Source organism: Malania oleifera, chromosome 3, assembly GCF_029873635.1.
Source record: "Malania oleifera isolate guangnan ecotype guangnan chromosome 3, ASM2987363v1, whole genome shotgun sequence".
Classification (NCBI taxonomy): domain Eukaryota; kingdom Viridiplantae; phylum Streptophyta; class Magnoliopsida; order Santalales; family Ximeniaceae; genus Malania; species Malania oleifera.
The window spans coordinates 44,410,818-44,482,906 of NC_080419.1; the positions used below are offsets into that span (position 1 = coordinate 44,410,818).

At 35.6% G+C, this 72,089-nt stretch overlaps 1 protein-coding gene and 1 non-coding gene across 3 annotated transcripts; one reads left to right on the forward strand and one right to left on the reverse strand.

Moving 5' to 3' along the window:
* Nucleotides 1–6,986: 6,986 nt before the first annotated feature.
* On the reverse strand, nt 6,987–7,068 carry TRNAS-GCU (transfer RNA serine (anticodon GCU)). Its single transcript has one exon. It is a non-coding gene; the product is annotated as a tRNA-Ser (tRNA).
* A 12,503-nt stretch (nt 7,069–19,571) lies between these two features.
* Nucleotides 19,572–37,951, forward strand: LOC131152173 (uncharacterized). 2 transcript variants are annotated; one of them, XM_058103878.1, is made up of 9 exons: nt 19,572–19,886; nt 20,062–23,192; nt 23,278–23,364; nt 27,981–28,133; nt 28,331–28,494; nt 28,576–28,723; nt 28,915–29,037; nt 29,187–29,274; nt 37,575–37,951. In XM_058103878.1, exons 2-9 carry the CDS (start codon nt 20,556–20,558, stop codon nt 37,760–37,762), a joined length of 3,588 nt encoding a protein of 1,195 aa, XP_057959861.1. In that variant the 5' UTR covers nt 19,572–19,886; nt 20,062–20,555; the 3' UTR covers nt 37,763–37,951. The 2 variants fall into 2 exon arrangements, with proteins under 2 accessions (XP_057959861.1, XP_057959860.1); XM_058103877.1 differs by having other exon boundaries at nt 20,091–23,192.
* Nucleotides 37,952–72,089: the final 34,138 nt, after the last annotated feature.

The following is a 72,089-nucleotide window of genomic DNA, read 5'->3' on the forward strand; positions in this document are numbered from 1 at the left end:
AATCGGGGCGTCACATGTAAACCAGAATAAGAGGCCCTTGCCTCAGGGGTTTTAAACCAACACTAGTCAGTGCTCATGGAGGTGACTTGGTAATTTCTCGGGCCAGCGACAGGATACGGGATCTCAAACTCATTAGGAGAGTTCACAATATCCTATATATTCCATTCCAAATGCCATCAGAGGCATTAGGGCGAGTGCAGGAAGGACTAGCTATCTGCTATCAGTGCGGTGGACTTGGAAATATGGCGCGGGACTGCCACGCGACATTGAACTATCCACCTCCACAACATGAGTACCGAGGAGGTAATCAGGCACCCCGAGGGGGTCATCAGAAGGGGAGTTGAGATTAGAGGATATCCCGGTGGTGAGGGATTTTCTTAATATATTCCCCAAGGATTTGTCGGGACCACCTATTGATCGTGAGGTAAAGGTTACTATTGATCTAGTTCTGGGGATAGTGCCGATTTCTAAAGCGCCATACAGAATGGCACTAACAGAATTAAAAGAGTTAAAGGAACAGTTATAAGAATTATTAAGAATTTATTAGGCCCAACATGTAACCCTGAGAAGCGCCGGTATTGTTTGTGAAAAAGAAAGATGGGTCGATGAGAATGTGCATCGACTACATATTTTCATATTTCCATAAGTCGGCCAAAATAGTGGGAACAGTTTAATCCTAAAAGTAAGATGCCCATAAGAATGTAAGATACTAAGTGGGCAACAATTGGACTCCTATGTTTTGGGAAAATTCTTTATTCCCTGGGAAGTTGTGTTATCACCATAACCTAAAAACAAACAAGAGAGCAAGATGTAATGGGCATCACATTGCCAAGTATTCCGAAGGATCATATGAACCAAATAACACAAAACCAAATCATCTTTAGCAACTTACCTAGAAGAAAAATCATAATGATGCTTGGACCTTTAGCAATCTGCTATCCAGAAGGAAAACCATATATGCTAGGACTTGGAGCTTTATCTTTTTACTCTATCCTATGTGAATCCTACTTGGCAATGGGACACCAATTTAACTACTTAGGCATCGGCTTGATTGGGATTTAATTTGTAGACAACCTAACAGGGAATCTTCTATTGTTGTTTGCAGTTGATTATGGATTTTGAAGCCATCTTCATAATCTGATCCTTCTACTGTTAGCAATTCTCTAATACAAATAAATATCACCATTTCCTTCCTAGTCCATTTCACACAAGATTTATGCTGCCAGATAATGTCCGATCACTGATCATAGCTGCCTGAACAACTTCATTAGTATTGTATTCTGTACCAAAAACCAAGACGCATGTTTATTGCATATTTTTCCAGTCACTGGAGCAAGATCAGGGTTGGCTTGACTCGGTATACTAGGATTTAGAATTACTATAATTGCAATCCGTGTTTTTCATTGATTATATTTTTCAACTATGTTTTGATATTCAACGTTTGCCAACATAGGTTAGAAGTTGAGCCTTAAAAACTATTTGAAGCGAGAAAAAAAATATAATAAATTTAGAAACCAATTTGGTAGGAAAATAATATCTTACCCTGATTTTAAAGTGTGAGCCTGTGCATTAGTATGACATTGAAAAGGAATTGGATGATTAGAATTCCAGGGAATGTTTAAAAGCTCATATAATTTTTACTCAAATGAATTAAAAAGCTATGATGAGAGTTTTGAAGTGCTTTTTATATTTTTAATCTGACAGGAAAATGATTACACGTTATGGTCTGAGAAGTCCCAGTAAGTATGGTCCTTGATGAGTATGAGTCATCATTACAAGTTCTCTGTTTAAAGATAAGGCTAACTATTGGTGGGAATCTATGTAACGGGTAAGAGATGATGAGGGTTGAGGATATGAGCTAGGATTGAATTTTAAAATAGTCTTCAATGGGAAATGACTTCCTAGTTGACTTATTAACATGGATATTGTGGATTGTGATGTAATCCTGTAAATGGAGTGGTTATCTATTTATCATACACTTAGTTGATCGTTTTCAAAAGAAAGTAGTACTCAAAGATCCAAATGAAGTGATGGTTTCCTTCCAACTAAGAAGCTCTCATATTTGACATCTTGAGACCTTGTGAAAGGGTAGAATTTGGGCACATTTTTGGGGTTGTAACAATAATGAAAGAAATATACAAGTTAAAGAATCCCCAAATTTCTTTACCCATAGGTGATGAATTTTTAAATATTCTTCCTAGATGATTTATTGGGGCTATCTAAAATAGGAGATTGAATTTAATATTGATTTGGTGCTAGGAATGGAATCTATATCAACTGTTTGATATAGAACGACACTAATTGAACTAAGGCAACCTAGGGTGCAACTAGAAGATTTTCTTGACAAGGAATTTGTTCGATCTGGTATATTATCATAGGTTGCACCTGTGTTATTCACTAAGAAACATAATGAGACCTCGAGACTATGCATTAATCATTGGAAGTTGAATCATGTTACATTAAGAATTGGTATCGACTTCCAGGGATTGGTGGATTATTTGATTAATTGGTAAAATCCCAAAATTTTTGAAGATTGATTTGCAATCTAATTTTCACCAATTAAGAATTGCAAATTACACATCCCAAAGACAGAACTGAGTACACAAAAAGGTCATTATAAGTTCTTGGTGTTATCAATTGGAGTTACCTATGCACCTTGTATTTTCATGGATAGGATGAATCAAGTTATTCCACCATACTTGGAACAAATTATTATAATTTTTATGGATGATTTTTGGGGTATTCAAAGACTTAAAAAGCATGAATAACACTTATGATTAATTTTACAAACATTATAAGAGCATCAATTATATGCTAAACAGGAAATGTGAGTTATGGACAACTAATATGAAATCTTTCGGTCATGTCATAATCAAAGGATAGTTATCCATTGATTCTTCTAAGGTTATATCTGTGTTAGATCTTTGAGAGACTAGAGATTAAAATTGAAGTTGTTGTGTGATGGTGCTAAAGCAAGGTGAATTTGGACAAGATGTATAATCTCGTGATTTATATTAGTTACTGATTCTAAAATAGTTGTTTAAAAGATCACCTCAAAACTCGTGACGTTAATAATGGATCTTACTTGGGCTTGTATCTAACAAATTTCGAGGATGAAACTTTTGTAAGGAAGGGAGAATGAAATGACCAAAAAAAAAAAAAAATTTTGTATGCATGGAAAATAAAAATAAAATAATTAATTAATTAATATAATAATATTTTAATATATTATAATATATAATATATATAATCAAACTATCCTAAAGGATCTTTATCCTACAGGAATTATCAGAACATAAGCCCCCCCCCCCACCCTAAATCTCTATGTCTCCTCTGCCTCCTCTCACTTTCTCCTCGATTTCGTCAGCCAATCGTGCGCCGATCAAAAAATCGAAGATACCACTAGGTTCTTATCTCCGCCACTGACATTCCTATCAGAGCAGATTTGTCGTGAGAGTGACATAGACACCACTCCCGATGAAAGGTATATTCCCTCCCTTTTCGCAATTTCTCCTTAAATCTTTGGCTAAATCGATGATCGGGCACCACCACGGGATCCTAATCTCGATCGTCATCATTTTGGCTAGAACGAATTTTCAATTTGGGAGTCTTAGGCACCACTCCAAAGTGAGAGTGAGATTTAGGGAATTAAGGAAATTTGTTGTTTTCAGGGGTGTAATAGTTATTTGAAATTTATGGGCCTAGGAAATGTTAAAATAATATTTTATTTAGGATTGATTTGATTAAATTATGATTATTGAATCAAGGTTCGGGTGAGCGTTGCAGATATCATTTTGAGGTCTCTACTAGTGTAGTTTCAGGGAACCAGGTAAGGGAATTAAGTTAAGTCAGTAATTTTATGAAAATTGAATCAATTTAATTGTTATGTTTATAAATATATATATATATATATATATATATATATATATAAGAATTTAAAGGTTATTTTGAAAACCAACCGTTTGAAATAAATTTTACAAACTTAGGATATATGGAATGATATTTTTGAATAAATTGAATGGTGGAAAGCTTGTTTGTTTATATGGTTATGTTAAAATGTGAAAATCATGTGGCAAATGATTTAATTGGTATGAATTATTGTATATCTGGATTTGGAATTTTAAAATACTAATTGTTTGTGAAATACTGAAATTGTTTGCAAAATACTGGAAATACTTGAGAATAATGTAGGGATTTGATATGACAGCCGAGGGTCGAGGTTTTGTTTAAACAGCTGTGAGCCAGATTGTATTTATGGCTAAGGGCTAGGTTTTTAGAATAACAGCAAACATATGTGAATTGATGTTTCAAATGGTAATTTTTATTATCTAAATTGCATGATATGTTTTAAGAACCCTAGGGACCAGTGTATTGTGAGTAAGTTACTGTTACTAGTGATTTGTTATGTGGCCGTGTGTGCCCACACCTATGCTAAGAGGTGTAAGGTGGCCTTGTATGATTTGCCTACGTGAGGTGAATGTACCCCCTAGGTAAGGGCAATCATACCAGCAGTTGGAGCTGCATATACTTCGGGAGTATGTTAGTAGAAAGTACAGATGACTATTATCTGGATGGATCCCTCAAGACATTAGTCTAGCTTTCGGATCGCACAACTCGTGTCATAGGGGAAGTAAATGGCGTGTTTGTCACAGAGAGTGTCTTATATGCACATCTGTTAATTTAAGTGAATAGGGATAATTAATAAAATAACTTCAAGGGCTTGCTGAGACAGGTGAGTGCCCTAGTAGTAGTAATGGTATTAGAGTAAAGGGAAACTAGTTGTATGGGCGGGTAATCTTCCCTATCATCGGCTAATTGTGTGTGTGAGTCTAAAATAAGAATGATTTCATAAATGTGTTTATCTACTTAGTGAACTGATTATTTTCTGTACACTAAATACATGCTAGCGACACACTGACATTAACTTAGTCTTTTCCTTACTGAGCTGTCTCACCCCTACTTTACAAACTATCTTTTCAGAAAATCCTAGGGATTGGGTCTAGCAAGCTAGAGGAGCCGGGCTAGTAGTTTAAATTTATATAGGTGGTGTGTATAGACAGAGATTTTATTTTTGTATAGTTTTATGGGATGTAATTATGTGAAAATAGAGATATTTGTGTATAAAGATAGTTAGAACTCTGGTAATGTAATTTAAGGATTTTGTATTTTATTTCCGTTGTGTATGTGTGTTTCATATATGGTGAATAAGGTATCGAGTACACAGACGTCACTAAAGTAGCACCCCAGGCCCACGTGGTGGGTCGGGGTTGTAACAAGATGTGTCTCACTAGATAGTGGAATTTATCTTTTTCAGGACCTCCACGGGATCAAGCTTAGGGAGCTCGAGCTATTGTATCACTTTTGAGTTAAAGGGTATAAACTGTAGTTTTAATATTTGAGGTTGTAATATATTTATGTTTTCAGTGTTGTGAATATTTGGGATGTTGGATTATGTTGTTGAGATATATATAGATGTAGAAACTCTTGTATATTTTTTTTTTATTGAAGAGTTGTTATTATTTCCGCTGCGTAATTGGTATAGAGCCAGGTATAGGTAATAGAATACGTGGCACTCGAGCCCCACTTAGTGGGTTCAGGGCGTCACAAGGCGATTTCAGAGATTTATTTCACATAACACTCTACACCCTAGTTTTGGGTTCGGGGCGTTACATTTACCCTTGCTTTTATTGATTGACATTACCTCCATTCCATTAATTCTTTGATGTCTTTTCATTTTTGGTTGAGTCTAATGTCAAGGTCTCTTTTAGGTTAATAATAATTTAAAACTTGGGTTGGTCATTTTTATGCTCTTTTTTTTTTTTTTTTTTTGTAGAATTAAAATTTGAATTATGAATTTTACTTATGTTTAATTCATGGGTGGATGTTTTTAAGTTTATATATGGTGTGAATTTAAAATTTATAAATTTAAGACTTCTTATTGATGATTGAATTTGAATGTTTAAATTTTAAAAATTTACAAGTTGATTATAATAGAAGAAAAATGTCAATTTGTAGTGACTTAAAAATTTTTAATTGACCAAAAGCTTGTTAGCTAAATTTTGGTTAAACATTAAAAAATGGTCCAATTACACTTCACATTTTTTGACGAACCAAAATTTCGATTCTATTGCATTTCTAAGGGATTGATTCATTTAACCGAATCACGCTCAACCTTACTTTCTCCTTCTCTCTCACAACGTAATGAAATAATTTATTCTCATTGAATTTAATAATTTAATTTTTTATTAATAATTTAATTTATATTTGAAGATTAACTCATATCCATATTTTGGAGCGTAGAATTTGGTGTTTTGATTTGAATTTGTGTAAAATTTAGAAATATATAAAATTACACTAAATTTATCTAAATTCATATAACTTTAGGTAAAGTTGTAATCTAACATGGTATCAGAGCTAATTATTAGGAGCACCTGAGTTCTAGTCTCGTTGTTCGCATTTATTTTATGGTATTTAAAAATTTATTGTGTGTTTATCTCGTCACGTGCTGTCAGGTTTAAAATTTGATATATATTGTTGACCAATAACCTAATAGCTTAAACTTTTAGGTAAAATAGTAATCTAATACAAAGAATTATGATGTGCTCCATCATTTATAATATGGATGATAATTATACTAAGATGACATGAATCAAAATCAATGCATATTTGGAACTTTAAATTTAAGTTAGTGTAGTTTTGGAGGGAGGAGAACATAACTTTGGTATGTGTTCTATTCAAATTTAAAAGTGTGAACCTATAGTTTCATTTTTTGATTGGGGCAAGATTATGCTAATTTGATGGCCTTCCAGTCTTCCACAACCGCAGAAAGGTAAAAGTGGATGCCAACTCGAATGCGGATTCGGAAGAAACAATGGGGAACGTCTGTCCTTTCCGGAAAACGACGTCGAAATTGGAACCAAAAATGGTCCGTAGAGCAAGCAGGCTGAAGGCCATTTTTTGGAGCGCCAAACCGAAAAAACACCAAACGTCGCCTGAGAGATTCGAACTCTCGCGGGGAAACCCCACGTACTTAGCAGGCACGCGCCTTAACCACTCGGCCAAAGCGACGCCGTTGACGCTGGCGCACATCTTTCAACATATATAAATATAACTCAATTGTTGCTTCTGCCGTCCAATCTTTCAATGGAATTTTCCTTTAGAAAGTGTTTTCAGAAATTATTTAATAAACTAATTGTACACACTCATTAATTTTTAATTTAGTTAAATTACACATACACAAATATATATATTGAAATTATGGTCTACACATCTAATGTACCTAATAATCTCTCCGTAAAAATAACATTATTATGATAAAAAATATATTTTTTTATAGTCTGCTTTCTGAATTTATAGAAAAATAGCTATAATGTTTTGCATAACATGGGGTATTCCAATGTTTATTTCAATAATATTATCCAAAATATCACACACATCCTCATTAATAGGATATATATATAAATATAATACTTACATTAATAATCGTAATAACCTTTTGCCATATCTTTCAACTATACCATCACCATCACCATCACCACTACCACTGCCAACAATGCTAATTGAAACAAATAAACAATAATTGTTTAAATTTAATATCAATAATTTAAAAAATAAAATTACTTATTATAATTTCTAAATAGTATTAATAATTAAAATATTAAAAACTAATTATCATTATTGTTGTTGTTTGTTATTAGTTAATGAGAAGGGACAGTTGTGGCCATGAATGTAAATGAACAAATAAGGATTTTTTTGTCCCATGAAGTTGAATTCCTATGAGATTTAAACATCAATTTCTAAGAATTTTCAAAATTGACGTTCCTACATTATTGAGAATTATATAAGAAACCCAACCTAAATGTTTTCCTGGTGACTATCTTGATTTTAGTCTCATTTTAAGAATTCATAAAATAATTTTATAATTGTTGTTGTCAAAAACTGAATAATTGATGTGGATTGATCTTCGACCGTGACCACCTGTAAGAATTCAAATAGAAATGGTTTGGAGGACCCGTGATGTGTTCTAGGGGATCACTCTGATACCTAAATTAGGGACTATAGAAGGTTTAGATTGCAACAATAGAAAGAAGTACATGAGAATGAGATGCCTATCTCCTTTCGGAGTACCTTGTTTATAGCAGTGGGAGTGTGCCTCTATTAAATTTAGTATTTATGGGGCGCATTATGTTATTTGTAAGGGTTACAAAGTAATTAGGGGCATTTATGCTAGGGAATTATAGTGGTTTCGTAATTGTGACCCTTTATTAGGAGGCCTATTAATCTTAGTTATAGTAGTTCTCCTCTCCCCCCCCCCCCCTGGGGCGCCCATTTTACTCTCAAATAAGAGAAATTTAGTTCAAAAATTTGAGAGTATTTGGGTCACCTACAATTTTGGCTCAATTTAGGCAGGTGTGTTAGTTGTCTCAACATGGAGTTGTTTAAATGAACTTATTTCAGCACGAGTCTTTTTATTATTATTATATTTTATTAATGTGGCTCAACTTAAGCCATTTGGGAGGTTAGACTTGAACCGAGCCATTTTGAATAGTTTTGGCTCCATTTGGGTCATATATAAGTATTTGACTTATCAAGAGCTAATTTTAGGGAGAACAACTCAATTTAAGCTATGCTGACTTTCAAGTTGCCTTATAAGCAATGCTCATTAATTGGGTATGTTTTCGTGTCTCATGAGTGGTGCTCATTAGTTGTGTAACGACCCGAAAAAATTCGTTCAATTTCTCTGATACCACTTGTAATAACCTGAATATTTTATATTATAATAATCACTGAAACAGACAGCGGAAGACCTTAAATGCAAATTACCAGAGTACTAAACTATCTCAATATAACAAAATCAATCCCATTATCATAATAAATATGTGAACTCATTACAACATAAATAAAATAATATAATTCTAAACACGACCTTTCGATCCCACCCACGCTTCACTGCGCTACTCTGATCATTGTTATACTTCACATGGTATTTGAAAAATATTGGATAATCATGGGGCGAGACACCTCTCAGTAAGAAGAAATAGATTATTGTTAGTGTGTGGCAACATGAGTTCTGGTTTTGCATAAATATAACTTTTAAAAAATTGGCTTTAAATGATAATTTCATGTAAATCTATACTCATGCCTATACATCTGGAAAATACATACTTTGTCGTAATTAGTTTCTCTGTATACGTAAAGCATCTGATATATATATACACACAAAAAATTTCCCTTGATGGATAATCATATAATATCATGTAATAACCCCACATGATCGGGTTGTGCAGCCCGTAGGTGGGACTTAGCAATGGCTGACTTACCACGCTAAGCCAAACATAACGTGTCTGCAAGTACAATTAGCTACCCAGCCTGGTCCGGACTGCCAGAGGGGGGAATCTACTCTTCTCTAGGCAGAATCGACTATCGATACACCAACACTCTATCTGAGTAGTGTGGTGGCACTGACTGATCTGGCTAGTTACGATACCGTGCTCTGAATATAATTAGTCCATCAAGGTTCTTATACCATATAATACTGTCTATTCATATAATAAAACTGATACATGATTTCATAAAACATGTCTGAACACTATCATATCATAATTCTATTTGGATATTGTCATATCATTATTCTGTCTGAATACATCATATCTTGAATATTTCTAAATATTGTCATAGTATAAATCTGTCTGAAATATATCTTATCATAAATCTGTATAAAATCATACTTTGTCCTGTATCTTCATAAAATATTCTGACATGCTTATTTATATAGTAAATATAACTTTACCCATGTCACACAATTTGAGTGATAATTCATAATACAATAATTGTCTGGGAAAATATTTTTTTTTACTAAAAACTAAGGTATGATCAATTTCACCTATTTAATTTAATTCCATTATATTCCAAGAAAACCCGATATACTCAAATCCTTATAGTTTAATTTAATTCCAAATTATTCCCAAAAATCCAATTTAATAAAAACCCTGCAATTTAATTTAACTCAGGCATATTTTTAAAATAAAATCTGATCATAGATATACTTAATTTCACATACTCAATTTAAATTGGGTATATATTAAATAACATAAATCTAATTATATTCACATACTCAAATTTAATCAGGAAATATTTTTAAAATAAACCTGATATAATCTATTCTCCTTACCTTAATCTTAGAGTGTTGCCTACGATATCCAAACGACGAATCTACTCTTGTTAAAGTGTTCAAGAGCTGAGCTGGATCCAAGATATGATGTTTGTTTTTCGATTTGGTCGTGAAATAGCCGAGAAATCTTAGAGAGAGAGAGAGAAATAGAGAGAGACATGGCTAGGGGGTGGGGGATGAATTGGAATTGGTTTTCAATTTGAAATCCCTTTAGGATGCTTCAGGATTCATAATAATAATAATAATAATAATAATATTATTATTATTATTATTATTAGTATTATATTATATTATTTAATATTAATATATTATTATATTATATTATATTATATTATTAATAATTATTATTATAATTAATTAATTAATTAAATTTAATAATAATTTACTTAATTTTTATTTTTATTTTATTTTATTATTTTTATTTCTTTTAAAGATTATTCCACTAATCTTGTCGATATAATTTCGTCCTTAAAATTTGCTACATATAACTCCAAATAAAATCCATCGTTAACTCAACAAGTTTTGAGTTAATCTCGTAAACAACTCTATTAAAAACTAATAACTAACACGAACCGATGGATTGGACATCTTGGTCTAATACCCCTTACTTCAGCACCAACACTCAACATCTTTAATTCTCATTTTTAGTCTCCAAAGATCTAACATCGACATAACTTTTCACTCTCAACAGCTAATATATTCTGGATCCTTCTTTAAAAAAATGGTACCTACAAAATTTAGTAACCAAATTACAATATGGTTAGGATCCCAGTAACCACCCCTTCATCATCCACTAGCTCCAAAATAAAATTCCTTCTGAATAAAAGGTATTTAAGGCTTTTATCGTCTGAATACAGTTCAATTTTGTTTCCATATAAGTATGAACGCTATAATTTTAATGCAAACATAATAGCAGCTAATTCCAAGTCATGGGTCAGATAATTGCACTTGTAAGGCTTTAAGTGCATTTTTACTAGGCAACTCCTTGTCAACTTGATTAGTGACACAGACATTTTAGAAAAAATACCCTGCCAAACTCAGGAAGTTATAAATTTAAGGCACATTTTTAGGGGTTTCCCAACTCAATACAATGTCAACCTTAGAAGAATCAACAGATAACCATTCTTTGGTCATGACATGACCCAAAAATTTCGCACTAGTTGTCTAGAACTCACACTTCCCATTTAGCATATAATTCATGCTCCCATTCTAGAGACCTGGGAAATAATACCCATTTAATAATTAAGAGAGAGAAAATAGATGGAAGGAAAAGAGGGAAAAAGGATTTTTCCATAGGGGCTCAGCAAGGTCTCGTCGACGAACACAGAGCATTCGCTGACGAGTAACCTTCTTGAGAACGTTGACGAGGACACGTGTCTCATCGACGAAAAAATACCGAGAGGGTTTTATCAGATCCTGAAGTTCGTCGATGAAGGTTACGAGTTCGTCGACGAACTCCCTTCTTGAACTCATCGACGAGGTAACGTGTCTCATCGACGATGCAACATTCTATAAATATCCTAAACTCGAGATTCAACGAGAAATTTTCATGCAAAACTCTCTCTCTCTCTCTCTAGAATTCATCTCTTCCTCCTTCTCTCTACAATTTCGGCTTCGATTCTTGCCGGTTTGATGATCAGAAACCGTCTCGTTACTCCTAGGAAGATTCTTTACAATATTTCCGAATCAAAATTTTGATTTGGAGCATTTGGGCACCATCCTACATGCGTCGAGACAAAATATGCATGTGCCTCACCCTGATGAGTTTGAGGGTTACTAAGAAGAGTTTTGTGTAAGGCATCAATACTATCATCTAGAGTGGAAGAGAAAGGTGCAACAACTCAAAGCATCAAGAAAGAAGATGTTCAACATGTTAAAGAGGGAAGCTGAAGAAGAAGAAGTCCAACAAGGTTATATTTTTTTTAGCTAGAGGCATTAGCTACAGGACTAGAAAAATTATTGGGAAGAAGCTACCATAAAGAAGATGAAGTACAAGATGGCCAAAAGAAAGCTTCAAGATGAGGTGGATGAATTGATTGAATAGAACCAAAAGCTGAAGAGGCAGAAGCTAGAGGATTCGTGACCTTCAGGGACAACGCCAAAGGCAAGATCATTGGAGTAGGTAAGGTTGGTAAGGAACCTTCTCTAGTTATTGATAATGTATTACTTGTAGATGGATTAAAGCATAATCTATTGAGTATAAGTCAACTATGTGATAAGGGATATAGGATGTCATTTGAGTATGATAAATGCATAGTAGAAAACCTATTTGAAAAAAAAAATTTGTTTTCTGCTGAATACCATGAAAATGTTTATACTACTAGCTTTGATAACTTAGCCTCTCAACATGTAAAATGTTTTTCTGCCATAAATGAGGTTATTTGGCTTTGGCATAGGAGATTAGGACATGCTAGCATGAATTTATTATCAAAATTGGTTAAAAGTGAATTAGTTAAAGGTTTACCTAAGACATAATTTGTGAAAGATAAAATATGCGATGCATATCAACTAGGTAAACAAACTAAATCCAGTTTTAAGAAGAAGAAAGTCATCTCCACCACCAGGCCACTTCAGATGTTGCACTTAGATTTATTTGGTCCTAATCAAGTTCAGAGTCTAGGAGGGAGATCATATGCCTTTGTAATTTTTGATGATTATTTTAGATTCACATGGTTTTAAAATCTGGCACATAAAGATGAAGTATGTGAAGGTTTACTAAATTGTGTAGGAAAATTCAGAATGAAAAGGGATATACAATAACGCACATCTGAAGTGATAGGGGCAGAAAATTTAAAAATTAGGATATGGAAAACTTCTGTGATTCAAATGGCATATCTTATAATTTTTCTGCACCTAGGACCCCATAATAGAACGGTGTAGTTTAGAGAAAGAATATGTTTTTACAAGATATGGGTAGAACAATGTTTAATGAACATAACTTACCTAAATAGTTCTTGGCTGAAGCACTGAGTACTTTTTGCTATGTAATGAACATAGTACTAATTAGGCTCACTCTAAAAAAAAACCCTTTATGAATTGTGGAATGACCATAGACCTAATTTTTCATACTTCCACATCTTTCGGTGTAAATGCTTTGTGCTTAGAGATAAAGATAACCTAGGCAAATTTGACGCAAAATCTGATGAGGGTATATTTCTAGGTTATGCCATAGATAGTAAAGCCTACAGGGGGTTTAATAAGAGAACCTTAACTATTATAGAGTCCATTCATGTAGTGTTTGATGAGTCAAATCCCTTCTCTAAAAAGGCTAATGAGGATGATCTTGAAATAAGAAATGGATTAGATAAGTTATCCAAAAAAAATAATGAAGATAAGAGCACTGAAATTAAAGAAACATCTGTTGAGGATAATCAAATAGAGAGTGAGATACAAGAATTACTTAGAGAGTGGGAATTTGTGAAGAGTCACCCCAGAGATCAAATCATATGTGAACCATATTGAGGTGTAACTACCCGATCATCCCTTAAAAACTTGTGTAGCCACTTGCATTCTTGTCTCATGAGGAGTCTAGGAATGTGAATGAGGCAATTGAGGATGAATCATGGGTAATGTCCATTGAGGAAGAGCTTAACCAATTTGAGAGGAACAAAATCTGGACCTTGGTTCCTAGACATGATGATCATATGATTATTGGAACTAAATGGGTCTATAGAAACAAGAAAGATGAAAATGAGATAGTGATTAAAATAAAGCCAGATTAGTTTCCCAAGGTTACAACCAGGAAGAGGGGATAGACTTTTGAGGAGACCTATGCTCCAGTAGCTAGGATGGAAGCCATTTGAATGTTATTAGCATATGCTACTTTTAAGAACTTCAAATTATATCAAATAGATGTTAAAAACACATTTTTAAATGCCTACATCAATGAGGAAGTACATGTGGAACAACCTCAAGGATTCAAAAATCACAAATTCCCAAATCATATGTATAGACTATCTAAAGCCTTATATGGATTAAAGCAAGCTTCTAGTGCTTGGTATGAAAGGTTAAGTGGTTTTCTGCTAGATAATAAGCTTACTATACACAACACTTTTCATAAAGTCTAAAAATTATAATATGCTCCTAGTGCAAATATATGTAGATGACATCATATTTGGAGCAATAAATGAAGAGTGGTGTAATGAGTTTGCCAAATGCATGCAAAATGAATTCGAGATGAGCATGATGGGTGAACTTACATTCTTCCTACGACTTCAGATCAAATAGGCTAAACATGAGACTTTTGTATGTCAATCAAAATATTTTAGAGACTTGCTCAAGAAATTTAGTATGGAAGGCTCCAAAATTCTAGGAACACCTATGAACACCCACCAAATTAGATAAAGATGAGCAAGGCATACCGATAGATGTTAAGCTTTACTGAGGTATGATTGGTAGCCTATTGTATTTTACTACGAGCATGCTTGATATTATGCTTAGCGTGTGCATGTGTGTGAGATTTTGCACCTAAAGAGTCTCATTTATTAGCAGTCAAGAGGATACTTAGATACCTTATCGGGATTATTGACTTAGGATCATGGTACCCTAAGTATTCCTCATTTGAGATTGTCAGCTATTCCGATGCAGACTTTACTGGTAGCAAAGTTGATTGGAAGAGCACGAGTGGCACTTGTCATTATCTAGGACAATCTCTAGTTTCTTGTTTTTCCAAGATACAGAACTCAGTTGCACTGTCCACAGTTGAGGCTAAATATATAGCAATTAAGAGTTGTTGTGCTCAAACGCTTTATATGAACAACTTATGGATTATGGATTGCACTATGACACTGTTCCCATAAATTGCGATAATACTAGTGCAATAAATATCTCAAAGAACCCTATATCATACTCACAAATTAAGCACATAGAAATTAGACATCACTTTATTCGTGACCATGTGCAAAAGAGGGATGTAGAACTTGAATTTATGTGCACTGATGAACAGTGGGCCAATATATTCACGAAACCTCTTTAGGAGGACAAATTTATACAAATTCAACGTGAATTAGGCTTACTGCACACTAGGGAAGTTGCCTAGATATACTTGGGTGATCATTTCACAAATTAGGCCTATCCCTTAATAATGAATGGAGTGCATAACTGAGGGGGAGCATCTTGTCTTAGCAAATACTACGGCTCTAAAATTGCATTTACTTTCCATTCTGTTCTTATTGCTTAATTCTATAAAATGGATTATTATTATCTATTATTTTGAACTCTTATTGACTATATTGATTATAAATATTGGATTGCATGCTTGTATAGAACGTCATTTGCCAAGCTATTGCAGAATTTGTGTATGCATGCTGATAGTTAACTAGGTACTCCATGATGATTGTCATACTGTTTTGTGCACAATATTGCCATATCTTTCAAAATAGTCATTAGTAAAGGCTTCTCAAAGCTAAGGGAGTACTTAAACGCATATATATATAGCCCTTTTGTTGATGACAAAAGGGGGAGAAGTAAGCAAAATTGGGATTTAAGTGAGAAAACTTAGGGGAGATATATCCGAGCTTGATTATCAAACCTAAATGTATATTGTTTTGTAAATGTCTTCTTTCCTGGATATGCTTGAATTGTACTGGGAATTTTAAATTATGCATATTCTTAGGGAGGGTCTTTCCAAGTTGGACCCACTTTTGCTCTTGTATTTGTCATTATCAAAAAGGGGGAGATTTTTTATTTTATGAGTCCTATCTTGTTTTGATAATGACAAATCCAAACTATCTCACCTATTCATCTAGTGCTTGAATAGAAATTTCTTTTAGAAGACACATAGAGTCGAGGTACAATGGAAGTTATAAGGAATTGAAAGCTCACATCACCTGTCTTGCGGCATGACAAAGTGAAGAGCAAAGAATGAAGAAATTTTATTTTGAATTGTAATGCATTAAGTTTGGTCTGTAATATTACATATTTTGCATGATGTGATTGTATGCTCCACATAGGCTGACCTTAGGGAACCAAAATTTTTTTGGAAAAACTTTTCATAAAATGCCACACTCATACACAAAAGATTTGAAAAGTTTTAAAGTAAAAAACAGGGCCAAAATCATATTTTATCTAAACCCAGTCAACCAACTCTTATATGTTCTATAAGCCCCAGTCGACCAACTTTACATTTAGGCTTGAAATCAAAGTTTTCAAAGCACTAGTTGATCGACCTGCTCTTTTGACCCAATTCATAAAGCCCCAGCTGACTAGCCCAATTTATTCTTGGAACAGCCGGTCGACTAGCCTCTTGGTCTGACAAACTGGATCTTGAGCCCCAGCCGACTATTTCTCGGTGATTTGAAAATCGCCTATGGCCCGTCGACCGGCGCTTTGCCTAGTTGATCAGACCTCTCAGGAATTCAGAAATCACCTAAGGACAGTTGACTAGCACCTTCACCAGTCGATCGGTCCTCTTGGGTTGGGCATGTTTTAAGCCGAAAAAGGTCATTAATTTTCAATTAAACAAATTTAATAGTGCCCAATTGGTCCCTTAACGGTCATTTTTTGAAGAAGTCTATAAATAACCCGCTCAAAACTCATTTGTCAACTTTTGATTATCTTGAAAATTCTCTCAAATATTTTGTGCTTTATTTCTCTCATCCTTACACTTACAAGTAAGCATTTGAATCTCTCTCTTATTCTTTTGAAAAATCTATTATGAAAGAGGGCTTTGATTCACTTTCTTCATTTGCAAATTTATTGCTCTTGAAGATTGTTGAAGATTCATTCTTGTGGGCATTCATCATCTCATCCAAAAAGCATTTACTCTCACTCAAGCTTTTATTTTTGAAAATCATTTTTGAGAGTATGCTTTGAGTTTCTCCCATTTATTTTGTTGATAAACATTCTTGGGGAAGTTTCTTTTATAACTTGTGAATCTTTGTGCATCTCCATTGCAAAATTCAAAAGCTCACATATTCTTTATTGCAAAAATCATTTTGAGCAAAAACCCTAGCTTCCCTTGAACAAATTTTTGAATATCATTTTTAGAAGAAATCACTTGGGGTTTTTAAATATCTTTGAAAACAAATATTCCATATTTCATTTTTGAAATCAAAGATCATATACTTATATCTTCTCTCATATATTTCATATATATACATTTGAGAGAAAAACCATACAAACTCTTTTGAGCATAAATCCTATCATACAAGAGTGAATATAGAACTTCATTATATACATTAGGTTTTTTTTTAGAAGCATCTTGTCATGCACAAATATTTATTTTATATCATTTGTATCCATGTGGTTCGAGTAGTGAACTGTGTTCCCGGCATGGGGTATCGCCTGAGGAGGAGGTGCTCTATCTTGTAAGGAGCAGTTGTAATGGTTTGGTTCTGCTCGGTTAAGGGAGTTAGGGGGACTCCACCCTATAAGGAGAAGTTGTAAATGGCGCTGCTCTACTTGGTTAAGTGAGTAAGGTAGTGAATCCTGGGTTGCCTTGAGGCGAGGACGTAGGCACGGTTTACCGAACCTCGTAAAAACCTTGCGTTATTCTTTCCCTATACTCATTACATTTTAGTATTTGCATGTTTACATTTACTTGTTGAGATTACTGTATTTACCTTTAAATACTGATTTGTGATTGATTGAGAAATACTGGAATTTTCATACTCGTTTAAATTATTTGGCCGTTCATATATTTGCTAGATTCGTAATTAATTAGAAAGACCTTAAGTTGTGTAATACTGGCTGTGAGTTCAAAAAAGAACATACTTGACCTACGAATATTTAAAATATCCAATTCACCCCTCTCTTGGAATTACGTCATTCCTCACATCATTTATAAAGAGTCAAATGGCTCAATCTATACTATTGTAGCCTAGGCAACTTCTACCCAAATCAAGGGGGAGTGCAGTCTCCCTATCCCACTAGCATTAAAAATCTAGCAGACTTTGGGTAGGGATACAAGCTATACCTTGTTTGTGTAGTTCCTCTTGTGATCTCCCCCTAAATTCTGAGCTAAGTTAGTTTCCTCTTTTTCCTATATATCTTATTGTTCTTGTATGTTTGTGTTTTTCGACTTGTTATCGTTGTAACAAGTTTTGTTATGGTTAGAGGCCATTTGGTTTACAGAGTGTGTCATAGTCCATATTTTGCCTTGGCTAATGCTTGTAGAGAATTTTTGTCTAATTAAGGAATGAGTGGTTATACTACAACATACTTATAGTGAAGGAAACAAGGCGACTCATTGGTTGTTGTCTAACTATATATGTTCTTGTGTTAAGAAAAAGAAACACAAGTCTTGTCTACCATCCTTTAGCTTGAAGGGGTTTCTTCATTAGGATCTTATGGGTGTTGTTCTCCTTGTGTGTATTTAGTAACACAAACGAGTCGATTTGAGCCAAATTTTGCCATGCTTAAACTTGTTTATTAAATTTTGGACAAGATCAAAATCAAGTCGAGTTTTGACTAACATCAAAAAACTTGTTTAAACTTTTTTATTATAAAAATGAACGAGTTCACGAGTCATCATCAAGCTAATCTATCGACATGCTCACAAACAATTTTGTTCTTTTGGAATCTCTCACTTTGAGAGGTTAGAGGCTCATATGCTTTGACTTAGCAAAAAAAAAGTGCAAAAGAGCACCTATTATAATACTACCTTTTTTTTGGCTGCCTTCAAACTGGCCTACTAGCCTTGGGCAATGACATTGTTACTAAATTTAAGTTAAGAAGTTTGTACTATATAAAGATGATGTCCGAACAAACATTACTTTTAAGCCACTACAATCTATCAATCCCAATTTAACTTTATTAAATTGGCTCATAAATCAGTGTAATCTAAGCCTATTGAAGGAAGTCAAATTAAGCCTACAATTGAGGTTGCTTAGGAGCGAGCACATTTATATTAAAGTTCGAATCATTTATTAAATGAACTACAAAATTAAGCTTGGGAAGCACTTACTTATATAATGAATGAGTCTAAATAAGCTTTTCTTGAACCGAGTTGTCAAACTGCTTGTGAACGACTTAGTTCAGTTACAACTTAATATGTATTATAATTGTTTGATTGTCTTTCATTTACATTAATATTGTGTTTGGGGGCATGGATTTAAATTTTAGATTTGAAAAAAGTTCCAATACAACTTTATATTACGTTTTATCCAAATTCAGTATAAATCCAAATCCAATCGAACATAGGATAAGAGTTAATACCCTCCATTTGATTGAAAAAACTAATAAAATTGTATTGTATATAAATTGTTTGCAATTTCATTTAAAATGAGGGCATAAATTTATTTTGCTTAATCTATTATTATTGTTAGCTAAAAATAATGAAAAATGAGTATTGGTGTAATATTTAAAATATGAAGAGGTGTTAGTGTAATTATGCAAAATCTTAGGGGCTGCCGGCATAATTTATCTAGAAAATAAAACTCCGCCAAGCCAAGTTTAGACAATTGCATGCTAACGCGAGAGAGGAGAGAGAGATTCGTAAGTTGGTTTGATTCATATATGTCGGTTTCAGTTATGAGGCCGCTCTCCCTCCTGTGTTGGTGCCGCGTAATTCTAAGTGATGTCCTTCTCCGACGCCCCATATTGAATTTCGAGGCGCAGGCAACGGCCTTATCCTTCCCTCTCTCTCAAACGCTACGAAATCCAAATTCAAAAATTTCTCTTTTGGGTCCCCTTGTTTTGATCCGGCAATTCCCATTCCAAATGCGATCTTAGCTTAAAATCATAAAAGAAACAGAAAATTCGAGCAGAATACCAGGTACCAATTTTACTATTTCTTCATTGTGATCACATTAATCCAGTTTCTTGATTCACTTGCGTACCCTTTTGCATTTTATAGTTTCTTAATTTATTATTGAGCCATTATGATTGAATACTAGGGCTGTTCTTGCAATATTTGCTTGATATTGTTATTTATGTCGTTTAATTCGTAGGCTGATTGATTCTGCTCACTCTGGAACAGTTGAGTTTTTGGAAAGGGAAGGAATTTGTGCAATTGACATATTTGTCGACAATATCCGATCAACAGGGATGAGGAGCAGAAAGTACGAAAGGAAAGCGAAAAGGGATCTTAATTTTATGCATGTTGTTCATTCGCTGGGCATGTGTTTCTCGAAGAATAATTATTGAACGCACATTATACTAGAATTGCAATGGCTGGCTTTGGTTTTGATTGTGTACCGTGTCGACCATTGCTGACATCTAAGAACAATTTGAGGTTGTGCCGCTGCAGTTGGTGATTGAAGCTAAGGAATTGAATGGCCAACTGGACAATCAAAGTTTGAATTTTTACATATGAACAAAGTTCTGTGACATTTCATCACACTGAAATTTGGAGAAGATCTTAAGAAATTTCGAAGGGATAAAGGGTGTAAGGACCAGAAGGCTAGAGATTTCTTCATAGAAAGTGGAGTGGCCTTTTGAGACCATGGCAAGTGAAGCTCCTGCTACTTCTGGCCAACATTTTCACGATGATTCTGCCAATGTGTTCTCAAGTGAGTCAAGTGACAGATCCTATCCAGATAAACATGTATATAATATTTCGGTACGGACGGGCGAGGAATTTTCTCCAGAATTTCTTAGGGATCGAGTTTCCTCAAGAGCACAGATAATGAGTGATAGGGATCAGCGCCAGCCAAAGAGAGTGGTGTTTAATTTTGATCCAAATCATCAGCTGGTATATGAGGATCTTGCTAACATCCTTGGGCTAAGAAGAGATTCTGATTGTGGTTCAGATATCTCAGGTTTTAATCCCAGGATAGGATATTCATCAGAAATAGACAAGGCTTATTCTGATCAATTGAGCAGATTCCAGATGAGTTATGGTCTGGGTAGACAGGGGTCGGGTAATTTTTTGGATGAAAACTATCGGGATCGAGTTGCTCCTGGGCCAACAGCTACACCACTTCATGCATCTGATTCCCCTCAGTCTTATCAATGTTGTGGATCAGGAATTTCAGACGGTTCATCCTCCGGAAAGATGAAATTCCTCTGCAGCTTTGGGGGGAAGATACTACCAAGGCCCCATGATGGAAAGCTTAGATATGTGGGTGGAGAGACACGGATTATATCCATTAGGAAAAACCTTGCTTATGATGAACTTGTGAAGAAGACTTCTGGAATTTGGAATCAACCTCATACCATCAAGTACCAGCTTCCTGGTGAGGATCTTGATTCACTTATATCTGTTTCATGTGATGAGGATCTTCATCATTTGATAGAGGAATATCATGAGCTCGAAAGAATTGTAGGTTCCCAAAGACTGCGGATATTTCTTGTATCATCAAGTGAATCTGAGAGTCCATCTTCTATAGAAACAAGGGTTGCACCGCAGAATGATGCTGATTATCATTATGTTGTTGCTGTTAATGGCATGCTGGACCCAAGTCCTCGGAAAAGCTCTAGCGGGCACAGTTTGGCAAGCCAAGCAAGCCATTTTGGAAATATGTTGGAAAATAGTCCAAGTTTTCGTAAAGACTCTCCTACTTCTGCTCATCCTTTGGAAATGAAGGTTGGAGCCAGTTCCTCAAATTTGGCAACGACATTCCCCAACCCTTCTGCTCAGTATTTAACTGTGACACCAACTCCAATGAAGCCATTCATTCTATCCCCTCCTGTGTCTCCATTGCTAGTTCAGCATAGAGATCCTAAGAATTCCCCTAGACAATTTTATGAGGATCACTCATGCCATGATGTACATGAAAGCATCGGCCCGTTTTTTAACAACAAACTGTATGACAATTCCAGTTGTATTGATAGCAGTAGATTTTATCATAATCATCCTTGTGACTCAGTGGCATTAATGGATTACCATCATCGTAATAGTCATTTAGCTGAAATTGATCAAATAAACAAGTTCATTGATATGAATTTTTACAATTGTTATGCTAATGGAGACTATGTGCCACCACCACATGTGCAAATTGATATGGACTTTGAGAGGAAAATACCGAATGAAAGGGCATTCCATTCTGGAAAAAATTTCACCAATCCTGAAGATCAAATATCTAATGATTCAGTTGGTCCTCATCCCAGGATGTCTCATGCACTTTCTGACTCGAAATTACAGGAACGTGAAGAGAAGCCCAATGCCTTTGTGGAAGAAGGAATTGTCGCATTGTCCTTGCTGAATTTTGAAACTGAGAAGTCACCTTCATCCACAACATCAGGTTTCATGCAAGAGTGCCAAATACAATTGCCAGAGAAAACTGATGGGGAATGTCGTGCTGCTAAATATGAGAATCTGCCCCCTTTTAAGCCACAGGACCAGTCAAAGTTTGGGTTGGATCAAAAGGTGATAAAATTGATGGATGAAAAGGATGATGCTCATTTGGATCAAATCAGGAAAACCAATGAAGGAAATATTAACATTTCCTCACAGGCTAGTGCCATGGATTATAAAAATGTGCCAAATATCATTCCAAGTGTTCATATTTCCCCACAAGAGTTACAAGTCCCTGAAGGTGTGGTTTCTACTTCCCCAGTCATTGTTGTGGGAAATTCTGGATATGTTAGGAGAGAATATGACCAGGATTGTCAACTGCACACAACTGCTTCTGATTTTAGTACACAGAGCCAAAAAGCTAGTAAGGATCAGCAACATACTGCAATGGGAGCAAAAAGTGCAATAGTAGTTTCTCTTGATTCTCATGGAACTGTACCTGTTGCATCCTTGCATATGGGTAATCAAGAAGGAACCTATTCTACTTCTGGTGGACTTCCATATGGAATTGATTTGGGCCCAAATCTAAACTTGCATAAGAATGACTCTGAAGATGCTGCTTTGGGTAGTGAGGCTTGTTTCTGTTATGAAAATCATGTGATTAATCCTTCTCACAAGGTTGACAAAGTAGACCCCACATCTTTCACCCACTCACAGGCTTCAGGGAATTGTTGTGAGAAGTCAGAACCAATGGTTATAGTTGAAGATGTAACCGATAGTGTGCCTTCTGGCATCCCCTCATCCTCCACAGTTGTCCCACATGTACAAGACAATGCTAGTGATGGATTTCCAACCCCTAGAGAAACTGAGGCGGAGAGCATTGCTCCAGAATCTTCCTGTGAGGTAATTTCTTGTCCTGTTGATTTACAGTTCGAGTTTAATAGTTCGTCTTTCGTCAAACAAGCTTAAAGTTGCCTGTATTTGACAGTATGCAAAAGCTGATGGCAGAGATGACGATGAATCTATTAGCGAGGCTACAATGGCGGAAATAGAAGCAGGCGTATATGGTTTGCAGGTTTATAAATACAATGTTAATTTTTTTTATTCCTGTTCCATTTTTCTTTTTTGATGTTTACTGGAAGTGTGCCCATGCAATGCTTGAAAAATGAACATATTGTATCAGGTGGACCTTGTGCATCTGCAAGAACAAAATAAAAATTCAATAGATGTTTATCAGCTAGCAATGAACCATTTTTTGGGGGCATGTTTAATAGGAAAGTCATTATTAGGAGAGACACTCTGTACAGCTTTGACTGCGGGATAAGATGGGGTAAAAAAGATAGAGAAAAAGTGAAACTTACCATAGTTTTAGTGGTCTCCACATGGCATATTTACAACTGTAAATTCTTCGAGCTAGATGTTTCTTGATTTTCATAAATGAATTAAACTGTATAAAAGAAAATTAATTAAGCGTTTTTTTAAAGGAACATAATATCCGCATGAAGAAGTGATAAAAAATTTTAAGCACTTCTTCTCCTGAGAAACAAATTTTCTAATTTTAAAAATATCTGAAAAAAAATGCAAGAAGAAAAAAAGTATTGAAAATTTCACTGGTTATAAACTTAGCTTTTCAGTCTAGTTAATGGTCTTACAAGATTTTAATGAAGGTTTCGTTGAAGAGGCTTTGAGATGTGTTGAGGAATATGGAGACTTTGGCTCACTCTGCTTCCATTAAAGATAGAATTTAGATGCAATATTGGTTGCAAATGGGGTGGTTAGGGATGTGAAAGGGAAGGGAATTAGGAGCGTCATTCACAGAAACAAGCCTATGACGTGGTGAACTGGGCTTTTGAACAGGGTGATAGGTAAGAAAGGTTTTGTGTTTGTTTGGAGGAATTGGATTAAAGGTTGTTTGTCATCTTCGAATACAGCTGTGAATGTGAATGGACATCCTAGGGAGTAGTTTTAGGCTTCTAGGGGTTGAGGCACAGGGATACCCTTTCTCTTTTTTATTTACTTTTGTGGTTGATGGGTTAAGTAGATTGATTATTCATGCTCAAGGATTGCCGGAGATTAGAGGTTTAATGATAGGTACGGAGGGGGTGGAGGTCTTGACAAATTCTGGAAGTTTCTTACCTTGTTGATAACATTTAAGAAGATTTTAAGATTGAAGATCAACATCTCTAGAAGTAGGGTGGCAGGTATGAACGTGGATCATGGTGAATTGGAGAGGTTCATGGACTTAGCTGGTTATATTTCTCTGTCTTGGCCTAAGAATTTAGGTCATCCTTTAGGGGGTAATCCTAATTTCATTTCTTTGTTTTTGGGATCCAGTGGTTGAGAGAGTGGGTAGGAGATTAGTGGGGTGGATGAGGGTGGGCCTGTCCTTAGGAAGTCTTATTACTCTCATTAGTGTTGCAAGGTTTTTGGCGGGGCTTATGATAGATTTCATATGGTTTGGTACTGCAATATTAAAAGGAATCATCTTATTAGTTGGAATGTGGTAGGAGACCTAAGGGGCTTGGTGATTCGGTATCTAGAAATATCGCTTTAGTTGGGAACTGGTTATGGAGGTTCCCCTTGAGGCTAATTTCTTATGGCACAAGGTTATAAGATTCAGATTTGGGAGGATCTTTGGGTGAGAGATGTCTCGTTGAAGGTTTTGTGCCTCGCTTTTTTAGATTACCATTCATTCATAATGCTCCAATTACATCTTTCTATTCTTTAGAGGGGACTCTGTTCTTTGGATTTCCACTTCTTTAAGAGTCTTGATGAGTGAGAGGTCGATGAGCTTCTTACTTTGCTAAGCATTTTGGACTCGTTTATTCCTGAAATTAGGAGTGATTTGAGTGGATGTTTAGGGGATTCATTGGGCTCTTTTTCTTCAAAGTCATTCTTCCATCATTTATTGAGACCTTCAATCATATGTTCTTTTCCTCTGAATACTGTCATCTGGAAGGCCAAGGGTTCCTGTTTAGAAATATAAAGCCAAAATACAGATGTGGTGATGGACAAGTGGAAGTAACAGGGATATATAAGAAATGAACATTTGATAATTTACTGGTGGCTACAGACGAGGAGAAGATGACAGAAGAAATTTAAGATGGCTTAGAATTGTGGTTTTGTGATATATAATTCAATTCGTTTCTGCTCTTTCTTTTTGTAGCAGTCCGTTTCTTGAGTTATATGAAGTGTAGGCAGTTTTGATTTTTCCCTTTATCATTCTCTCACATAGAATTCACATGTAATTTTGTTTCACCAATTTTTTGCTCCTATCGGTGAAATTTATCTGTGGTCAGAGAAAAAGCAAACAGATACACCAGTCGAGGTTAAGTCAACTTGAAGGATTGTCTCACAGTTTCAAATGTATTCCTAAAGCATAGAATGAAACCACTCTGTGACAGTTTCAACTTTATTCCAAAAGCATAATCCGTTAGATATTGGGCCTATCCATGCATACTAACCACTCTTCCCCTCACCCTTGTTCTGTGGACAACTCACGAGTAACAATCTCCACTTCATTTGTGAGTCTTTCTAGCAACCCCCTTTGAGGGGAAGCCTTACATACCTTGAATTGCATTCCATGTCACTAGAACTAGCTCTTACACCTTCATTTATGTCCCCCCCTAGCCCAGTCACAAATCATCAGCTTTGATACCACTTAACATCAGGGGAGTTGTCACACAGCATGGGTGAGGACCACCTTGATCCAAAAGTTTAAGACATTAGGTTTTGGGTTCATCTATCTATATTGCTCACTTCCTCCCCTCACCCTTCTCTGAGGTGGGACAAGTCACAGGTGAAATGCCCAAGAAATTCCAGCCTTCTCAGGCCTCACCTTCTCGTTCCAATGTATCTTGTTCTATTTATTTTTTTTTCATTGCACAGATTGAATGGTTTACCTGTAAATCATGCTGCCAAGGCAGGTAGCTATGATGGGGGAACAGTAATAGTGTAGGCTGTACAGAATGATCTTGGGCTGTGCCTTTTTGAAATTTGCTGTCTTGGTTTAACTTATTAAACCAGTTTTAAATGTTACAAGAGACTGCTGAGAAATGGAGAGGTGAAATCTTGTGAAAGGCTGCCTTTGCTTTTAAAGAAAAATGGGGCAGAGCAAAGACCTATCTTTTAGCAGGATTATATAAGTTTTGACTTTTCCATGTGTCTGGAATTTTAGATTTCAGTAGGTTATGCATGGTTCATAGCAGCCTGAAAAATCTGAAACTACCACCAGCTTTGTTGTGCTTGCTAAATGGTACCTGTTCAAGTTTCTAAATTTGCATGTTAAATCATCATTAATTATCCACATTGAAATGGCTGACTATATTTATGTTGCATGATTACAGCCAATCATAAGCTGACTAGGCAAATTTATAGTAATTTATTTTCCTCTTTGTCATCCTTTCCGTTCTCCTTTTTTTCCATTTAATTTATCTATTTGCAAACCTTGCATTTAGGCATCTGACACATACTAAATGAAAAATATTGAATGAGACTTCAATGACTGTTTTTAGTTATGAATTTTAATCCTTGTCACATACTGTTCACCTGTTGTCCAAACTCCAAAGATGTATTTATGCAGGCACACAAGCTAGTGCACCAATCCGCAAACTATTGCACACCCTTACGGTTTGTGGTCATAGCATGATCTTAAATTTCCAAGAAATTGTCGAAATTTTCGATTTCTGTCACCCTAGAAATCGAAATGGCAGTCAATTTCTGTCTTGCATAATTTCCATCGAAGTCTCAACGAATATTCCGAAATTTATCAAAATCTCGAAATCTTAGTGAAACTTGTCAAAATTTTAACTATACAATGAAATTTCATTGGAATTCAAAAGTAAGATTTAGGAGTGAAATGCAATTTCTCTCTTAATTTATTTTATCGAAGCAAAAGATTATTACAAGTTCTTTTGAAATTTTAAGAAAAAAAAAAGATTACAGTAACATTTTATTTAACCATTCATGTATAAATTATCATCATTTGTATAATAAATAATATTTAAATGATTTATGAATTTCATTTGTATTAACTGAATATGTTTTATGTACATTATCTTAAAAATATTTTTGATACACACTACTTTACAACTTTTCCACTTCATACAAAACATAGATGAATTTAATTTGTAATATATTACTCCTAAAAAATATATTATTATGTTTGTTAACCATTTCTAAAGTTTCACAAAGAATTCCATGTTTTACTACTAATTTCCATTATTTTTTCAAATCAAAATTGAAATTGACATCGAAATTGAAATTTCCGTACTTTTGGAGCTTCGAAATTTGAGTCAAAATCGAAATTTAAGACCTTGGGTCATCGATACTATTTGTCAAGTTCAGCAGCTTCCTTTAATTTAGAAACCTGGAGTTGTGGAACATGACCAAAATGTGTTTGTTCGTAATTTATGATATAAGAAATTTTCATTTTCCTTTTTTTATGGGATTGATTCATCTTTATTTAAGAATTTGTGTATATGTGGAAAAATTTTAAAGATTGAAGAAGTGAACAAAATATGTATCCCAAGAGTAGGTTTCTTCTAAGAGTTTAAGTGTAGATTCTTTTTTTTCTTTTTCAAAAATTTCTTTCTTGACTCTCAAATGATTTCTTATCTATTAATTGATTATTGTTCTTTTAGAAAAGCATCCCTAATTTTGTATCTGTATGATTGAGACACTGATGTACAGATCATAAAAAATGCTGATCTTGAAGAACTGAAAGAGTTGGGATCTGGCACATTTGGGACTGTATATCATGGAAAGTGGAGGGGAACAGATGTTGCTATTAAGAGAATCAAAAAGAGCTGTTTTGCAGGGAAACCATCTGAGCAAGAACGGTTGGTGGGTCCTCAAAATAACTAAGCCAGCACTACTGAATTTTTACTGTTGCCAGTTCCTCGTCATGCTGGTCATTTTTATGCGATTACTTGTATTTAATTGTCTGGATAAGTTCATGCATGTATATAGGTAACTAGGTTTTAGAACATGATTTCTGCGCTTCAATGACATTTTATTATTTGCAATTATATAATCTTCAGACTAAAGACTTCTGGAGAGAGGCACAGATACTTTCAAATCTTCACCATCCAAATGTGGTAGCCTTTTATGGGGTGGTTCCTGATGGACCAGGAGGAACATTGGCAACTGTTACTGAATTCATGGTGAATGGGTCGTTGAGGCATGTCCTATTAAAGAAGGACAGGTAAGTTGGTTGATGCCCAGGTCATGTGCCTATGTACTCATAATGACCAAAAGACTTATGAAGTCCCTGAATTTCTTACAGAGGACTTGATCGGCGTAAAAGGCTTATAATTGCAATGGATGCAGCTTTTGGCATGGAATACCTGCATATGAAAAATATTGTTCATTTTGACTTGAAATGCGACAACCTGCTTGTGAATTTAAGGGATCCCCAACGACCAATATGCAAGGTGATCTGTTGCAGAGACAATATCTTGTTGAAAGATGTCCCATATATTTAAGTTACTAGCTTTTGTATTTTGAAATGTTTCTAAACATTAAGGCTTAAAAAAAATAATAATAAGGTGTCTTCATTTACTAGTTGGAAGAAAATTGCATACTTTATAGAATTCTTGTTAGCTGGAGAGTATCTGTTTTGCAGGTTGGAGACTTTGGATTATCAAGAATAAAACGAAATACTCTTGTATCTGGGGGTGTTCGAGGAACCCTTCCATGGATGGCCCCAGAACTACTAAATGGTAACAGTAACAGGGTGTCTGAAAAGGTTAGGGTGAAGAGATTTTTTTTTTTTTGTGCTTTTGTACGATGAGAAATTTGGAATGTAGGATCAATAATGTATTGAAGAATGCAATGATGCCATTGTTTGGATTTTCTTGTTTTCTCCTATTTATTTATTTTTTACTTTGGTGATAGGTTGATGTTTTCTCATTTGGTGTTGCAATGTGGGAGATCTTGACTGGTGAAGAGCCATATGGCAACATGCATTGTGGTGCTATTATAGGTTTGTTTTTATAATTGACTTTGTGATGATTGATACTATTTTGCATTTCTTTTGTATAGTTTCCTTATTTAAGGCACATAACCTGCATGAGGCTTTTTTATAGAGCTTTAAATCACTAAAAGTAAAAGAATCATTAGTGGCATTGATTTCTACTAGTAAATACACCACCAACAACAATAAGCTTTAGGTCACCACTAAGGGCGGCCAGCTATAGGAATCCTTTTCCATCAATTTACTTGATTAACGGCATTTTCTTGGACTAACTCTAGAGCAATTAAATCTTCTTTTACTACCTCATTTCAAGTCATTTTAGGTCTATCCCTCCCTTTTCTAGTACCATTAATAGTAATTTGCTTGCTACTCCTAATTGGAGCATTACTTGGCTTGTGCTTCAAATGCCCAAAAAATCATCTAATTTGCCCCTCTTATCTTATCTTCTACAAGTGCTATACCTAACTTATTGCTAATATATTTGTTCCTTAACTTATCCTTTAATGTTACACCACTCATCTGTTAGTGATAATAATCATTGTAATTATTTGCATTAACAAATGAGTGGTGTAACAATAATTCCAATGCGACTATCAACAGAATTTTTACCATCCAACCGCACACTAATAGATTGAGAATCATCCCGTTCACTAGCCATGACAAACAACAACAAATATACCCAAGATATAAGAAACAATTTAATTTGAGGATGGCAAGAGCGAAACCAAACCTGCCAATACCGAGCCAAGCGAGAATCCAACAAATGGGAATTTTGAGTTGTCTCTTCGCCTGCCACTCAAACGTTAAGAAATCCCAATCTCAACCGAACCATCTTCATTCAGAGTCATCAATATCCCTCTGTTCCGTCACAATTGCCTCTTCTGATCACAAAAGAAATAATTTCGGCCCATTATTCCCCTCCGGGCAGCGTCTCCAAATCCCTGAACCCCACCACCCATTCGAAGTGGGCCCGCATGTAGGCTAGTTCCCCATCCAGCCCCTTCGTCTCTCACCATGCAACACGATCACCAACCCCAGACCACCCACCACCGCTGCGTATCTACCCTCAAAGGCCACTCCTCCGCCGTCTTCTCTCTCACCCTCGCTGGAAAATTCATCTACAGCAGCTCCTCCAACAAAGACATCCACGCATGGCCCCACGACCCTTCCCTCATCCAAAACTCAACCCCCAACACTGTCACCGCTGGCCACGGTGTGGTGAAATCCCTACGCTAGGGGGAAAGCTGCTCAACACCCACAAAGATCACAAAATCTGCGTGTGGAAAATTGACCCCGACTAGAAGCATTGCAAGTGCTTCACCATGTTGCCCACTGCCGGCGACTGCTTCCTCCGCCTCCTCTTGGCGAAGAACTACGTCGAGGTGTGTCAGCACAAGAAATGCACCTGGGTTCACCACGTCGACGCCATGTCCGCGCTCACCGTTTCACTGCGAAATTCCATAGAGCAAAACTTTGATACCATGATAGAATCAAACAGGAGCAAAAGATTGGGAAAAGAAAAAGCTTTCATTGAATCATTAGGTTCTACATGAGATAAAATGACTTATATTGCCTACAAGAATAAAAGAGAAAAAGACTATTCTACCCTAATATAATGCAAATAATAATAATAATTATTATCACTAACATCATCAACCTTAGCATGCTCATTTCGGACACTTCTACTTTTCGAATATGTTGTTTCTTAGTTGCCTAACATTTTGATCCATATAGCAAAGCTGGTCTTGTAGCTTTATAGAACTTCCCTTATAATTTTAGTGGTATTCTACAATCGCACAACGCACCTTAAGCACTCCTCCATTTCACCTAACTTGCTTTAACTCTATGTACTACATCCTCCTCAACTTCTCCCTTTGCTTGCATAATATATCCAAGAAATCAAAATCTGCTAGTGTTATTGATTTCTTGATCATCAAGTTTAATCTTATCTTCAATATTCCTTCTTACATGGCTAAAATTACATTTCAGTATTTTGTCTTGTTTCAATTTATCCTAAAATATTTAAGCTCTAACGTTATTCTTCAAAGTTCTAACTTCGATTCTACCCACTCCTACTTTCATCAATCAAAACAATATCATTTGCAAATGACATATACCATGGGATCTCATTTTGGATATTTCTTATGACTTTGTCAATCGCTAAAGCAAATGGATAGGGAGCTTCAAGTAGAGCTATGATGTATACTTATTGTGATTGGAAATTCCAAGACTCTCCTCCTATAGTCCTAACGCTAGTCTTTACTCTATCATGCATATCCTTAATAACATAAGTATATTTGTTGCATAATCCCTTCTTTTTTGAAACCCACCAGAGAACTTCCCTAGATACTATATCATATTCTTTTTCTAGGTCGATAAAAAAGATATGCAAGTCCTTTTTATTTTTCCTAAACTTTTCCATTAATCTTCTTAGAAAATAGATAGCTTTTATTGTTGATATCCCAAGCATAAAACCAAATTGATTCTCTAAGACCCTCATTTCTATTATCATTCTTTATTCAATTACTCGTTTCCATGGTTTCATCTTATGACTCATAAGTTTAATTCCGTGATAGTTATTACAATTTTGAATATCTCCTCTGCTTTTTATTTTTATTTTTTATATACAGGTATTAGTGTGCTTTTCCTCCATTCCTCCAACAATATCTTGGTTTTTTATAATAATGTTAAATATATTAGTTGACTATATAATTCCTTTATCCCGTAGACATTCTAAAAGTCAATTGGGATATTATCTGATCCTATAGATTTCCTGCTTTTCATCTTTTCTAAATCCTTCTTAACTTCACTGACTCTAATTCTGCGATAAATCTTAGATTTTTAGTCTTTTCCTCACTTGTCACTTCTTAAACTTTCAGTTTGGTTTTCATTAAACAGTTCATTAAAGTATCTTCACCACTTCTCTTTTATGTCTTCTTTTTTTTGACCAAAACATTCTCATCCTTTATATATTTTACATTATCTAAATTTGCACTCTCTTTCTCTAGCTCTAGCTAGTTTATATATGTTCCTTTCCCCTTCTTATCTAGTCTAGCATATAAATTGTCATAAGCTCTATGTTTAGCTTCACTAATTGCTTTTTTTTTCTTTAACCTCTTTTCTAGCCTTTTTATACTTTTCAAAGTTATATATATTTCTACAATATTTCCAAGCATTATACAATTTTTTTTTTTTTTGTCTATACTGCTTTTTGGACATCTTGATTTCACTACCAGCTTTCTTTGTTGTTTGATACTCTTCCTTTGGGTTCACTTAAAATTTACTCTGATATCTATTTAGTAGAGTTAGCCATACCATTCCATAAAAGTTTAAATCTTGATTGGTGTCTAAAAACATCGCTCTCCTAGCTAAATGGTTATGGCATTATCCTTTAGAGGATCATTCCCTTAGGCATAAAGTGACTAGAAGTAAGTATAGGTTAATTGTGAATGGGTGGGATACCAACGTTAGTTTGCGATATTCTTCAGAGAGTCCTTGGAGATATATTTCTTAGATTTATCCCTTATTCACTCCTCACATTAATTTTGTAGTGGGGAGGGGTTCTAGGATTATTTCTTAGATTTATCCCTTATTCGCTTAGTCGCTCCTTACATTAATTTTGTAGTGGGGAGGGGTTCTAGGATTCAGTTTTGGAATGATATATGTTTAGGGAATGATGTTCTATTCACATTTTATCCTCCTCTCTTTCGATTAAGCTCAAGGCAAGATAGTATGATTTCTTTCTTTGTGGTTGATTTGGCTAGCCCTCTGGTTTCTTAGAACTTTAGTTTCAGAAAATCCCTAAATGACAGAGACTTGATGGGACTCTCCTCCTTGTTGTTGTTATTGAATGGTTGTCATCTTTCTTTAGCTAGAGATACTTGGTCTTAGGCAAGGTCTTAAATTTCAATTTCAATTCAATTTTTGAAGCTACAAAATACAAAGAGAAATTTCGACTTCCATGTCATTTTCAATTTCAATTTCAATTTGAAAAAACAGTGGAAACTAGTAGCAAAACATGGGGATTCAAATGGTTATGTAAATTTTAGGTCTAATATATTACAAGTTAAATACATCTATGTTGTGTATGGGGTGGAAAATTTGTAATATAATATGTGTATCAAACATATTTGTAAGATAATGTGCATTAAACATATTCAATTTATACAATTGAAATAATTTAGACATGAATGGTTAAATAAAATGTTGTTGTAAGTTTTTTTTTTTTTTTTTCATATAATTTCGAAGCCCTTATAATAATCTTTTGTTTTGGCTAAAAAAACAAATTAAAAAAGAGAGAAATTTCACTTTCACTCTTAATTCTCTCATTTGAATTTCTAGGAAATTTCATATTATTTCGATTTCGAAGGTGATGAAAACTAGAAATTTCGACCATTTTGTGGAAATTTAAGACCATATTATTAAGCTTTAGATCATTCAGGGGTATGTTCTTGTGAAACTTTTTTTTTTTTTTCGTTTTTGACCCATTCCAACTTTTGTTTTCCTCCATTCCCACGTATGTCGAAGGCCAAAACTTCCCCAAAGATTAAGGCTTTCATTTTGCTAACTGTGCTTAATAGAATCAATACTAATGTTCTGTTGCAAATTAGGAGACCTTTGAAGACCTTATCTTCAGATGTTTGTCTGCTTTTTTGTTTGAATTCTACGTCGACACCTCATTTGTTCTCACACTCTGATTTTTCTCGGAGCATCCAGAATAAATAATTTGGTGTTGAGCGAAGCTTGGGTTTTTCCAGCATTGATGGAAGGAATGTTGGTTATTTCTATTGAGCATTTTGGAAAAAGGAAGGATAGGTCTGCTCTTTGGAAATTTGGAATCTTTGCAGAGCTATGGCATTTATGGTTGGAGTGCACTGCATAGATATTTTCAGGGGAAAAATTGAATAGGCAGCTGGTTTGGAAAAAGATTCATTACTTGGCCTCTTAGTGGTGTTGTGGTTTCGGATGCTTTATGAAAGCATGCTTTTCCGAAATTCAATGAGATTGGAGGAATTTTTTTCTTTGATACTTCAAAGTATTTTTTGTGTTTTTAGTTAATATTTTATGGATTTTCCAAAATTTTGATGGGAGATGCCTTTTTCTCTTTGTGAATTCTTATTTTTCCAATGAAATCTTTTCTTTTGCTATCAAAATAGTAAAAATCTGAAGGCCCAATTTACTGATTTCTATAACCTTCTCCCATAACCACTTGGTCTCTTGGAGGCAGATTATGTTAATTTTTCTCCTAATCATAGTATCAACTAACTCCAGCCTCTTTCTTGTTAGTGACCCTATCTTCCAAGTTGTTAACCTGACCCTAGTTTCCTGTACTTCCTAACCCTCTAAAAAGGCCCAGCCTAGCCCAACTTTGTTTATTTTCGCTACATTTGGGTGGTAAAAGTGCATGCATCGCTCGTAAGGGATGCTTAAGAGAACCATTGGTAAGGATTATTGGCCATCGGCTACCTAACGCAACCCTCCTCCTTTATCTGGGCTTGGGACCGCTGTGTATAGATAGGGAATTTAGTGCTACACAGGCAAAGTACAAGTATATATTGATTGAAGAAGGATAAAATGTTCAATTTTTAAGTTATATGGGATTTAAATAACTAATGCTGCAAGTTATCTTTTGGAAGTAGCAAGTGCTGGATGCAAACTATTTTACAAATTCAAAAATGTAAAAACTAGAAATACAAAGCCAAACCGTAAATAAAAAATCCTTCTCAAACCTGTATCCACTAAAGAGATAACTAGAACCCATCCTATAGCTAGGTGTAGGATCCCCGCACACATATCAAACCAGAAACAAACTAGGGAAAAGAACTCTCTCGCGGAGGCTTCTCTTCTTTGATATCTACCTAACAAAAAATACACACACATGTATGTATGTTAGGTTATAATGAAATATTTTTTCTCTTCACATGGAATTGAATCTCATTAACTGGTAAGATTAGGAAGCTGATATTGTGAGATATTTTGAAGTGTGAAGTCTTGATATTTTATTGTTCCAGTGGTCCACAACTTAAGCTTTTTTAGGTAAAGTGGTAATCTAACAGAAAGCATGAGTGGTTCCATGTGCTATGGTTTGTACATATATGTATTTGATCAGTAAGGGAAACTTTATTGAAGATGCATGAAGGGGATGCCGGTCCATGGTACAAAAAATCAAGCATCCTGAAGGGTGTCACAAATCAAAGATTACGTCAAAATCATTAATAACAGTTCTGCTGTGCCAGCTATTGATCGCAGTAAACTAGTGTTCTTTGCTGATTCGGTTTGTTGAGGTTGAGTTTTTTTTCAACACTCGCCTATTCCTCTCTTTCCAAACACACCAGAAAGTTTCAAGGGGAATAAGGGACATAACTTTTCTCTTCGACTTTGTGGCCTGGATCCCTTTCCGGGCCCAGAGTTCCCTTCCCACAGACTTAGCAATAACCCACCTTTCCCAATCAGAGTCAGCGCCATATTCGAGAGATCCCTTGTCCAAGCACTGTGAAGAAGGATCTGCTCAATCGATTCTGCGTCAACCATGCAAAGGGGACATCTATTGGCAACTGACTGACCCCTTCTCTACAAATTATCCATAATCAAAATCTTACTTTGGGTTACCTCCCACGCAAGAAGGAAACTTTTGTGGGAGCTGTTGTCTTTCAAATTTGAGTCCAGGGGAAAACTCCAAAGGGAAGAGTTTCCTGTAGAAGGATCTAACAGTGAAGGCCCCCTTCACATCTAAGGTCCAAATAAGAAGATCAGCACTGTTATGGTGTTGGAAGCTGTAAAGAGAGCTGTAGAAATCCATGAGCTGGTTGAGTTCCCAATCATCCACATTTCTAAGGGATTGTTCCAAAAAGGCCCCTGATCTGAGGTTTGAAGGTGTTGATTGACATGGGCATCTTTATCACATGCCAAGTTATAGATGGCTGGAAATAAGACGCTAAGAGCTTTTTGATCGCGCCATGAGTCATGCCAAAAATAAATGTAATCTTCTCTATTTGATACCTGATACGGGAAGCAAAATCATTCCAGACTTTCCTGATGAAATTGCATACCCCTACACCATGCAGTCCTCTGTTAGCCTGAAGATCCAATTGCTGTGTTCAAGATGAACTCAAATTGGTCCTCCTCTTGTACATATAAGTTGCATAAATTTTCAGATTTGCCTCAACTCAAATTGGTTTTGTCAGGGTTATATATTAATTTTTAAAATTTTAATGTTTTCCCCATGTAGAAAATACATTTCACATGATGAAATTTGTTAAATATCAACAATGTAATTGGATGAGAGAAATGGTTGGATGATTTCTTGGTAACACATATTATGAGAGTTATTCAATTATTTGAAAGTGATCAAGTTGATGTTGAACAACTCTAAAATATGAAAATCCATAAAGTTGTTTTAAATTTTATAGTTAAGATGTATGTATTGGTTTTGAAATTTTTTTTATTTCTTTTCATAAAGTAATGAAGACACTTATTATTTTCTAAGTTATTAGAGTGAAAATTTTAGTTTTATTATTATTACAACATTTTGATTACTCAATTTTTGTGCTAAAGGTGTAATGACACTGTAGTTGAGCTGATTCATTTGAAATAATAAAAAAAAAAAAAAACTTTTGTTCTGCAATGTAAGATGAGGACTGGAGAGGGGAGGCGGGGGGGGGGGGGGGTAAGAGTCGGGAAACTGCAGATTGACATGGCTGAATATACAAAAGTCTATTTTGAGAGATGACTAGTGAAAGATCCTGGTTCCAGCACTGGCTGGAAGTATAATATCATGAGCAGTATCATTTTGGAACTTGGCCTTTGTCTTTACCAATTTTGACTGGTGGTATGAACCTTTCATTGGGATCACTCAATGTTAGTAATCATTAGCGGCATTGCTATGGATAGATTTCTAGCAATAAATGAAGGCTGCTTTTAATTACATCTTTCTATGTTTATACCATATCCACATCTCCACTAAGCGGTTGAATCTATACATTTCAAGCCAGGGCCATCCTATTAGCCAACACTTCAATAATTGGTTCAACATTGTTAATGTCCTGGTAGAACTCAAGCATATACAGCACCAGATTTGGTCATCTTCCTGAATTTTTATTTTTATTTTTATTTTTATTTTTTAGTGCATAGTCTCTGGAAATGTGACATATTGAGGCATTTTATTCATCTTTCTAATACGACCATGCATATATGTACTTCTTTCAGTTGCAATTCCATTTTCTGCACATAAGGCCTGGCCTGGAATTGTTCTATTGTGCTAACTGCCCATTTTTGAAAATGAACTAGGTTCTTGTGTACTTCTCATGCAGGGGGAATTGTCAGTAACACTCTCAGGCCACCGATTCCAGAACGTTGCGATCCCGAGTGGAGAAAGCTGATGGAAGAGTGCTGGTCGCCTGATCCTGCAGCCAGGCCGTCATTCACTGAGATAACAAACAGACTCCGTATTATGTCCATGACAATCCAGACAAAGCGATATAGTCGGGTAATTAGATGAAACCCAAGATTACCATGTAAGTTTAAATGGGGGAAAGTACATTCTTTGTGAGCTTTGGTTGTTTAGATAGCTTCCATGATAGTCAGTGTTGTAGAGAATCTGACCTATACGGGTTGATAAAATGAATACCGTATTGTTCTTTATGAAACATAATGCATGTTTAAAAAGATATACCATTGTAAAGATCAATATGCTGTTTGTTAGCAATAACACACATAATATAATGAGAAAGTAGCAAGGTAGGGAAGCTCGATCGCAAACATACAAGTAACAGGATTTATGTAGTTTGGTAGTTTGCTACTTCAAAGGGTAGAGATTAAACGCTACCCTATTCATAAAGTTAAATTCCTCGTGAAAAGACTAGTCGCAGTAGATGGCCCAGGCTTTGGAAATTAGCGTAAGTTGATGTTTCCATGAAGTGATATAGCACGCCCCTATTCATAATATTAAATTTCTCGTGAAGAAATCAGTTGCTGTGTGATATGGCTCAGACTTGTTTATCATCTCATTGCCACACAAAACCATCTCCAAGTGATATATCTCTAGCTTTGGAATGTTAAATTTATGGTTGGTTTTTTTTATCATAAACTTGCATCAACACAACTGAGATTGCAATTCTAATTTCCTAAAGTAATACAGCTTAAGACATCTAAAATTGAGTGCAGAGTATTGTCTCACAATCTAGAGTAAAGTGGGTACAGATTATGCAAAGCAGGAAAAATAACTAAATTTAAGAGAAACTCCATGCATGAGAGAGAGAGAGAGAGAGAGAGAGAGAGAGACTCCACCACTCCCTTTCCCATGCTAGGCAACTCTCACCTATGAGTGACTTGAAGTCCCTCCTTAAGCAAAAGACATCTTCCCCTTGAAAATAAATCCAATTCTCCGATAGTTGCTCTAATAGATCTTATTTCTATACTTTATATGCTTCAAATTGCATTCCATATGCCTTTGAGTTCTACCTTCTGCTTCTTGAAGCCAATTTGATACGTTAACCTGGCCTAGATGAATCTTTATTGACCTTAATTACACACTTGATCCTTCAACTATTAGCACATCCAGAAAATTAGATGTTATATCTTGACTTACATTGTCACTCATCAAATCACAAACCATCAACTTTGATCCACTTGTTAAGACCAGGAAATCTATTGTGCAGAGTGGCTTGAATGTCAATGCGTAGCGGAAACCAACCAATCAAATTGAAATAAGTGATGTATGCAACCAACGATGAATATACAGAAACAATTAATCACAAAGAGAATGAAATAAAGCAATAAGAATATACGACAGATGAAATTACGCGGTTCGGCAATGTGCTTACGTTCATGGGAGCAAGCGGCTAATTTTCACTATCAATTCGTCAAGCTTACATCAAGGGTTACAAATATAGTTTATATATCAACCCCATGCGTACAAAATACTTAGACTACATCTAAAACACTTGTGTAGCAATTTTCAGAGGAAAATCCTCTGAAATCTCCCAATCTATTGATCTCCCGATTCAAAATGTGTGATCTGCGCTAAACAAAACCGTCGATGGTGTGAATTGAAACCATCAACGATTATTTACCGAGGCTAAACCATCGATCATACCATCGACCAAATAGTCAACGGTTTCTTCTTGCAACCCCCTTCCTTGTTCTTTACTTCACCATGCTTTCCCAGTGCATGTTTTCCACTCAATATGAGTCACATATCCAACAATCTCCACCTTGGCGAATATTCACCACTTAGTAGAAATATGAAAGTATAACCTATTGCTCAATTCAGTATAGTAGATTAGGACCGCCTCCCGTCTAGCACTTAGAGATGTAAACCAAGTCTAAGTGATGCTTCAACTTGTCTGTGACAACAGGAACTTCACCTTGCTGAATACCTAGCTCCTTGACCGATCCTGTAAACCACAATGTTTCCTTAGCAGCCTCAGCCACTGCCATGTACTCTGACTCAGTTGTTGGAAATGCAATCAGAGATGATACCTTGGACTTCCAATAAATAGGTCTTCTCGCAACATACCCTGTTTTAGACCTCTTGTCATCCAAGTCCCTTGTGTAGTCTGCATTTACAAATCTCACAATTGGCGAATCACTCTGTTGCTTGCTGAAATGCCTCAATGTACTAGCGTAGGAAACATTTGGCATGTCCCGAACATCAACATCCATCCTTGGGTACTGAGCGGCCGATAGTTTACATTAATTTTCCAACGGTGTACCGATGACCGATTTTGCATTAACTATGTTAAACCTCTACAATACCTTCTCCACAAAATCATCTTGAGATAATCACAATCTCCCTACAGTTATGTCAACAAAGCCACCATGAGATAATCCCAATCTTCCTGCAACTTTCCAATCCCAAATTTTCTTGGCCGCACCCAAAACCTTTATGTCAAATTTCTTTCTCATCAGTGTTTCCAACTAATTAACCCCAGTTAAATTCTTCTCAGCAATTGATATGTCATTCACATAAAACAATAGAATAATTACCCACTTGCATCCTATCGCCTTCTTCCCCTTTGGAAGCTCCACCAACTCCCACATCTTATTCTTATGCATTAACTCCATCTCCTATACCATAACACTCATCCATCTATTTTTCCCTTTGTTGTGCACCACATCTTGAAAAATAGTAGAAACCTTGATGGTAGTAATGAATGCATAAGACATCAAATCATCAAATTCATACCTAGGCGGTGGCATGATAGTGCATCTGAGCCCATTGTGATCATGCTAGTCTCCTGAGCTAGAACTCCCTGCAATATGATCAATGCCATCTCTGCCCTAACTCTGTAACTCCACCTGCATCACAATATCCTTTTTGCTGTAGTTTATACCTATTACTAGTCTCCTGAGTTAGAATTCTCTGCATTATAAACAAAGCCATCTCTGCCCCGAGTCTCCAACTCCACCTGCATCACATGCTCATTGCTGTTGCAACTTTTTGGTACCTTTTCTTCATCTACCTGAGTACATTGCACCATGGCTTTAACATAAAAAATCATGTCTCTACTGATCGCCACTTTATTTGCTGTTGGATCCCACAGCTTGAACCCCCCTTTCTGATACCCTAAAAAGATGTATCGTCTTGACTTTGCAACAAGATTAGATCTTATCTCACTAGAAATGTGCATGGTTAGACCTCCAAACTCTCTCAAAGTAGAGTAGTCTACCACATAAACTGTCCAAACCTCTCTTGTAACTTTCCTATATAGTGATACCCTTGACGATTGATTAACCCAAGAAACATGCCATACTTACTGACTTGACCAAGAAGTTCCTTGCAAGCCCTACATACAACTTGAGATGCTGCTTGCAAAACTCCTTGAACTTTAGTGTACTTAATTCCAATGTCTGACCTGAGGATCTTTCTCTCGGTCTGATTTTCTACCTCAGCCACAAGTTATACTTGGCAAATATCTTTAACTTGTGTTGCATGAAGTACCCCCAGACCTTTTGTGATAAACTCACGAGGTACATATGTGCAATCGTGATGCTACTCTCATCAGTCCCCAAACATCCAAATAAATATAGTTAAGAATACCCTCCATTTTGTATATAGTTGTTTTACACAAAACAGTATTACCTGACTCAGAATTTTCAGCTGTAGCTCTATTTACAAGTATGTTACCCAGTAGCACATAGATATTCCCCGCTAACTTTTGTCCCTTCATCACCATCAAGACGCCTTTACACACTTTCATTATCCCACTTTCAGACTTGAAACTAAACTTGTTACAATCTAAAGTGCCCAATGAAATCACATTCTTCCGTAGATTAGGTACATGTCTTACATCACATAACGTCCTTACCACACCACCATACATCTTGATTTTGATATCCCCCATTCTGATAACTTTGCAGGTAGTATCATTTCCCATCAAAACGGAACCAGAACTCACTAATCTATAAGTGGTGAACCAGTTTTTGTTGGGCTTCATGTGATAAGAACATCCCGAGTCTAGGATCCAAGCATCTATGAGCCATTCTGAACCCGACAAAACAAAAAGTATATCACCATCACTACTCACTGAGTCTCATTCTTTTACTACATTTGTAGATCTTGACAAACCCTTTGAGTTTATGTATTCCCCTTCTTCCACTCCAGAAACTCTGATTTTATGTATCCAATTTTCTTGCACGTAAAACACCAAATTTCCTTCCTTCTCCTAGACTATGACTGGGTTTTATTATTACTCGATCCGCTCCAAAACTTTCCTCTTCCACAATCCTGATTAGCTTTCACCACGAGATGAGCCCTTCACCTTGTGAACTCTCATCGCTAGCCTTCTTCTTTTGATGAAACCCCAACAATGCACTCCTAATATCCTCCAACTCCATGGTTTATTTTCCCCATGTTAGAGTCATAACTAGATTTTCATACGTAGGAGATGTAGGTAGGGAATTCAGTAGCATCAATGTCTTGTCTCTGTCTTCAAAGTTCACATCAACCCGCTTAAGATCGCTAATGATCTGATTGAACACATTGATGTGTTGATTAGGTCCGAACCCTCTGCCATCTTAAGCCCATAAAGTCTTTGCATAAAATGCAACTTGTTCGATAAAAACTTAGACATATATTGGCTCTCCAGTTTCAGCCAAATTGCTGCCGGCGATTCCTCGTCCATGATGTGATACATCACGTCAGCCAGAAAAAGCCCGATAGTAGTCACAACTTTCGCTTCCAACTCCTTCCAACTCGTGTCGTCCATGCCTTCTAGCTTCCTTCCTTATAGTGCCTTCTCCATACCTTGCTGCACCAACATATCCTTAACCCTCCTCTGCCCAAGTCTGAAATTTCCCATTCCATCAAACTTACCAATCTCGAACTTTGTAGATGTTGTGAAAAACAAATTGCACAACAAAATATATTTATATGTAGGATCAAACACACAATGCAGTAATCAATGATAAATATACAAAACAATCCATAACCACAACAAATATATGAAAGCAATAATAATAACACAAGGAATTATGTGGTTTGGCAATACCTACATCCACGGGAGCAAATGAAAAAATTCACTATCTTCTTGTCCAAAGGACATGAATAATGTACAACACTCTTCTTTTACAATCATCTTAAGCCAATACAACTTTTACTTAAGAAATAATTTGTTCGATAAATACTTGGACATATATCGGCTTTCCAGTTTTTGCCAAACTAATGCCGGAGAATCCTCATCGATGACGTGACACAACACATCTTCAGCCATGATGTAATTGGTATATTCCCAAGAGGGAGGTGAATTGGATATTTCAAAAATTCTTCCTAGGTTAGGTATGTTCAGTGTTAAACTATAAACAGTATTTCATAACCTAAGGTCTATCTAAGCAAATACCAATTACCCAACAATATAAAACTTGTTGGAATTGGTATATCCCCAAAAGAGGGGTGAATTGGAAATTTAAAACTTTCCTAGGTCAAATTCAAATCACAATCAGTATTTCCCAACCTAGGGTCTTTCTAAGTATTAACCAATTCAGCAGACATCAAACTGATAAAAAATGTAAAGCAATTGAAACAATCTCAATATTTCTGAAACATTCACAGTAATAAAAATAACAACATTCAAGTGTGTAAATTTAAATTGTGGAAATTAAAGCAGGCACAAGAAATGTTATCGGGGTTCAACCAACACTGCCTACATCCCCGCCTCAAGCTCACAAGCAAGAGGATTCCACTATGGCTCACTTAACGGGTGGAGTGACACCTAATACAACACCTTACCAGGATGATGCACCTAGTTCTCCTAACTGGGTCTAAACCAGTCCAGGACTATTCACAAGGCTAGTCTCCCTCTTCTGATCATACATCAGGAATAAAACAGATATGAAAAATTTACATACAAATAAATGCTTCTAATACAAGCTAATATGTACCAGTATGCACAATGAAATCAATGGACTCACAAATGATAGGATATTAAGCTCAAGTGAGATTTTGTTAACCAATGTGTTAACTCTCAACGATTTGTATATCAATATGTGTATGTGAGAGTGAGATCTTTGATTTCAAAATAATATATTTTCAAGATAAGTATTCAAAGAATCTCTATAACCCTAAGCAATTATCATAGTAGTAATTTTCAAATATCAAGCACTATAAATAATAGGGTTTAAGCTAACTAAAAATATTTTTGTCAAAGCACAAAGCAAGCTTATGAAACTTGCAATAAGGATGCAAGTTCTTAAGCCAATGAAGAGTTTTTCCTAATATAATATTTATATGTAAAATACCATGGGAAAAACCATAAGCTTACTCTCAAAAATCAATACATAGACAAATGCAAGTGTGAGAGAGATTAAGCTTGTAAAATGAATGAGATGAAATGAACTCTCTCAAGAATAAGTAGTTAAATAAGTATGAGAGAGAGATTTTTGCAATAAGGTTGAAAAATATGGGAGTATGAAGGATTTAGCCCAATAAAATTTTTTGAGAAAAATTGGCTAATCTAAAACCCTAATCATTATCTAATTATGACAAATGAGGAGGTATATATAGAGCTGGGGAAAAATATAACCGTTGGGGACATGCTGGGTATTTTTGAAAAAGATTAATTGAGTTTAATGAAAATTAACCCTGATTTACTATGGTAAAAATTTACCAACCCGAAAGGTTTAGTCGAATTTGGTCGACCATAGAACAATGTTCGGTAGACCAAGTCAATTTTGAACTGGAAATATGGTCGATCGTCTCAAGGCAATTTTCAAACCCTTTGAGGTATAGTCGATCGAGACAAGTTCGGCTGACCATCTTCATAGGTTCGGTCGACCATCGCCAAATGAACTAACAAATTTGGTCAACTGAGTGTACATGGTGTCAGGTACGTGGGGATTTGGTCGACCGTAAGTGTCACATTCATTTTATGATGGTCGACCGAGAAAAGTCAAAGTGTTGACTTTAGTTCAATCGACCAAAGCCTTTATATAGCTTTGGGTTCGGTTGATAGAGACCACTAAAAATATGCATTTAAGTCATATTTTGGTCTCTGTGCTTCATCAACCTAGCGTGACTAAACATAAGGCATTTTGGGTTATGTGGGTGATGAGTCCTATGGTCATTCTAGGGCCTTTTGAGCATGCATATACATCCCATCATGCATGAAAGGCAAATATTAGAATCCATTATTACAGACCCAGAAACTAAATGCAATTACAATAAAAACAAATGTCTTCAGTCTCTTTGCTCTTCACTTTATGGAGTAAGCCAGGTATATGCGTATTATCTGTCTTGGCCTCTAATCTCCTTGTCCCTTATGTGTGATCTCAATTATGGTCCTATTCACATGCTAAATACACACATAAGTTCACTGTATTTCGTCAGCATCAAAAAAGAGATCGGACTTAGAAAGCCAACAAAACTAAACAAATAAATAAATCACTTCCCAAACATTCACAATAATTAAAATGTGAAAAAAATATATATCATACACAGCAAATTAAATAACTCATTCAAGTGCATAAATTAAAAAGCATAGGAAAGTGGGTGACACCGAATATGTTATCAGGGTTCAGCCGAACTTGCCTACGTGGGCCTCAAGCTAACAAGTAAGAAGATTCCACTAATGCTCAGGTGGAGCAACACCGATTACAACCTCCTCTCCTTACTGTGCGAGGAATACCCTAGGTCACATTATAAGGCTGACCTCAACCTTGCCACACCTTATAGGACGGTGTAGCTAGTTCTCTTAATCGGGTCTGAACCAACCCGGTGCACACTTTATAGGATGGTGCAAGTCTTGGCTTTTCTAATCGTGTTTGATCCAATCCAGGACCCTCCTAACTAGGTCTGAGCCAATATGGTGCACCTTACAGGTCAGTGCAATCCTCTTTTGACCACACGTCGAGAAAATAAAAAATATATAAAATATTTGTACAACTATGAATGCTTCTATAAAAGCATATGTGTACAACAATAAAGCTTTAGAATGCACTCACACTAGATATGAAATAAAGCTCAAGTGAGTATGTGAGGATTATATGACAACTCTCATAAAGTATGTATGTATATATATTTGTGTGTGTGTGTGTGTGTGTGTGTGTGTGTGTGTGTGTGTGTGTGTGTGTGAGAGAGAGAGAGAGAGAGAGAGAGAGAGAGAGAGAGAGAGAGAGAGAGAGTATTATGTAAGTGATCTTTGAATCAAGATATATAATATTCACTAAGTGTATTTTCAAAGATCTTAAGAACCCAAACATTATCTCAAAAAATATTTTTCAGATATGAGGTATAAGAGATATTAGGGCTTTTGCTTGCCAAAAATATTTTTCCAATAACCACAATACAAGCCTTTGAATCTTGCAATAAGGATGCAAAGATTCACAAGCAAATGGAGAGTTTTTCCCAAGAAATATTTATGAATAAAATACAATGGGAAAACCTCTAGTTGTACTCTCAAAAATAGTTTTCAACAAATACATACAAGTGAGAGTATAATACTTTACGAAGAATGAATGCCCAAAATAAATGTTCCTTTTCAATGACCTTCAAATGCAAAGAACTTGCAAGTGAAAGAAATAAAGGAAACAATCAAATGCTCTCTTAAAAATGATTTTGAAATAAAAAAGGGTAAGAGAGTATAAACAAAATGCACAAAAATTTGGGAGAGATTATAATTTAAGCATTACTCCTGAAAATGAGTAATGAGGGGGTATTTATAGTTTTTTAGAAAATATGACCGTTTTGGGGACACTGAGGTCATTTCAATTTTGTTTAATTAAAAATAAATATATTTTTAGCGCTTAAAAACTTCATAACCTGATAGGTTCAGTGGACTAGGGCTTTCGTTGGTCGATTGACCCAAGCCAAAAATTTGAATTCTCAAAGGGGCTCGGTCGACCTGGGGAGATGCTGGTTGGCAGACATTAGGCGATTTCGAACCCTTTGTAAGTTCAGTCAACCTATGCACAACTCTGGTCGACTATTCATAAAAATCAGTCGGTCGTGGACAATTTAAGCTAAATGGCCGGTCGGCCGGACCTTTGACTTTGGTCAAATTCTATGGTCGGTCGACTGGGGCTTTTCAAATATACAACGATTGTTCGGCCGAGGTCGGTCGACCAAGGAGTTTTGACCTTGTAATGGTTGGTTGGCCGAGGCAAGTAAAGACCTATGGTTCAACCCTGTTTTTGTCCTCAGATCCATTTTAAAAACCTTATTTTATTTTAGCTTTTTATGAAAAGGTTTTTCTTGAAATGTTAGGTTCCCTATTGGTCAATCTATGGTCGTGTTTGAGATTTTTATTCACATCATGCATGAAATGCATTATTACAAACAAGAATAGAAACTAGATGCATTTACAAATTAAAGTAAGTCTTCTTCTTCTTCTTCTTCTTCTTCTTCTTCTTCTTCTTTAGCTCTTCTTATTTCATGGAATGCGCCAGATGAGATGAGCTTTACATCCTTTATGGCTTCCATTTGTAGTCCCCTCATGTGTGTGTTGAATCAAAACTTGTTTACAAACTGAATACACACATAAGTGACTTGTACTTTGTCAATATCAAAACATGGATCAAACTCAAAAAGTGAACAAACCAAACAAAGTGGTATGGTTGATACTGCCTTTGCCCCCAATTCATTCCAATTTGCTTCATCCATGCTTTTTGATTGAATTCGTATAAGGTATTCACCATGCCTTATTGCACTAATAGTCTTTCACTCTTCTCTGCCACAAACTAAAATTCTTGGTTCCAACAAATTTGACAACGTCAAATCTCGCAAAGGAAGTTCCAAAGGCCATTACAACGATGCTCTGATACCAATTTGTTGTCTTTTGTTTCTATTTTCTTTCATATATATTGGTTGGTTGTGTTCTCTCTTGGTTTATCATTGATTGCTGCATTGTTATTCCGCTGTGTAAATAAATTTTATACAACAACAGAAGAAATCTCAATCATTGCAACCAATAGCGCTAATACTAATTTTTTGTGCAGAGTGGCCTAAATGCCAATGTGAAGTGGAAACCAACAAATCAAATTGAAACAAGTGATGCAAGCAACCAACAATGAATATACAGAAACAATCAATCACAAAGAGAATGAAATAAAGCAATAAGAGCACACAACATAAGAAATTACGTGGTTTGGAAATGTGCCAACGTCCAAGGGAGCAAGCAACTGATTTTCACTATCAATTCGTCAAGCTTACATCAAAGGTTACAAATATAGTTAATATATCAACCCCATGCATACAGAAGACTTAGACTACATCTAAAACACTTCTGTAGCAATCCCTGGATGAAAATCCTCTGAAATATCCCAATCTACTGATCTCCTGATTCAAAATTCGTGATCTGCGCTGAACAAAGAAAGTGTCGACAATTATTTACCGAGTCCAAACCGTTGATCATATTGTCGACCAAACAGTCGACGATTTCTTCTTGCAACCCCCTTGTTCTTTGATTCACTATGATTTCCCAATGCATGCGTTCCACTCAATATGAGCCACATATCCAACAAAATATTTTCCAAGGCTTGATATACATATTTAAGCATCAACTAAACCAAAAATTTAAGCCATTAGGTATTTGGTTCATCCACATATATAAGTTGTTCCGCTTTTTTTTTTTTTTCTAGTTTGGAACTCATAAGTGGGTAATTCCAACAATAGGAATGCTAAGGTGGATCTAGAGAAGACTAAGTTGGCTTAGTCATATAACTCTAAAACATAAATTATGGAATAAACTCTTTTATGGTAAATTAGACATAGTATTTCTAGGAGATAAGATAAGGAAAGGATGGATAAGATGGCTTTGGCACTTGCAATGCAAGCTAAAATAATGCACCACTAAGGAGGATTGAGCTAGTTAACGTCAATAGTTTGGGGAAGAGGAGAGGTGGCCTACAAGAACTTCAATAGAGTGTGTAAGGTTTTAATAGCACTTATTGCCCTTGATTGCACAAAATATCTGAAGAAACTAGATGTCAAATTTTTCTTCTCATTCCACTCTCAGCTTATTTCATTCCAACATACCAAATATTGCTTAGTGTGTCTAAGGTTGGGCCATGCGGCCTCTTATATATCCAAGCTGCATAGTAAATATGAAGGGCAAAGACCTTCAATGTTGCATTTTCAAGTCGTATACAATAGTGTTCATTTAGTATGTAGCCATACATTGCTCCATTTGTTACTAATTTTACATCTCCAAGAAATTTCTTTTACAAAGTAAATAAGAAGGAAAAAGAGAGCTTCTCCATTAGAAACATACTCTTAGGTGATCATTTTTTTTACGCAAGCACTAGCAATGTCAAAGGACTATTGAGAAATATTTATTACGAGAATGTCTACCTTCCACAGTTACTGTTGTCAATAATCAGCATGCAGGACACTAATCTATGTTTGGACAACTAATCTCGACATACTTTTGGTTGTTATTGAACATGTTTGATAAAATGAGTATGCTTACAAATATTTTGCTTCTTTTTTATCGCTGGCTTTCCTTCATTGATATGATTTGAATATTTTTTCCCTTTTGCCTCTTGATGAATGTGCAAGCATCTTCAAGCAGAGTAGCTGAGTATGAAATCCCATTCCTTTGAAATCCTGTTAATGCATTTTTCAATATTCCCCTTCTGCTTCAGTATCATCTTTTTGTTGGGCCCACCTCATTTAATAAAGGAGGCAAGTGTCAACTGCTGTTGGGCATGCTTCACATGGAAAAGGAAGCCAATTTCAAAATTGGCCGGGTTCAATTCGGTGGTTAGAATTGGCTGCTATTTTTTGTAGCAATCTCCACCCACCTCTTTGAAAAAGAAGGAAATTTGATAAGGGAATTGGGCTGCGGTGATCCCCTCCTTCTCTCCTATAAAAGGGGTACTTCCCCTCCGTTGTGAAAATATAAAGAGTGAGTGAAGACACAATAATTGTGAGTGTAATGTGAGTGTGTATTAAGGTGAGTGACTTGAGTGTGTTGTAATCCTCCTCCTCCTTCACTATATACCCATATATATATAGTGAAGTTACTCCTCTCCCGTGTACGTGCTAAATTATTCGAATGGCATAAATCTTGTGTGTTATTTGTGTGTGCGTTATTTGATCTCGAGTGGGATCCATATCCCAACAATTGGTATTAGAGCTACTGGTTTACCGCATTGTTGGCAGGTTTTATTTTTGTATATTAATATCGCCTTGATGGCAAGTTTTATTGATGTGTATTGATACTGCCTTCAAGGCTGGATCTATTCTTAATTTTTGAAATTATACTGTAGCAACATCGTTCACTGCAGTTATTCACACACAGTAATCGAGCATATTAAATAGAGAAAAGTACAAGTCTTGGCAGTAGTTCCATGATCATACTTACAAAGACAAATTATTCCATCTGGAAGACAATGATGGAAGATTTTTTTTTTTTTTTTTAACTATAATGATCTGTTCGATCCCATTGAATGCAAAGAGATCATGCCAAGTGGAAAAAAATGAGTCTGATTGGAAGAAGCTCAACAAAAAAGTTGTTAGTGTTATAAGACAGTGGGTTGAGCCAAGGGCAATCCATCATACAACTAAAGAAACAGATGTCTACAAACTTTGGTTGTAACGACCCGAAGAATAATGGTATTTAAATAATAAAAAGAAAGGGAAATGGAAACAGGAACAAAAGAAGGCAATCGACTTCGTCGACAATGTTGTATTTTGGATAGGGTAGTCTCGAGAAATTTTCTAGGCCTCGTCAACGATGTAGGGGTTTCGTCGACGAGGGTTCTTCAAGATCTCGTCGACGAAGTCCTGTCTCGTCGACGAGAAGATACCGAGAGAGGATTTTTGGAAGCCTAAAATTCATCGACAAGGGTTGAAGTTCGTCAACGAACTTTCTACAGGACTCGTCGACGAGGTGACGTGGCTCGTCGACGAATCTCGCAGTATAAATAGGATTAAATTTGATTTTTCAGTCATTTTCCTGCGCAGAACTTCTCTCTCTCTCTTACCCTTTGGTTCCCTACCCTTCTCTTTAAGATCTCGGGCCGATTTTCTGCTAGTTCGAAGATCTGAAGCCACCACGACGCTCTTGGGAAAGTTCTCTACAAGTCTGCCAGAGCGGATCGTCAGTGGGGCTGAGTTGGAAACCATACCAAATCTAGGGTAAGACTTTTTACTCAATATTTGGCTTTTTGACAGTTGTAGAAAGCATAGTTCGCGTAGAATTACTAAACTTTAGTTCTAGGGAATGTTGTTTTCAGGGTGTTGAACAGGGAACCCTGTGGGTGCAGGAGTGTTTGATTTTGGGACTTTTCAAGAATCAAGTAAGGGGATAAATTAAGCTAGTAATTTTATGAAAATTTGTATATCGTTATAGCATTTGGTTTCAGGGAAATAAATATATTTATATATGATTTATATTTGAGAGAATACTATTGAAAATGATGGTATGTTAAATATACGAAAAACCTGTTTAGTGTGGCATAAGTAGAAATTGTTATGAAATACTGTTTTTTGGGAATGTATTAATGATATGGATTTTTATAATGAAAAACTGGCATATAGGCCGAGATTTTTATATGTTTTGCTGGCGTACGGGCCGTGCTATGTGTATGATTTGTCGGCATACGGTCCATGCTATGGATTTAATTTGCCAGCGTACAGGCTGAGCTATGGATATGATTTTTCGGCGTACGGGCCAAGCTATGGAAATGATTTGCTAGCGTACGAGCTATGCTATGGATATGATTTGCTAGCGTACGGGCCGAGCTGTGGTAAAACGTGAAATACCGGCGTACGGGCCGGTGATTTTCATGATATACGTATATATGCAAAATGATATGATTGATTTGATAATTAATGATATGAAATATCTATGTATCACAGTTTTAGTATATGTTATATGATATCAGAACCTGGTTGGCTTGGTCTAAAGTAGCACTTGCATGGTATCGTTGCTATGTGTCCATGGTCATCATGATCATGATATTTGTGTTAATGCCACTATACGGAGTAGTGTGAGATTGGATGATTGATATGGTTTTTAAGAAGTGTGTGAGCGCCCCTATTGTACGGACTAGGTCTGGCAGACCCATCAGACTTACAGACTGTACTTTTGACTTGGCAGTGGTCGGCCAACCATTGTTAGGTCCCACCTTCAGGCCACACAACCCAATCATGTGGGGGTAATACATGATAACAGCCAGATAACCTACGAGGGATGTTTTTGTATTATATTTTATGAGATGAAATATGATTATGAAAATGTAGTATGTTCTCCCATGTTATGATGATATATACATTTTCCTATATATGACATGACAGTTTACTAAATATGTTTCTATATGATATATATATATATATATATATATATATATATAACACAGAATACTCATATTGCCACACACTAGTATTAATTTATTTCCCTTACGGAGAGGTGTCTCACCCCGAATTTTTAAAACATTTTAGGAGCCCCTAATAGGAGAGCGGGTAAAGCCCCGCTGATTTAGTACAGTTGATCTGCCTTTCCAAAAGGGTAAGTGTTTTTTATAGGGTCAGATGTATTTTGTGGGATGGCCCTAGTTATATTTTCGGTTGTGTACTGTGTGTATACATATATACAGTGATTGTAGTAACTCTGGTATTGTAATGTATGGTATAATGAGGTGTTATGATCTATGTTTCCTGCTGCATAGGCTTCCGTGATGTGTTTCTGATGTATCCCTGGTACCCACGGGTCTAGGTGGATTATGATCTACTGAGTTTTGTGATATTGATTTAATTATATTATAAAAAAAAATGAAAAAAATTAAGCAGGTCGTCACATTGGCAACATTTGGGAGAGATGTACGAGCCAATGAATGCCTAGAACAAAGCTTTCATTATAAGAAGGCTTGTGAATTTAAAATTATGTGATGGAAAAAATGTTTTAGATCACTTGGATAAATTTAATGAAATTCTTGATAATTTGACAAGCATAGAACTAACAATTGTAGATGAAATTCAAGCATTGATTTTGCTAAGTTCATTTAAGGACAACATCAGTAGAGAAGGCAAAAGAAGAGTTGAGCAAGGCTTGCCCACTTACTCTCAAGGACAAGCGATGGTCATTGAGAGGGGCAGAAGTAGATATTCCCAAGAAGACAAGAAGAACACAGGCAGGTCCAGAAGCAAGTCAAGAGGCAAATCAAAATCGAGAGGTAATTTCATCTGTTATTATTGTAATCAGCCTGGACATATAAAGAAGAACTATTGGAAATGGAAGGAAAAAAAAACCAGCAAAAAAAAAAAAAGGAGGAGAAAAGTAGCGCAGTTGTGACTTCTGATGAAGGTGAAACTTACGTGGTGTGTTAGGAAGGATGCGTTAACCTCACTTGCTAAGACACGACATGGATGATTGACTCTATAGCATCATTCCATGTAACAGCATGAAGAGACTTCTTCTCATCTTACAAATGTGGTGATTATGGCTTTGTTAAGATGGGAAATGAAGTCAAATGCAAAGTTGCTGGTAAAGGAGATGTGTTGATAGAAATAAATGTTGGCTGCAAGCTACTATTGAATGATGTTTGGCATGTACTAGACATTCACCTTAACCTGATCTCCACTGGTCAACTTGATGACATGGGTTATGAAAGCTATTTTGGTAATGGAGTCTGGACGCTCAAGAAAGGGAATTTGGTGGTGGCCAAAGGAAAGAAGGATGCTAGCTTATACTACACTCAAGCTAAGAAACTTTGTGTAGGAGATGTGAATGCTATAGAACATGAAGTCATTATTGAGTTATGGCACAACAGACTTGGCCACATAAGTGAGAAGGGACTCCAGATTCTTGTAGGGAAAAATCACCTTCCAAATTTCTCAAATAATTCTTTAAAGAATTGCACTCATTGTTTAATTGGTAAATAACACAAAGTTGCATTTCAAAAGAACCACCCATATAGGAGAAAGCATATTCTAGATTTGGTTCATACTAATGTGTGTTTTATGAATGATAAAAGTATTAATGGATCATTGTATTTTATTACATTCATTGATGATCACTCTAGAAAAGTGTGGGCTTATCCTTTGAAAAGTAAAGACCAAGCATTAGATATGTTCAAGAAGTTTCAGGCCAATGTTGAAAGACAAAGTGGAAGAAAGCTCAAATGTGTTCGTTCAAACAATGGTGGTGGATACGTTGGACCATTTGAAGAGTATTGTAGAGTCCAAGGTATCAGGCTTGAGAAGTCAGTTCCTAAGACTCTTCAACATAACAACATTGTAAAGAATGAATAAAACCACTTGCAACAAGATTATCTACATGCTCTCTTATTCAAGATTGCCAAAATTCTTTTGGGGTGAGGTGTTAATGACAGTAGTTAACCTCATCAACCTTTCTCCTTCAGTTCCTTTAGAAGGTGACATTCCTAAAAGGATTTGGACTGGGAAAGACGTATCCTATAAACACTTAAAGGTGTTTGGTTGTAAAGATTTTGTCCATATTCCTCAAGATGAAAGGACCAAAACTTGATGCAAAGACAAAAGAGTGCATCTTCATCGGTTATGGTATTGATGAGTTTGGCTACAGATTATAGGATCCAAAGAATAGGAAAGTCATCCGAAGCATAGATATGGTGTTCTTTGAAGATCAAAATATTAACAATTGTGAGAAGGTCGATAATCCAAAGCATGTCCTTAGCAATCCAGTCTAACTGATTGTAGATTCACCACCACAACCACAAAAAGAGCATGACGATAACAGGGAAGTTGATGAACCAATAGCTGAAGGTGATCAAGAAGTTCCAGCAGTAGAACCCTAAATAAGAAGATTCACCAAAGAGCGTCAACCTTCTAGCAGATACTCACCAAATGAGTATGTGTTGCTAACTGACGAGGGAGAATTAGAATGTTATGAGGATGTCATGTCACATGGGCACAAGACTGAGTTGTTGAAGGCTATGCAAGAAGAGATGGAATCCTTGCATGAGAACCACACTTATGATTTGGTAGAACTACCAAAGAGAATGAAAGCACTCAACAAAAAATGAGTGTTTAAATTGAAAAATGAAGAAGGAAACTCACAACTAAGGTACAAGGCGCGACTAGTTGTGAAAGGTTTTGGTCAAAGAAAAGACATTGACTTTGAAGAGATTTTCTTGCTTGTGGTAAAGATGTCATCTATTCAAGTTGTTCTCGGATTGGTTGTCAGCCTGAACTTGGAAATTGAGTAGCTTGATGTAAAAACTGCATTTCTACATGGTGATTTGAAAGAAGAAATCTACGTGAAACAACCTAAAGGATTCGAGGTCAAAGGAAAAGAACAATTAGTGTGCAAACTGAGAAAGAGTTTGTATGGCCTCAAGAAGGCACTGAGACAGTGGTACAAGAAGTTCAATTCCTTCATGATGAAGTATGGGTATAATAGGTTCACATATGACCATTGTGTTTTTATTAAGAAATTTTCTTGCAATGATTTCATTATTATCATGCTTTATGTGGATGATATGCTTATTGTTGGTCATGATACTAAGAAGATAGGAAAGTTGAAGAAAAAACTAAGAAAATCATCTGCAATGAAGGATTTGGGTCCAATAAAATAGATTCTCGAAATGAAGATATGTAACAACCTGACTATTTTTCTATATATTTTTTCCACATAATAACATTTATAATAATTCTAATAACCTGCTAAATTGCCAAAGTCAATATCAACCTAGACCCATGGGTACCTAGGATATATTTGTCAAACAACTCTGATACCTAAGCAGTGGAAAACATAAATTACATATATGCTATAAAACACTAGAAACCATACCAGAGCTTTACTAAATCTGTCATATACATATACATACATCCCAAAAAGACCAGAAAGTATCCTAGGGGTCGTAACCCAAAATTTTATCTGACCCTATCTCACCCATTTACCCTATAGAAAGGGTAGATCAGTCCACTTCTACTGCTACGAGGCTCTATCAGCCCTCCTACCAAGATTTCCTAAAATGTTTGTAATGATGGGGTGAGACACCTCTCAGTAAGGGTGAAAAATTAATATCAGTGTGTGGCAACAGAAGTATTTTTCATGATATACATATAAACAGCACATAATTCATATTAGGTATAAACAATTGTATCATATTTGAATAAAACATGATTTAACATAACATAGTTTAACATACTGAATTCCTATATTGAAAAATCATCTTATATAAACATATCATACTTGAATTATTACCCAGGATAGATAGATAGTTAGCTATCATCATGTTTTACTCCCCACATGACAGGGTTATGCGGCCTAAAGGCAGGACCTAACAATGGCTGGCCGACCATGCTAAGTTCAATATCGGTTATAGTATAAGTACGATGGGCTTGTTCCACTTGTGCCAGACTACCAGGGGAACTACGATACTCCCATAAAGCCAAATCGAATGCCATCTCCCACACTCTACATAAGATGTTTGGTAGCACTAACATAAACGTAAACGTAAACTTGAACATACAAATATGGTACTGTGCTTCGTGAAACTAAACTAAGCTATCCAGATTGTGATAACATATTATACATTTCATGATATTGAACATAGTCGTTTCATATTTTAGAGAAAACATGACATAAACATATTTCATAATTTCTTACATATCATACATAATCATGGAATTTACACAGACATAATTCATAACGTAAAAATCACGGGATTTACGCTATCATAATTCATAACATAAAAATCACAACATTTATGCCAACATAATTCATAATGTAATAAATAGAATTTCTTGCACTGTTTAACCTAATTTTAAAACCATAGTTCCTATACTATCTTTAGGGTTTACCTGAAAACTGTTATATCATGCTTATGTTGGAAAAGTTATAATATTTCAATATAACATAATTTTCATGGAAATATTATACTCATGCCACACAAATGTAAATAGCCTCATAAACTCATAGTTTATTCTGAAATCATATTTCCATATAGATTGTGTTAAAATCATTTCCATGTTCAATAGCAGTATTCCCGAACATAATTCTATATCATACATATTTTCCTGAAAATAAATATTGTATAATAATAAATAATTCTATAAAAAAAACTAACTTAATTTATCCCCTTAACTAACTTATTGAGAAGCCCACAATTTAAACCAAACCTGCACCCGTGTGCTCCCCAGCTCAATACCCTTAAATTACATTTTTCCCAACAAAACTTTAGTATTATTCTATCTAAAGCATTTTCCTCAGTTCAAAAACACAATACCTTATAAAACTTAAAATACTAAACTTACCCAGATTTTGGGATGGTGTCCAAGTTGGCCTAACCAACGAACTATTCTAGCTGACTTGAAGAGAATCTTCCCAAGAGTAGCATGGTGGCTTCGGATCGTCGAACCGGCAAAGGACGAAGCTAGAAACTTAGAGAGAAGGAGGGGGAGACGAAACTTAGAGAGAGAAAGACTTGCATGCAAAAATTTCTCACTAAAACCCCGAGCTTAGGATATTTATAAAATACGGATTCATCGACGAGGCACATCACCTCGTCAACGAGTCCATGAAGGGAGTTTTTCGATGGACACTTACCCCTTATCGACAAATTTCAAGCCCTAAAACAACCCTCTAGGTAAGTTCTCATCATCGAGACACGCGTCCATGTCGATGAGCCCAAGAAGCCTATTCGTCGACGAGCACTTTGCACTCATCGATGAGACCCTGCTGAATATTCTTTTTAAAATTCCTTTTCTCTCCTTCCTTTTATTATTTAATTAGTATAATTTTTTAGGCTCTACATTCTCCTCTCCATATAAAATTTCATCCTCGAAATTTACTATCTGAATTAAACACCATCCTTTGAGGAGAATTGGTTACTTATTTTATTACTTACCCTCACTTGTGGTGGAGGAATACTGTGGTTACATTCAGGGTTCTGGAAGATTACATTATATATATAATTTCTCCCAAAAACCAAAAAATTACCTATTAACAAAAAATTATTACATGTACTAACTAACCTGTACAAAAGAAACTTAACACACTTACCTACATCTTTTCCTGATTACTGCTGATCCCCACTAAATTTCTGTCGTATTTCTTCCTCAAGCTCTTATGAAGGTTCTTCCATTGCATGATTCCACTACAGAACTTTTATTAATGGAATCCTCTTACTACGCATTTCCTATTCTTTCTTGTCTAAGATTTGCACTAATATCTAAGCCAGTAAATCTCTGAGTTCTATCCCTGCATAACTAACCACGTGGGAGGGATCTAAGATGTATTTTCTCAGTATAGAAACATGAAATATGTCATGTATTCTAGATAAAACTAGTGGTAACTAGCCGGTAGGATATTGACCCCACCCTCTCAAGTATCTCGAAAGCACCAATAATGTTGACCTTATAGGTCACGCTCGGTTTTGATAATGACAAGTACCTGTTATATCTAATGGGTGTTTGAGGTTATGTACAAGAACTCAAATTGACAGATCATAATGCACAAAGAGAGATTTCTATTGTATTGTATTTCATTTTTATGCAAAGGGTCTGTAATAGTAATTAGGTTCTATGGTCAATAATAATCATACACACATCACATGCATGATCTAATACGTAAGCTCAAACCAAAAATAACTAAAACGGGACCTAGAAATAACCCTAGGACACTCACTCACTCACTTGTATGTGTTAGTATTTTGAATAGGGTGTTTGTTGGTTGAAACAGGACTGAAATGCACTAAATGTGCACACTTGGTCGACCGACACTTCATGTATTTTTTGCCCCCGATTGATCGACCAAGGACCGGGTCAATTGGTTGATCACAACCCGGTCGACCGAACTTTTGTAGTTCATTTGACCCTGGTAGACCGAACACCCCAGGGGTCGACTTTATTAACTTCCCGGTCGACCGAGAATAAAATACATTGCACCAACCTTGTCAACCGAGTTCCCACGTGTGGGAACTCAACGATCAAGTCGACCGACCGACTTAGTTCAAATTGACCCTGGTCGACCGAACCTCAAAAAAATAGGAAAATTGACTTTAGACATATAAGTCCGGTCGACCGAACTCCCAGTTCATTTCTTGCCCAATCGACCGAACCTCAAGAACTTCGGTCAACCGAACTTGTCCTAGATGACTGGTGCTCTCAGGTTGGTCTAAATTTTTTACCGCGGTTAACTTACTTAAACAGGGTTAATCTAATTAGATAACATTAAAAAATTTCTAATAATTCCACTTGTGTCCTTAACGGTTATAATATATCCCTTTATTTGGAATAATTAGTAATATGATTAGAAAAACATGATTAAAAATTATCTCTCAATTTCAAAATTCCTACTAGCCATTTCTAAGTTCCTTACACTTACACTTACCTTCTCTTATTGCCAAAATCATTCGTAAGTTTGATTTGAGTGTTGTTTGCCCTCCTTTGGCTTGTGATTGATTGATACAATTTTTCTTGAGAGCCAAACCCAAGTATTCTTAGGGGATTTTTTTTTTTAATAAGTCTCTTCTAAGAAGACTTCTATTGAACTTCTGAGTATTGCATATTCATTGCAATATCTTGTGAAGTTCGAATTTGATTTTGGATTGCAAAATATTTTCAAAACATTTCCAAATATCTTGTGTCACTTATCTTGACATACCTTTGAAAAGATATTTGTTTATGTGATAAAAATATTTGTTGCAATATTCATTGATAAATATCATTTGCTAAATACAAAGATTAAATTCCTTTTGCAAACCAAGCATATACATTACTTGAACTTTACACGATTAAGAAAACCTTCTAGTTGAAATATATGAGATTTGATTGATATCTTTGTGTAAGCACATTTATTAAATACATCTTGTGATACAAAGAGTATATTGATTGCACTCTTACGCACCGATTACATTGATAGAAAATATTTATTTGAGAGCATATATAAACCACATTAAGCTTACATATTATATCATTCAATGGTGTATGTGATTGCGCGATACTAGGTACATATCTGCTTTACATGAAAGTCTAATCACTGTAGCAATACTCATTGTTGTAAAATTTGAGTGTTTCCAGGCATGGCCTGAGGGGGCGGTAATCTAGCCCGGTAAGGATTGATTGTAAAGGTTGAGGTCAGCCTTGTCCTAATTGACCTGGTTTGTTTAGGTGCCTCTCCACCCATTTAAGTGAGCAATTATAGTGGTAATCATTGTGCTTGTTAGCCAATATGGGGATGTAGGCAATTGGCTGAACCTCGATAACATTTTTGCATGTCACTCTTCCTTTACTGCTCTTTGGTGCTTGTGTTGTTAATTAAATTACTTTATTTAATTACTGGTACATATTACAACTAGTTTACATTACTTGCACTAGATTAACCATAGGGTTGTGAATATACTGTTATTAGGAGATTTACCTAGGGCTTAAATTTTAAAAGTACCAATTCACCCCCCCTCTTTGGATCACGGTAAAGTTAACAATTGGTATCAGATGCATGTAGCATAGACTAGCTGTTATTTTGTAAAAAATCACATATGGCTCACAACTCCATGATCCCTTTCCTTGAGAAACCATTTGCTACATGACCTCCTGTTTTCAATGGTGTTAATTACATCTTCTGGAAATAAAGGATGTGCATCTACCTTCAGAATACTAATTGGAAGGTGTGGAGGATTGTCTCTAAGGGAAATTATGTCCCTATGAAAACTGAGGGCATGACTAGAATTCCTAAGACTAAAGAAGAATATGATGATGATGATATGAAAGTTGTTAGTTTAAATGTCACTGCTATGAATACTTTGTATTGTAGTCTTGATGTAAATGAATTTAACAGAATTGTGACATGTTCTACTGCAAAAGAAATATGGGATAAGCTAGAGGTCACATATGAGGGTACTAGGATGTGAAAGATAGTAGGATAGATATATTGACTAGTGAGTATGAGGCCTTTAGGATGAATGTAGGTGAGTTCATTTATAGCATGTACACTAGATTCACACACATCATAAACTCACTGCATGCATTAGGAAAGACCTATCCCACATATGAGATGATTAGGAAGATCCTTAAAGGCTTACTCCTATTTAGGAAGCCAAGGCTAAGACCATTGCTGAGGGTAGAGACCTTAAGGCTATGACTCTAGATGAATTGATAGGTTCCCTAATCACTTATGAATTGGCCATAAATGAGAGACTCAATGAATATAATAGGGCAAAGAAAGTGACTGCAGTGAAAACCTCCACTAACATATCTAGTGAATGCAGTGAATCTGACACTAATGATGATATGGCCATGCTAACTAGAAAATTTAGCAGATTCTTTAGGAAGAACAGAAAGCCATATAAAAGATATAGGAGTCTACAACTGAGAAGGGAGAGTTTAGAAAAAGAAAATAAAAATCAAATGCTCCCACGTGTTATAATTGCAACAAGGTCGGGCACATCAAACTAGATTGCCCACTGCTGAAAAAAGAGGCTAAGAAAAAAAAGAAATCCATGAAGGCTAGGACATCATGGCATAAACTAAGCAACAGTGACTCATAATCAGACCACAACGACTCAGAGGTCACTAATCTGTGCTTGATGGCACACGATGATAAGGTATCATCTTCTAGTTCATTATCTTCATATTATTCATCTGATGATTGTGATTTTGATTGCATGCCTACGTTAAGAGAATTACAATTTGAATATATTCGTGTATCTAAACTGTTGATTAAAATGGCCGAAGAAAATGATGATTTGAAAAAGAAATGTGAAAATTGGTCAAAATTGTTTGATATTGTAAAAACCTCTCATGCTTCCATTTTTAAAGAAAAATATGTTACTATTGTTGAACTTGAGAGGAAATTAGAGGATAGCTCCAAAATTATTTTTAAATTCACTGAGGGCAAACACAATTTTGAAAAACTACTTGGTGCCCAAAGAAATTCCTTAAGTAAAGAGTGTCTCGGTTTTAATGATATTGAAAATGTTAGACGACCTAATCTTTACTTAGGACATTTTACATGTGAGTCAAAGTCTCATGTCTCTCCTAAAGATCCTAAGTGTAAAATAAGATGTTTTAAATGTAAACAAATTGGTTATATTCAGTTTGATTGCCCATTTAGGAATAAGCATGCGAAAATTAGAAAAGTATGGGTAGTTAAAGGAGATCTGCTACTAACCCCCATGGACCCAACAAAATTTGGGAACCAGAATTAGTTACTTAGCTTATCTTGTAGCTATGCCTAAGATCATCCTCCTCCAATGACAAGTGGTACTTGGATAGAGGGTGCTCACGGCACATGAGCGGCAACAAGGGAAAATTCACTTCAATCATTTCCAAGGATGGAGGTTATGTGACATTTGGTGACAATGCACAAGGATGCATCATCGGGGTAGGTAAGGTTGGTAAGGATTCAATTACTTAGCTTATCTTGTAGGTATGTTTAAGATCGTCCTCCTTTAAGGATAGGTGGTACTTGGATAGCGGGTGCTCACGGCACATGACCGGCGACAAGGGAAAATTCACTTCAATCATTCCCAAGGATGGAGGTTATGTGACATTTGGTGACAATGCAAAAGGATGGATCATCGGGGTAGGTAAGGTTGGTAAGGATTCCTCTCTTGCTATTGATAATGTGTTATTGGTTGATGGGTTGAAACATAATTTACTAAGCATAAGTCAATTGTGTGATAAAGGATATAAATTATCTTTTGAAAATGATAAATGCATAATAGAAAGTAAATCAGATCACAAAGTGCTTTTTACTGTCAATCACCATGAAAATGTTTATACTACTTCTCTTGATAACTTAGTTTCACAACAAGTGACATGTTTTTCTACTGTAAATGAGGATAGTTGGTTATGGCATAGGCGCTTAGGACATGCTAGCAAGGATTTATTGTCAAAATTTGTTAGAAAAGAATTAATAAAAGGCTTACCTAAAATGTCATTTGTAAAAGATAAAACTTGTGATGCATGTCAAATGGGTAAGCAAAAAAAAAATCCAGTTTTAAGAAAAAGAAATTCATATCTACTACTAGACCACTTGAGATGCTTTATTTAGATTTGTTTGGTCCTAATTTTGCGCAAAGTCTTGGAGGTAAATCATATGCTTTTGTAACTGTGGATGACTTTTTTAAATTCACATGGATGTTGTTTCTTGCATATAAAAATGAATCATGTGAACAGCTCACCAAACTTTTTAGAAGAATTCAGAATGAAAAAAGGATATAAGATAACTCATATAAGAAGTGATAGAGGCACGAAATTCAAAAATGAGGGCATAGAAAAATATTGGGACTTAGAAGGCATATCACATAACTTCTCTGCTCCTAGGACACCTCAACAAAACGGTGTGGTAGAAAGAAAGAATAGGTCACTACAAGAGATGGGTAGAACTATGCTGAATAAACATAACTTACCTAAACACTTTTAGGCCGAGACCATAAATGCTGCATGTTATGTCATGAATAGGGTGCTGATTAGACCGTCAATTAATAAAACCCCTTATGAATTGTGAAACAACCATAAACCTAATATTTTCTATTTTCATGTATTTGGTTATAAATGTTTTATGCTTAAGGATAATGAATACCTAGGGAAATTTGATTATAAATCTGATGAAAGTACTTTCCTAGGTTATGCACTTAATAGTAAAGCATATAGGGTTTTCAATAAAAGAACATTGACTGTCATTAAATCTATTCATGTTGTGTTTGATGAATTTAATCCATTTTCTAATAAAGATGATGAAGATGATATTGATATTAGAAAATGCTTAGAGAAATTATCTATTGAAAATAATGCAAGTGAAAACCCAGAAGTAAATGAAAAATCATTTGAATATAATGAAAATGAAATTTAGGAGTTGCCTAGAAATTGGAAATTTATTAGAAATCATCCTATAGATCAAATCATAGGTGAACCATCCCGTGGTATAGCCACAAGATCCTCTTTGAAAAATCTAGTGAATCATTCTGCTTTCTTATCCCAAGAAGAACCTAAAAATATTAAAGAAGTCATAGAGAATGAGTCTTGGGTGATGTCCACGCAAGAAAAACTTAATCAATTTGAAAGAAGCAAAGTGTGGACTCTAGTTCCTAGGTCTAATGATCAAACAATTATTGGAACTAAATGGGTATATACAAATAAGAAAGATGAGAATGGGGTAGTAACTAGGAATAAGACTAGTAATTAGGAGGAGGGGATTGACTTTGATGAAATATATGCTCTTGTTTCTAGGTTAGAAGCCATTCGTATGCTACTTGCTTATGCCACTTTTAAATATTTTAAATTATTTCAAATGGATGTTAAAAGCATTTTTCTAAATGGCTATTTTAATGAGGAAGTATATGTAGAACAATCACCCGATTTTGAAAATCATAAATATCCAGATCATGTATACCAGTTGTCTAAGGCCTTGTATGGATTGAAACATGCTCCTAGAGCTTGGTATGAGAGGCTTAGTGGTTTTCTACTAGAAAATGGGTTTACCCATGGCAAAATTGACACTATACTCTTCATCAAATCCAAAAATGATGATATGCTCCTTGTTCAAATTTATGTGGACGATATCATTTTTGGAGCAACTAATGATGAGTTGTGTAATGAGTTTGTCAAGTGCATGCAAATTGAACTTGAAATGAGCATGATGGGTGAACTTAGTTTCTTTTTAGGGCTACTAATTAAGCAAGCTAAATGTGAAACTTTCATATGTCAATCTAAATATATCAGGGACTTTTTAAAGAAATTTAATATGGAAGATTGTAAAATTTTTGGGACACCTATGAACTCTTCCATTAAGCTTGATAAAGATGAGCAAGGAATCCCTGTTGACATGAAATTGTATCGTGGCATGATTGGGAGTCTCCTATATCTCACTGCCACTAGGCCTGATATTATTTTTAGTGTGTGTATGTGTACTAGGTTTCAGGTTGTTCCTAAGGAATCCCATCTAAAAGAAGTTAAACAAATCCTTACGTATCTAGTTGGGACTATAGAGTTAGGCTTATGGTACCCAAAGCATACTACCTTTGAGATTGTGAGTTATACTGATGTTGAATTTGCCGGTAGTAAGGTTGATAGAAAAACTACTAGCAGCACTTATCACTATTTAGGACAATCTCTTGTTTCTTGGTTCTCCAAGAAACAAAACTCAGTTGCCTTATCCATGGCCGAAGAAGAATATATTGCAGCTAGAAGTTGTTGTGCCCAAACTCTTTATATGAAACAACAACTTATGGATTTTGGATTGCACTATGATATAATACTGATTAAATGTGATAATACTAATGCAATCAACATCTCTAAAAAACCTATCTCACATTCACTAACTAAACACATTAAGATTAGACGTCACTTCCTTCGTGATCATAGGTAGAAAAGGGATGTTGCACTTGAGTTTATATGCATCAATGAGCAGTGGGCGGACATATTCACTAAATCACTTCCGGAAAATAGGTTCATACAAATTAGACGTGAGTTAGGTCTAATGCACAGTAGAGAGGCTTCTTAGATGTTTCATAGTTTGCATAAATTTAGGGGGAGCTCTCAAGTAAAATTTAAAAGTCTTCGCAACTTATATTATTATTGATATTGCATTGGACTCTATGAATATTGTCTATTACTTGTGATGCATATTTTTTTATCCACTTCATGATGATATTAGACTTTGTGTTTTATTGCTTTGATCATACTGCAACTGTTTGAGTAGTTGTGGATAAACTGTTAGGATTTATAAACTCAAACAAGTTATTATTTATATAGGATCTGTTTTGGAAAGTCCTATTTTCAAATGACATTCTGTCGAAATTTTTCAAAAACTTTGCAAAACTTATAATGTATAAATATTGTATTGCCCAGAGTTCTTAACTCTCATGGCCCTTTTTTCTGTTGCCAAAAGGGAGAGATGAAGAGGCAAAAATATTTGGGTTAAAATTGGTTTTAAAATTGGTGTTTATTTAATGCATATTGATAGGGGGAGCCTTCTTAGGCTATACCCATATTTTTGCTTGATGTATTTGTCATCATCAAAAAAGGGGAGAATATTGACCTTATAGGTCACGCTCAGTTTTGATAATGACAAATACTTGTTATATCTAATGAGTGTTTAAGGTTATGTGCAAGAATTCAAGTTGACAAATCATAATGCACAAAGAGAGACTGAAGCTGAAGACCCAATTCCTATTGTATTGTATTTCATTTTCATGCAAAGGGTTTGTAATAGTAATTAGGTTCTATGGTCTGTAATAATCACACACACATCACATGCATGATCTAATACGTAAGCTCAAACCAAAAATAACTGAAACAGGACCTAGAAATGACCCTAGGACACTCACTCACACACTTGTATGTGTTAGTATTTTGAATAAGGTGTTTGTTAGCTGAAATAGGATTGAAATGCACTAAATGTGCACACTCAGTCGACCGACACTTCATGTATATTTTTCCCCCGGTCAACCGACCAAGGACTGGGTCAACTGGTTGATCACAGCCCGATCAACCGAACTCTTGCAATTCATTTGACCCTAGTCGACCGAACACCCCAAGGGTCAACTTTATTAACCTCTTGGTCGACTGAGAATAAAATACATTGCACCAACCTAGTCGACCGAACCTCGCAAAAATGGGAAAATTGCCTTTGGACATGTAAGTTCGGTTGACCGAACTCCCAGTTCATTTCCTGCCCGGTCGATCGAACCCCAAGAAGTTTGGTCAACCAAACTTGTCCTGGTTGACCAATGCTCTCGGGTTGGTCCGAATTTTTTACTGCGGTTAACTCACTTAAATAGGGTTAATTTAATTAAATAGTTTCAAAACATTTCTAATAATTCCACTTGTGTCCTTAATGGTTGTAATCCAGGGGAAGTCTATATAGACCCCTTCATTTGGAATAATTAGTAATATGATTAGAAAAATCTGATTAAAAATTATCTCTCAATTTCAAAATTCCTACTACTCATTTCTAAGCTTCATACACTCACACTTACCTTCACTTATTGCCGAAATCATTCGTAAGTTTGATTTTAGTGTTGTTTGCTCTAAAGGTTTGCACTCCTTTGGCTTGTGATTGATTGATACGATTTTTCTTAAGAGCCAAACTTAAGAATTCTTAGGGGACTTTTTTTTTAATAAATCTCTCCTAAGAAGACTTCTATTGAACTTCTAAGTATTGCATATTCATTGTAATATCTTGTGAAGTTTGTATTTGATTTTGGGTTGAAAAATCTTTTCAAAACATTTCCAAATATCTTGTGTGACTTATCTTGACATACCTTTGAAAAGATATTTTTTTATGTGATAAAAATATTTGTTGCAATATTCATTGATTTATATCATTTGCTGAATACAAAGATTAAAATCCTTTTGCAAACCAAGCATATACATTACTTGAACTTTACACGATTGAGAAAACTTTCTAGTTGAAATATATGAGATTTGATTGATATCTTTGTGTGAGCACATTGATTGAATACATCTTGTGATACAAAGAGTATATTGATTGCATTCTCACGCATCGATTACATTGATAGAAAATATTTATTTTAGAGCATATATTAAACCACATTGAACTTACATATTATATCATTCAGTGGTGTATGTGATTGCACGTAACTAGGTATGTATCTGTTCTACATAAAAGCATAATCACTGTACCAATACTCATTGTTGTAAAATCTGAATGTTTCTAGGCGTGGCCTGAGGGGGCGGTAATCCAGCCTGGTAAGGATTGGCCGTAAAGGTTAAGGTCAGCACTGTGCTAATTGACCTGGTTTGTTTAGGTGCTGCTCCACCCGTTTAAGTGAGCAATTATAGTGGTAGTCCTTGTGCTTGTTAGTCAAGGTGGGGACGTAGGCAATTGGTCGAACCTTGATTACATTTTTGCGCGTCACTCTTCCTTTACTGCTCTCTGGTGCTTGTGTTGTTAATTAGATTACTTTATTTAATTACTAGTACACATTACAACTGATTTACATTACTTGCACTAGATTGACCATAGGATTATGAATATACTGTTATTAGAAGATTTACCTAGGACTTAAATTTTAAAAGTACCAATTCACCCCTCCTCTTGGGATCACGGTAAAGCTAACAAATAAACGGAGGGCTTAGCTTACCATTCCTCCCAAACCTTATGGTACTATTTTCAGAAATACATGGTCTCCTACTTCGAATTACAATTTTCGGCGGCGTTTATCTACATAGCTTTTCTACCAACTCTAAGATGCACTAGTTCTTTTTATAATAAGTCAGACTTTATTGTATGCCCGTTGTACTATTTTTGGTCCCAAAACTCGTCTCTCACCTATCTCATCCCAGTATAAAGGAGAACGACATCTCCAACCATATAACACCTCATAAGGTGTCATGCCGATGCTGGTCTAATAGTTGTTACTGTATGAAAATTCTACCAACGGTAAATACTGGGTCCAACTACCCCTAAAATCTAGCACACATGCTCGTAGCATATCTTCTAATATCTTAATCGTTCTCTTTGACTGCTTGTCTGTCTGAGGATGAAACGTCGTGTAATGACCCAAAAAATTTTAATGATAAAAATAATTAAGGAAAATAATAGATGAAAAATATAAATAAGGAATAAAGGAACAGAGGGGAAAAGAAGAAAGGAAAAAGAAATTTTTAAAAGGGTACAAATAGGTGCTCGTCGACAAGTAGGATTTTCTCGTCGATGAGAGATCTTTAGAAACTTGTCACCAAAAATGTATGTCTCATCGACGAGGATTAACCGAGAGGTTTTTGGCTGTTCTGAAACTCGTTGATGAGCTCATGGCCTTGTCGACGAGTGTCCTTCAGTGGTTCGTCGATGAGTCTTATCTTCTCGTCGGCAAGTCTACGCGGCAAGGTCAAGTATAAGAGGGTTTGGGGTAGCTTCTCTACGAAGGAAATTAGATTTTCCTTCAATTTTTCTCTCTCTAAACAATTCCTCTCCCTTCTCTCTAATAATTCGGCCCGGATTCAGCCCGAATCGCTAAATAGAAGTCACTACGGTGTTCTAGGGAAGATTCTCTACACATCTAGCAAGTTAGTTTCTTAAATTGGACTTTTCGGGAAACGCTCCTAAGTTAAGGTAAGGGTTTGGATTCTCAGTTTTGGGTTTTTAAAAGTTTATTTAAGGTTTATAGGTTAAGAAAATGTAGAAATAATAGCTTATTTGAGGTTTATATAATTAAACTAGGGTTTTTGAACTAAGGTCCGGGTGAGTATTGCAGACATCAGTTTGGGATACCTATTGGTGAATTTCAAGGATTTAGGTAAGGGGAAAATTTATATATTAAATCAGGTTTTCATAAATTAAATGAAAATGGATTATGTTTTATTTATGTATATGTGTTTTCATGTGGATATAAAATGCCAACCATGTAAATTATGTTTTCTGAACTTAGAGCCGCTTATTTAGCTACGTATATGTGAAAATAAACTAATGAAAGTGGAAAATATTTTTAGGATAATTATGTAAGAAATGAAGGTATATTTTTAGTAAATAAACATTAAATGTTAGTTGGCTTATTTTATAGGCAATATATGAACTTTTTAGTTAAAATGTGTGGCATGGGTGGTTAGTAATGATGTTTAAACGTATGTTGTATGTATGAGATGCAGGCTATGTAAGAAATGCACCGTTAATGAAATGTTATAAAGACCATGTTACTTGTGTTTGATAATGCAACCATGTATGCAATGACAGCTAAAAGGAGCTGTAGACTAATTGATGACAGTTAAAAGGAGTTGTGTTAACAGATTCTGGCACATATCTATGTGGACTAACTAATGTACGGCTAAAAGGAGTTGTAGTACGAATGAATGAAATGAAAATGAATGAAATGGAAATGTGAATGAAATGGATATGAAACATGAAATGTGAACGATGTAAAATGTGAAAGGTTACGTAAAGTGAAATGTTATGAAATGCAAAAGTTATAAATATGAACAGTTATGAATGGTTGAATAACAATATACAAAATAATGTATTATGGTATTATCAAGTATTTATGTTAGTAGAACATGTTACTTTAGGACAGGGCAAACTCTTTGGTTGAGGGCTTGTTGAGAAAGGCGAGTGCACTAGTAGTATCAAATGTAGTAGTAGGCTGCATAATGCACTAGGGCAAAGGGAAACTACCTGTATGGGCGGGTAGATTTCCTTATTCTTAGGGGTCTTCGCTAGTAAACTTTTGTATGAACTGTGTGGGTACGAGATAATCTAACACTTGAGGGCTTACTGAGTAAGGTGAGTGCTTTGGTATGCTTCAGTTGTGACCTTTGGGTTGCCTAATGTATCAAAATAGAGGGGTGCTACTTGTATAGGTGGGTAATCACCCTTATCCTTAGATAATCTCGTGGGTAAATATTTTGCATGCGTATGAATAGGATCAGGAAATGTTTTCAAAATTTATATTAATGGCTTGCTAATATTATTAAAATGTTGTTTATGAATCTTATGTGGACCACACGCTGTTTTAATATATATCGTTTCTTTCCCTTACTGAGATGTGTCTCACCCAATTATAAATTTATCTTTTCAGGACCACCACATAAACGAGCTTAGAGAAACTCAAGGTTGATAACATTTTTGGGGTTCTAGATAAAGAAAAGGGTATAAATATTTTTGATGATAGTTGGGATGTATATAAGTTATGTTTTAAGTTTTCTGGATTTTATGGAAGGTTGCGGAACATATTGGTGTTGTGAATACTAAATATTTTTGGAGATATGTATATATATGGGAATACAGGTGATGAATGGTTATTATGGAATATGGATAGAATTAGTAAACTTTGGTATTTATTTTTATGATTGAGGATCATAGTTATGTTTTTCACTGCATATGTATGATTTAATTATAGATTATCAGGAGTTAATCAGGTATAATGCACTAGACCGAGTTTATGGGTTCGAGGTGTTACACATCGTGTTGAACGATAACTGAACCCCAGAGCCTTCTACAGACTCCTCCAAAATTGTGACGTGAAGCGTGGGTCTCGGTTTGATACTATAAACACTGACACATCATGTGATCGTACTATTTATTGAATATATAAAATTCTGCCAGCTTGTCCATGGAGTAGTTGATTTTAATAGGAATAAAGTGAGCGGTTTCGTCAGATCCAAATAGCATTCTGTCCCTACTGCACCGGTGGTAAACTAGTCACAAAGTCCAGAGTGATGTGATCCTATTTCCACTCCGGGATGTAAAGTGGTTGTAGCTGACCCGCCGACCTTTGGTGCTCAGCTTTAACCTGTTGGCATGTCAAACATTGTTGTACAAATTCAACTCTCTCTCTTTTCATGTCGCTTCACCAGAAATACCCTCGTAGATCCCGATACATTTTAGTGCTACCGGGATGTACCGTGTACAAGGACCTGTGAGCCTCCTCAAGGATCGCCTTTCTAAAATCCTCATTTGTAGGCATGCACAATCTAGTACAAAACCGTAGAGCTCCATCATTTGAATTATTGAACTCCTCCCTCTGTCCTTCTTGTATCTTCTTTATCAACTCCATCAACTCTGCATCATTTTTCTAGGCCGCTTTAATCTTTTTCTTGTAGGGTAGGATACACCACCAGGTTGGCAATAAATATCTGGTGATCACTTTCTACTAACTCCATGCCAAGCCTATCCAAATCCATCTAGATTAGACGTTGAATTTTTGCTGCTGACAATACTGCTATCATGGATTTTCGGTTTAGTGCATTAGCCACCACATTTACTTTACCTGGATGGTAGCTGATGGTGCAGTCATAATCCTTGATGAGATTTAACTATCTTCTTTGCCGCATGTTCAACTCTTTCTATATGAAGAAGTACTTTAAACTTTTATGGTCTGAAAATATTTCACATCTCTCTCTCCGTACAGATAATGTCTCCAAATTTTCAGTGCACGAACCACTACAACCAATTCTAGATCATGAGTGAGATAATTCTTTTCATATTTTTTCAATTGTCTAGAGGTATATGCTACTACTTTGCCCTGCTACATCAACACACATCTGAGCCCCCTCAAAGATGCATCATAGTAGATCACATAACCATCACCTCCTAATGGAATGGTCAATACTGGTGTTGCGATAAGCCTCTGTTTCAATTCATAGAAGCTCTGCTCATAACTGTTGTCTCATTTAAACTTGACATTCTTTCTGGTTAGTCGGGTCAAAGGCCCTGACAATGCTGAGAATCCTTTTACAAACTGACGGTAATATCTCACTAGTCCAAAGAAACTCCTGATTTCCTAAATATTCCTCAGTCTAGCCCAATTCACCATTGCCTCTATCTTGCTGGGATCTATTGGGATTCCATCTCCTGATATAACATGCCCCATAAACGCAATTTTCTCTAACCAGAATTTACATTTGCTAAACTTAGCATACAATTTCTTTTCCCTAAGCATCTGAAGTATTAGCCTTAGATGCATCTTATGCTCCTCAAAATTCTTTAAGTAGACCAGTATAT

Bases quoted from the DNA above. Each gene is read 5' to 3' on its own strand.
- LOC131152173 (XM_058103878.1), top strand. From the start codon at position 20,556: ATGGCAAGTGAAGCTCCTGCTACTTCTGGCCAACATTTTCACGATGAT. The intron at 23,365-27,980 runs GTTTATAAATAC...ACTGATGTACAG, and splicing joins CAGGCGTATATGGTTTGCAG to ATCATAAAAAATGCTGATCT. The intron at 28,134-28,330 runs GTGGGTCCTCAA...TATAATCTTCAG, and splicing joins CATCTGAGCAAGAACGGTTG to ACTAAAGACTTCTGGAGAGA.